The sequence below is a fragment of the Trichosurus vulpecula genome, chromosome 6 (genome assembly GCF_011100635.1).
Source record: "Trichosurus vulpecula isolate mTriVul1 chromosome 6, mTriVul1.pri, whole genome shotgun sequence".
NCBI classification, from domain to species: Eukaryota; Metazoa; Chordata; class Mammalia; order Diprotodontia; family Phalangeridae; genus Trichosurus; species Trichosurus vulpecula.
The window spans coordinates 235,050,734-235,122,822 of NC_050578.1; the positions used below are offsets into that span (position 1 = coordinate 235,050,734).

Sequence of the window (72,089 nt, forward strand, 5' to 3'; positions counted from 1 at the left end):
CAGGACTAATATTGCTATTATCTTCGCTTTGCCCTTAAAGAAGACCTTTCTGATTTCCTCTATTTTAAAATCCTGCAGTTTTTGAAAAGAGCTTCAAAACCAGGATTATAAACAGTTTCCAAGTGGACTAACTTCCTTCAAGAAGGACCTCTTCGTACCCGCCCAAATATCATGGCACTGCATACTTCCTCTGCCACCGGATCCTCCCCTTCAAATAAGACTTTCTAATTGTGTCTAGCAACTCTCCTATTAGGAAAGCCGTGGGTTGCATGTTGCTGTATTCCGTTGTATTCTCTTTCTCTCCCTCCCTTTCACTCACATTCTTCTTCCCAGAGGCGCACCAATAGCCATTTCGCGGGGAAGAAAAGAGAGACGGAGAGGGGGAAAACACCTTAGCGATTAAGCCAATATGCGCAACCATCGCCTTTCATAGCTCAAGCCTAGTACACACCAGGAGCCACTGCTGCAGGGATGGAGTCGATAAAACAAAGGATTTTGACCCCTGGCAAAGAGGGGCTGAAGAATTTGGCTGGAAAATCTCTCGGCCAAATCTACAGGTAAGAGAAAACGAATCCCGCGTTCACTGGGGCTTCTTCCTGGAGAAACTGTCAGACAGGTTTCAGTTAACTGAAACCGTTTCGAGGGCTTGTAATCTGATCGGCAACGTTTGTTTGGTTAAACATTGGGGCTCACCCAAGGTTGGCAAAAGAATGTGGCATGGCAGCAATCTGTCTGCTGTGTGTGTGTGTGTGTGTGTGTGTGTGTGTGTGTGTCTTTTACCATCTGTATGGGATGATTAGTGGCAGATACTTCTCCGATTTCCACTCCAGAATTCATCTCCTTTATAAAGGGGAAAGCCTCCACACCCTATCAATGGGCTTTCCCTCTGCTCTAATCGTTTGCTTGGAAAAAACTCGAGTTAGATACCTTCCATGCAAAAAGCATTAAGCCCATTCGATTAGTAATCCCCCAGGAGATGTGCCTTCTGGATTAAAAAAAAAAAACACTAAATATATATATCAATAATTGATAGCTGGCCAATTTCTGGGTTTGAGACAGAAACAATTATGTATTTTTAAATTATTTATTCGTACTCTCACAGACATCAGTCTCTGTTATGGGGATGCTGAAAGGGTTTGTATTATGAAAAGAATAATCCTTTTGAGTGCATTGGATGGATAGAAATGATTTTGAAACCAAACCTCACTATAGTAGCCTGCCCAATGATTCCTGTTACAACAGGTAATTCCAGATGCCTCCTGAGAGGTCGTTTTCATGTTCTTTCTTTAAAAAAAAATAAAGGTTGTCCCTTTTATTGGAGTATTCTTCAGATAAAGGAGATCAACTCCGAAGGAGATTAGACAGAAAACAAGAGAAAGTGGACTTTAGGGTAGCATTTTCATTCCAGATTTAAAAAGGAATACATTTTGAGGAATAAATAGGAAGTTTTAAGAAAAGGAAAGGCGGGTAGCTCAAATACTTCCAGCTCTTCCAGCTCGGGTTGCCTGCACTTCTGGTCAGGACTTGCATCTATCTATGCGGCAACATTCCGCATTCTCCACTGCAATCCTACAATATCACTGAGAACTGCTCATTCAATCACCTTCTATCAGGTACCCAATCGACCCAAGGAGACCTTTTCCTCCAAGAGTGGAGATTAGGTGATTAGATTTGGAAGCTTTCCTTTTTTAAGGGAAAATTTGAATGGGGAGGGGCGATATAAAGCCTATATTTATTTTGAATCCCATTATTTGAATCTTCATTTCCTCTTCTCCTCCAATAATATGGTTTTTTTTAAAAAAAATTCTTATATTGGATTAAAAAACTTAGGGTTAAGGATCATTTAAAATATTAAACTATAAACACTAAGATGCATTTATTTTCAGGATGGCAAGGAATTTATTATGTTTTCATGTATTGTGAAAGGCTTGAAAATCACATTCCAAACGTTACATTCTTTGAACCGATTTGATAATAGCATTCATGTAATCACATATATTTAAACAACCATATACGTGTATATGTGAGCATGGATATATGTATCTATATACATATATACACTGTAAATATATGAAAATGGCCGAACTGATTGATCCTGCTTATTTCAAACCGAAAATACTGTGTTAAAGAAAAGGTTTCCTTTAAATATTTGAAGCCATTACGTCCTAACATTACTGGAAGATACTCCCTTTAAAGAGGGAGGGGGTGTCTTTGTCTAAAAAGAAATCTCATAGATTAAACTCTCTGAAGAAAACGATTGTTACTCAAATGTAGGAAAGCATTTTAGCCCTTTGAGACAAATTCATTGATGAGATTCATTCATAAAGGTTTGGAATTTTAACATATTGATGACAAGGGCATTTCCAAAGTGGTGCAGGGTCTGCATTGAATGAGGAAATGCCTTATGCACGACTGATTTTTTTTAATGTGTATAGAATTGCATTTGAATATCTAGAAAGGGCCGCATCACATTTTTTTTTCCCTGTATGTAATTGAGAAATGTGAATAATTCATTACAAATGTATGTGAGGTAGGTAAGTTTTTTTTTTAAATTTTGTCTATATATTTGGGTGGCCTTTCTCCTTCTCCCTCCCTTCACCCCTCCCCGCCATCTTAAGAAAAGAAAACACATATATAGGAAGAGAGTCAGGGCAAAATCTAGGATTTGAGTTTACATGGCGGGGCTGATTCGAAGGAGAAAAGCTGGGCAGAGCTTGCTGCAGGTGTGACACACGAACCCCTGCATTGTCCTTCCCCCTTACAAATCCAGATTGAGGAAGCACTCGGCCCAGAACACTTTTGCTACTAGGAGCGTGGGCGTGGCTACGTCACCTTACGCTCAGAAAACCCGCATCTCTTTGGGAAAGGTCGAAGCTCCGCAGGGAAGTCAGAGGAACTGTTGCTCTTGCAGGCTAGCTGATATTTGAGCACCTCGGTGGAAGGAAGGCAGGAATTTGGTACTGAGAGTAATAACAGAGAAGGTTCAGGGTGTAAAAGCTGCGGGAGAGGGAGAAAGAACACAAGTGGAGTGGTTCAAAATAGACACCACGGAACTCATTCCCAATTTCTCGGTTTCTCTCCTTAGCTCGAGCAACTCCTGTAGGGAAAACAACAGGGAGATCACTCAGGAATTGGGGGTGGGGTGGGGTTCAGAGGTTTCAGAGCAGGGAACATCCTGTGTATTTGAGCCAAAGGAGCAGCAGGAGTAACTGGAGGCAGGGTGGGGAGAGACGTCCTTTTTTGGGGAGGAAAGGTATTAAAATCGAAAGCCAATGGAATTCAATTCATTTCAATTCAATTAAGCGCTCACTGTGTGCAAGGCAAGGAAACTTTGGAGACACAAAGCTAAAAACAAAGCAATTGTCCTCTTAGAGCGTTTACCTTCTGTTGGGGTTATAAACTGGAAGAAAGGAAAGGAGTTTGATTAAAAATATTAGCTCGTGGGGCGAGTGGATTCCCATATCAAGTCATCCCTACTCCTCCCCTCCCCCTCAGCTGCAAAAATCATTCCCAAGGGTTTCTTAACCTGGAGTGTGGGAACGGTTTTTATTTATTTTTTAAATATTTAGTATTTTGATAACTATTTCAATATAATTGCTTTCCTTTATAACCTTAAGCATTTTATTTTATGCTTTTAAAAACATTCTTCTGAGAAGTGGTCAATAGGCTTCACCAAGGAGGTTCATGACAGAAACAAAAAACAACAATCAAAGACGAGGTTAAGAAGCTTTTTATTTTAGACAGACCACATACCTACTCCCCAGACAGCTTACAAACGAAAGCACCCCTCCCCAATTCCACCCCGGAGAGGGCGCTAAGTGAACACAACCAGGAGAGCATCAGGGCCAAACCCTGCTCCGGGGCGTACAATTGGACGCAGTCCCTAAAGCCTTCTGTCTTCCCCTTTTCCCCGCTCCCCCCATCCCATTCGCTGCCCTCCCCGTTGCACTCCAGGGTGCTCGAGAAGAAGCAGAAGACTGGGGAGACTATTGAGCTGACCGAGGATGGGAAGCCCCTGGAGGTTCAGGAGAAGAAGGCGCCACTCTGTGACTGTACCTGCTTTGGCCTTCCACGCCGCTATATCATAGCTATCATGAGTGGCCTGGGCTTCTGCATTTCCTTCGGCATCCGATGCAACCTGGGGGTCGCCATCGTGGACATGGTGAACAACAGTACCATACACCGAGGGGGGAAGATCATCAAGGAGGTGGGCGACTGTGGGGACATGGATCCCTTCTTCTCCTCTCTACATTTTCTTACACCACCAGGGGCCCAACCCCACCCCCAACTCTATGGTCATAAGATCATCAATTTAGAACTGGAAAAGATCTTAGAGTCCATCTGGTCCAAACTCTCATTTTGTAGATGAGGGAACCGGGCCCAGAGAGTGACTCTCCCCAAGGTTACACAGGTCTTAAGCAACAGAGATGGCATTTGAATCTCTGTCCTGACTCCCAATCCAGTGGGTTTTTTTTCCAGACACTTAAAAAGAGGGCAAAATTGCCCTTTTTTATGCTCACACATGAAAATAGATCGCATATAATATTATGGGATGACAATGAGAATGGACCTGTGATTTTACTGGTAGAGTGAATTCCTCTACCAAAACAGATGGATACCTTCTCTGTGATTTATAATCTTAGAAATTTGCTTGGCACTAAGTGACTTACTCAGGTTCACTCAGCTAGTATAGATGTTGGAGTTGGGACTCAAACATCCTGCTGCTCAAAATATTACATAATAAACAATAACAATAATTCCAGTATATTTTTTTCTTAGTTCTCACCATTGTACCTTAGGGGCCTCTTTTCCAAGACCGTTGGACAGTCACTCCTATCCCAGCCCTACTACCAATCCTTAGCAGGAGAACAAAACTCTAGAACTTAAAAAGAGAGGACTCCAGGGGAGCTGTAGATTTTCCACTGCTTCTAGGTCTCATGGAGGGAAGCTGAGGCAAATTAGGATTAAGCAGAAGTACTAGATGAGCCAGTTCACAGATCAATCCACAAGTATTTACTGAGCTCCCTCTAGGTGCCAGGTCTTTTCAGAACCCAAAGACAAAAATGATACTTTGTCCTCAAGAAGTTTACAATCCAAGGGTGTGTGTATGTGTGTGTGTACACACACATGTATATGTATGTACATATACACACATATGTATATGTATTTATATACATGTGTGTATGTATATATACACACATATAAGTATAAACAAAATATATGAAACAAGTAACCTTGGAGACAGCATGTGACTAGAGGAATTTATACTTGATGTTTCCTTTCAAGAAAACACATCAGCTCTCCCGAGTACAGCCTTTTCACCCCCATCTCTCACCCCTAGAAACCTTAGATGCACTAGTCTGGGACTGAGAGTTTCCAGGGCATATTATTTTGCTTATTTTGGTTCGGTTTGGCTTTCCCCAATGAAATGCAGGCTCCTCCGGCTCTTTGTGCGAAAGCTTGGCTCTCAACTTTGACCTTCATACACCAGCTTCATTTATATTCATTTTTTCTAACTAGTATCCAGCTTCCTTCGGAATAAAAACTGCTTCCCCTTTGGGATCCTCATGTCTCCGCGTTTTCCCTGTGCCCTGCCCTCCCCCAACTGATCTGAGTGTCAGCTGCCTCATCACCTCTGTTAGCTTTACCCGCAGTTCCTGATCTTCGGATCCTCTTTCCTATTTTATATCACCCCTCCCCCCCCAGTTCAATTTCCCCCTAATTCAGCGAATATTTATTATGGAGCTAGAAATGTAAAGTTAAGAATCATTCCCCTGTTTCTCTGTAATAGGTTTTCTCCCTTTCAGACGCGGTCTCTCCCCCTGTACAATGTACCGATTATAGGGAATCTAGCACTTCACTGTAACCCCATTCCCGGAAACCTGCGCTTAGGTCTTCTAGCTTGCAGACAGCCAGACCTTCAGAGCAGAAACAAAAAGATGTAGTAGTTTTAGGCTCCCTGGAGGCAGCGACACACTTTCCAAGAGCTAATCCCGGGTCATACTGCACTATCGACCCCTGTATCTGCATTCGCAACTCAAGGTGTAAAATGAAATTAGCAGTCTTTCTGTGGCTCAAGTAAGCACACTAACTTTCCCTCGATTTCTTCTCTTTTCTCCTGCTTCCTCTGGCCTTGATAGAAAGCCAAATTTAACTGGGACCCGGAAACCGTGGGGATGATCCATGGGTCCTTCTTCTGGGGTTACATCATCACCCAGATCCCCGGAGGCTACATCGCGTCCCGCCTGGCCGCCAACAGGTAACTGCCTAGGCCTGGGAGCCAGCATGGGGTGTCTCTGAGGGTAGGGGTGAATGTATGGAAACCGGAGATCTTGGAGAAGTGAGGAAAGATCAGAGGGGGAGGGTCAGCAGGGATAAAGGACCCCAGTGAATTATCCTCTACCGTGTTTGCCCTAGCATTCTAGCTGCGCTCTACGGGGTCTGGGTTGAGCTCGGGTCTCAGACCTCAGAATCAGGTTGTAGGGTAGAAAGACTGTTCGACGAAGAAGCCCCGGCCCAGTCAGGGATAGCTGGGGGAACGAGGATTGGGGCGAGACCCGACGGCTTTGGGTTTCATCCCATTGCGTGAAAAGGGACTTGTTGCTGTCTGTAACTAAAACAGATTTCCCCAAACCCACCACAGCTAGAAGCCCTGGGCAACTGGCTAAGGCCGGATTGAACTTGGGCCCATGCGTGAATGTGGTGGAGTATTATTACTGTTGTTGTTGTCATTAAAATCTTGGGCAGCCTCGCCTTTTCCCTCTTTCTTACTGGTAAAAATCAAAAGCCAGGTTTGGGCCGCGGGGGTGGTTCGGGTGCTTTGACCAGACGGCCGGCCGAGCTCTCCTAGGCCTGGCAGGCCCGCCACCCGTAGCCCGCAAAGCAGATGGTGCTCGGGGTCTTAAGGCTTTGTTTCTATGGTGTCTGGCGAGCTTTCAAGCAGCCGGGGTGTGATTCCACCTGTTAATTAGCTCCGCGGAGAACTGCGGGAAGACACAAGGCATTCAGCTCAGTCCCAAGGGCTGAGAGGGCCAGTCGAGGTCCTAGCGCCTCCTCATGGTCGGCTCGACCCCGCCCCCCTCCGCACCTAAACCGCTTAGTCTCTGGGGCTGTCCCTGAGTCTGGGAACTCAGGGACTGAGAAAAGCTGCAGGGCCAGGGAACAGCTGGTGGGCCGCGGACCGCTGGGTACCTCGGGTTTGGTTTTGGGGGAGGGAGGGCGTTCGCATTTTAACTGGTCTAAATTCATTCATTAAGACAGCATTGTTGGGAATGAAGGGGAGAAAGGACCCATTTTTGGTTGCTTCTGTTTTTAAAGCATGTAGGTTGTGACTGTCTTTGGAATCCGGATTCTAACGCCCCCTTCCAAGGTTAGCTTCCTCTCATCCCCACAAAAAAAATCGCGCTTTAAAGATTAACAAAAATAACCGGAAAGATTACTCATCTATATAGCGATTTGAAGCTTACAACGCTTTCCTCATTAATTACTCTTTGCCTTTATTTAGTACCAGGACACAATTCACCCCTTTTCAGTCTCCCCAAACCCCTATCCCTTGGTGTTTCTCATTCACAGTTCGGTTCACCTAAGATTCTAAAACAATGATCAAGTCTTCCAGACTCTGACAGCTCAGTTTTCTCCTGGGCCCTGGGCGGGACTCCTGGAAATTTACTTGTGGCTTAGCGGGCAGAGGGCACTGATTTCAGGGGAGCCTTTCAGAGCAGCAAGAGGATGGAATAGATGAATAGATTCATAAAGTTGACTGAATAATATCTATACCCAAATTTTAACCCCTCCCCCACACGCTCACAGAGATGAGACAGAGAAACGGAGACAGAGACCAACATTCCCATGAACATGTAGTTCATGTATGAAAGCGCCCTTAGGTAGAAATCATTAAGGGAAAAACTAATTTCAATGTACTTAATTATAAATTATAGAGCTTTCTTGATTTCAGTCCAGCTTATAGCATCAAGGCTGTTTTTTTTTTCCTGAAAAGGACAGCCTTGTTTTTTTTTCCATTTCTTGAAAAAAATACTTAAAATCTGCATTTAAGTGCATTTTCCATTCCTGGAACTACTTCTAGGTGCATGAGCAACTGAGGAGGAGATCTGATGTCAAAATACAAGAACTGGACCTTTAAGACTCAATTGAAAGTCAGAACCTTAGGCTTGCCAAATGTTAAAGGGCTAAGGTTTTCCTGCCAGGCAGAAACACCTGGGATTTGCCAAGTTCTCTCTCTTTTAAAGATGGGAGGCCAAATGGAGAGATGTCTCATGTAAAATGCAAGCTTGTAACTTTCATTACAAATCACAACTAAAATAATATCAACTGACTTTATAGTGTTTCAGAGTTTAGAAAGTATTTTAATGCATTATCTCATTTGATCATCAAAACCACCCCATGAAGGAAGATGCTGAAATTATCCCCAATTTTACAGGTGAAGAACCTATGATCCAATAAGGAACTTGCCCCAAATCATCCACTGCTGAAAAGTGTCTGAGGTGTGACGATCCAGGTGTTTCTAAGTTCCAAGTCCAGCACTCTATTCGCTATGCTTCTAGTAGGCAGTATGTTTGATATTGATCCAATCTCTAAGATCTTTAGCCTAATTTCCTTAAAAAAGAGGGGGTGACAAAGTTATGATTTACATCAATATTTATCTGATATTTTTAACCTCACATTAACTACCTCTGGTTGTTCGGAAAGCACACATTTAATTATTTAAAAGCACACATTACAAGAGAAATCCCTTATATAAGAAATAGAGGGAAAGAATTGCATTCCTTATCTGGAAAGCTATTCTGAAGTTGTGAGATTCAGTTCAACTAGTTTTCTATCAACAAATATTGTATACCCATCCAAAATTGCTTCTTCCTGGAAATTATCTAAAAATGGCATAAGATTTCCCTTGGCTAGGATACTAGGGACAGAATCCCTCCGCTAGGAGCAAAATAGTCTCCCTTTGGAGGTTGTTTTCCATTGTATCTTCATGCATATAATCCTGAAGTGGAGGAACTGAGGTGTTTGGAGAGAAAGCATCAAGGGAAAGGTGTTCAGTGACTATGCCTTCTCGTAGAAATGTTCTTAATGAAAAAAAAAATAGATCTTTCTTTCTATTGGCTGGGACCAAAGCAGTCCGATACCTGGTTACAATTAAGGTTGCTGGCTCATTGGCTAGGTAGGTCAGAATCCACACCTGGTTTCTTATTTGTGAAGATGAAAGGCTGGGAGAGCTGGGGAAAGAGTGAGCTCAGTCCCCAGAGAGGGAGGATTCTTACATCACTTTCTTCTCTGTTATTCTTAAAGTGATATTACATGCTTCCACTGGCAGAATTGGTCATCATGATGGTGTTGTATTTTATTCTATAGGGGGAAAAATTACTTGTTTTGATAAAGGATGTTGGAATATTATTGTTTAAATAAGTGGGGGAGAGGGGAGCCCAGCATATTTTGTATTGCTAAACAAATAAAACTGTATTTTGATATAGTTATACAATTGGGGTTAATCTGATTCATTTGCTTTTCAACCAATGAAGAGATGCAACATTTTTTTTCCATTGAGGCATTTTAAAGTACAAAATCCCCAAGCAGACATTCTGAAGAATTGTAAGGACATCTGTATATCAGAACTAGAGTCATATTAGATCTACAGGAGAGTTTAGATGTTAGCCTGCCCCAAACCCACATTTTACAGTATTGATTCAATGCAGCAAATATTTATTAATCACCTATAATGTGGCAGGCTCCAGCACTGGAAATGCAAAGACAAAACCACAGCAGTCCCTGGCTTCAAGGGTCTTACATTAATTTTCCTTTTCTGTCATGTTGACCAATCTGATAGGTGTGAGGTGATACCTCAGAGATGTTTTTGTGTTTCTCTAATCAATTGTGATTGAGAGCATTTTTTCATCTGACTATTGATAGAGAAGTCATCTAGTTCAATCCCTTCCTTTTACAAATGAGGCAAGTCCTAGAAAGAAGTGATTTGTTTAAAGCCACACAGTTAGACAACACTGAAATTGATACTAGAATCTGGGTCTTCTGACTCATATTCTAGTGCCTTCCTCGCTGCAAATGCTGTCTTACTAAATTTATAGCAGTTACTGCATGGGCCAAGTACAAGCAAAGGAACTTGTTCTAGTGAGGTAATCAGATTTTGCATTTTTCAGAAGGGTAAGCAACAAATACAGAAAAAGTGCATATGCAAAAGGGAGTTCTGTAAAGCAAGTGATCCAAATGGAATTTTAGTGTATTCTGTTATGCAGCTTTTCCCATCTTTGCAAAGACAGTCATATAGTTCATTAAATGCAATAGACCAAGACAAAGTATAATGTAAAACTAAAAATAAATAAATAAAACCAATCCAAACACTTGTGGGGTTGTAAGATGAAATCTAATATCTCTATTTATCTATCCATCTCAATCTATCCATACATTTATCATCCATCTATCCATCTATCTATCTATCTTTTCTATCTCTCCTATCATCTATCTCTATCTACCTGTCTAGTAGTTGCCAGTAGTCATCATGAATGATCTGCCTCAGTTTTCCTAATATGTAAAATGGGGTGACAAGAGCACTTATCTCTGTGGGTTATAGTGAGGATAAAATGAAATAATATTTTTAAAGCACTTTGCAAAGCTAGCATGCTGTATAAATGTTAGCTACTATTATTCAATCTGCCAGCTCTCTTTTTGTTTTTAATTTGATTTCAACATTTACAAAAGTAAATGGGAAATTTCCATTGTGAAAAAATTGCATCTTTTCAAGTGTCAGGTTTCTACTTTATTAAATTATCTTTTCAGTGACATTATTCACTGTTGAAGTTAATGGCCATTGAAAATGCTCTACATCTCATTTGAAGGCTTTTAAAGAGCAGCCTTCAAATGGCTTCATTTCAGCACCACTCACTCAAGCAGCTAAAGTTCATGGACAGTTAACAGTCCTGTGTTATTCCTTTAAAATACATGTATGTCATCTTTAAACTCTCAGCATACAGACATAAAATATTAACCCAACTGAAAAAATGTATTCAAGATTAGACTTGAATTTTCCTGTTAAAGTCTAAAATTATTTTCCCATTACTTAAACAAGATTTAGTCTCATAGAGGGGGCAGTGTGGAATAGTGGAAAGAGAAATGTCCTTGGAAGCAAGGGGACCTGAGTTCAAATTTGGCCTTCAGCATCTACCGCATATGTGACAGCCTATGTCACTCTAAGCAAGTCTCTTAGCCATTCAGTGCACTAGGCCAGAAGTCAAACACATGGCTTGCCTCCACAGCACTCCTCAGTATGGTACCAGATGAAAATATAATTGAGAACTATTTAACAAAATAAATAAAAATGCAATAAAACATAATTGATATTAGCATGTGGTTTTCTAAGTCAATGTATACCTTCAGTGATCCTTATGTATGAGTTAGTGGCTCCCGTTTCTATTTGAGTTTGATGCTACTATTAGAGGCAACTCTCTTAGATTCTAAGCTTTAGAGAAGTTATTGACCTAATTGGAGATAGAGCATGATAGAACAATGAAATCGCAGGTATGGTCCTTACCCCTTCAGTTTACAAGGCCAACATTTGTAGTCTGGGGTACATCTTATTTCCTAATTCAGCTTTTACTTTGACTAAAGAACCCCCACCCACAATTACCAAAGGATCATGGAATTGCATCTGGAAGGAATGTCAGAGGGCATTTAGCCCAATCCCTTTACTTTACCTATGGGGAAACTGAGGCCCAGAGAAATGAAATGGTGGCTAACCCAGGGTCACATAGTAAGTAGCAGTTCTGGGATTCAAACCCTATTCTTCTGACTCCAAACCTGGCACTCTTTCTGTTGTATCATGCTACCTGAAGCAAAAGTTGAAGTGGTGATGCCTGGGGCTGGATTCCCAACTATCTGTGATGATTTTTGCCTCTTGAATACCCTTTAAACATCTTGCCAGTTCATCTCAAGCTTACCTCCCTTATAGCACTTCACTTAGTATTATTGGGCTTGTATCTCAACACAACTCTGTGAGGTGTAGGTACTGAACAGCATTTACAGATATCACTGCTGACTTTTGACAGATTAGGGAACTGAGGCTGAAGAAGGGTGCCCCATGGTCACTTAGGGAGCATCAGAGGAGAGATTCAAACCTAGGCTTTCCTGACTTCAAGCACTCTATCTATGACCACATACTTTCCCCGAGCTGCATGAGTGACTATCATCTAGAGTGTCTCAAATCCAGGGGAAAAATCCAAGAATTAGAGAGAGAAGCTTTTAATGGCCCCAAAGGGACCAACAGGATTTGTGTTAGGAGCGATTGGGACATTTAGTCATTTTGAAACTACAGTGGATCCTAAACTCTTTTGGCCTCTTTGTCCACTAGCAAAATCATGACAGATATTTCTTTTCTTTATTCTTAAAAAAAGCCAAACCAGTAGGGACATAGACCAAGAGTTTGTCATGGATTCTGCAGCCCTTGCGCCTCTTTGTAGCTTCCCCTGAGATTACTGAGTCTTGAGAATGGTGTGAACATTGTTGACCCTTTGTTGGAAAAAGAAAGATGTGAGGATTTTCAGTAGATTTTTACAAACATTTTATCAAATCCTGATTTAAAACTGACATTTCTCTATTACTAGATTCGTGTAGAGAGCCATTTGTTCCCTACAATAAACATGCAAGTCCATAAATTTAAAAGTCAATTACCAATGTGTTTGCATTTTTAAAATAAAAAAATAAAAATTCCAACAGTTTTAGTAAATGTAGCCTTCCAGGGGTGGTTATTGTTATAAAATCCATTCATGAAGAACAGTGTAGGGTTTTTGAAAGAGATGTAGGCAGGCATTTTATCCATACAACCTCATAGTTCAAGGCCAAAATAAAGAGGATTTATAGTGGTGGTAGTGGTGGTTGTGTATATATGGATAATCGTCTGCTTTATTTGGTGTACAAAGGAGTGAAAAGGAAAAAAATAAGCTAGATTTTTTAATAAAAATAATATGGTATTTAGGATTCTCATTAAACAGACTTATTCTCTATTGAAATTTAGAAATTTAGAAATTCTCTATTTAAATTTAGCAATAACATCCCCTACAATACAATGTTTCTTACCCCCGTGTCTGGCAAACAATTCTGAAATCCCTTTGTGTACGAAGAGAACTCAGGCAGCTAACAAAAAAACCAAAGGGGTAAGGGTTGGCATTCTCTTCTGGACTAATGGATTTTACCCACATATGGGGTCAGAGGTGACTCTGTCTCCCTGTTTACCTGCCTAATCTATCTGCCCATGATCTATAGATAGAGTCACTTCTGACCCCAGAAAAATCAAATTTATGAGATTCCAGTCTGGCTCCCCTTCCTTCCAAGAAGAGAAAGACCCTGTTGGACCCCTACCCCCATGCTTTGCCTCTCTTGAGCTAGATGATGAACTAAGCCTAGCTCACTTGCCCACAGAGGTGGAGAGGGCTCCCTGGGGCTGACACATGCCTCTATCCTTTTTTCTCTCCCTCCCCCCTCGTTAGACCTGCATGCATTCAGCATTATGGTTTAGAAATCTCCCTGGCAGCCCCCCTGGGGTAGGGAGAAGTCTGGGGGGAGGGGTGTGTCAGGTGGGCAGCTGGTGGAGTGATTCTCCCGATGCCATATGTCGCTGTTGAGGCCATCTATTTTCTCTGTCATGAGTGATGAAGTCATTTTTACAACTTAATGATGTACCAAGGGACCCAGAGCGCTGTGTTTGTGCATGTGTATTTCTTTTTTTAATATAAGACTCGGGCATCAGATGTGGCAAAATGAGGAACAGAGAGGCCCCTGTTTGATTAGATTAAGCAGCAGGGAATCAGCCTGCTCCAATTCACCCTCTGGGAGAGGCTTAGTTTTCTACTCAGGGTCAGATACATCAGCTCCACATTAAGCTACAATGGAAATAGATTGATATCATCTTTTAAAATGGCATACCACCCATGTTCCTGTCACTTTTCAGAATAAGTCTCCATGGGGGCAGTGATTCATATAGGGGGCATGAAGGTGTTGGGACTGTGGGCCAATCAATTGTGTGAATAGGAATATCATGAGTAATTCACCATGGACCACACTGAATAAGAATGTTCTTAAACTGTACAAAGCTCAGTCATAGACGACTTGCCTTTGATTCCCTTCCAATGATGGTTGATCAATCTTTAACCCCAGGGTGCCTTTCCTGGTGTTAACTACTAATTCAGGAATATAGGACCTCTCCTTACCAAGGCTAGTGAACCAGGATTTAAACTCAGTGAGATATAGGGGACATGATCTAACCTCAAGTCACAGAGATTTTGTTAATCCATAGGCAAAACTAAAAGCCTGTAGTGTTTTACACAGCATTTCCCATCTTCTCATCTAATGTACCAAAGAAAACTAAGAATTTGACTATCTATCTGTTTTTAAAACTTGAACATTCTTAATGGCATCAAACTTCAATGTGTCACTTGCCACACAGGAAATGGTTAAGAGAACAAAAATTCCAAATAGATTTCTAATCTTTTCACATTATGGAGGGTTTCTCTAATAAATTAATACATCTAACTCTTACTTTACTGGGCTAATAGATAGGAACATTCAGGGAAAACCTCAGCATTTACCAATTTTTATGCCTGGCGAAATGAATGGGGAAAAATACCTAGATTTTTTCTGGTCCAAAATCCTGGCTCTCTCACTTATCTGTGGCTTTGGGAAAGCCACTTCAACTCATGGTCCTCAGTTTCTTTCTCTGTAAAATAATGAAGTTGTATTAGATAGTGTCTGAAGTCTCTTCTAGCTCTAAATCTAGGAGTTCATTTGTGAAAGGAAATTTTAAGTCAGTATTTTTACACAGAAGTTACATTCCTTGGCTTCTGTGTTCCCTTGGTTCAATTGTTCAAATCTGACCAAGGACTCACTGTCATACTACAGGGACATTTTAAATACATTAAATTCTGTTTTCAGTTGTGAGAAGCAGATATTTAAACCAAAGCCATTTGGCTTTGATTCACCTTAGGTAGCATTTTGGTGTTTCAATTCAGTAATTTCAAAGAAATATGTGTGTGTTTATGTACGTATATATGTAGTGTATGTCTTAAAAGGAAGACAAATGAAGAAGCCATCTATTTTTAATTCTAGAGAGTAGATGATGAAACACACACCTCCCTCCTTTCAAGAGAAGTAGGGTGCAAAGGGTCCAGAATGTTTCATACATTGTCAGAAGGGTTATTGCTTTTGCTTTACTGGTTTTTTTCTTTATATGGGAGAGCTCAATGGCCAGCATGCGAGTATGTATGTGTTGGGGGAGGGGAGTGAAGATCAAAAGAAATAGCTTATTAAGACAAAAATTAATATTTGGTGCCCATTTGCAATAGGTGGGTTGTTTTTTTTCTTTATTTGCCTGTTTTATAAAAAGTGTGGTTGAGTTCTTGCTCAAGAAAAAGAAATAGTCTGGGTTCAGCCTAGTGTTCAGAAATGAGTTTTGTTCACGACAGTTTAAGATTAATTTTTCATTTGACTGAATGCCTCTTATTGGAAGTGTGCTGTTGAAATGTTTTTGAGAACCTCGATCCACTAATTTTCAAATGATTTATATCATTTAAGACTTTGTGTGATGATCACTTGCATTCCTAGACAATGCTTCTCAGTATGAAGTCAGATTTTTCCTTGAAGTATGACAATCCTATTCATTATATATTCTCATTGGAAAGAAATAGAATCAAGACATAGCAGAGTCCATTTTATTGTTATCATGCGTATTATTCTCATTGATAATGATAATGAAAATAATATGATCAGCATTAGGTGGGACTGGACGAGGTAAAATTCTTCCCTGTTGTCCTGCTTGCCAGAGGAGTTGTATGAAAGTTGCTTTCAGTGAAGCTGTAGTGGATGTGCTTACCTCCTAATGTCTTAATTCAGCTATAAAAAGTAGCCTTTTTTCTACCCATGCAATAGCCAGTAGAATGATAAATCTAAAAGAATAATAGGATAATGGGAACTTGTCCTAGGATCATTTTTATCTGAACTCAATCAAAAAAGATAAGAGGCGGGATGAAAAAAAATGATTGTTCTTCATTGTCTTTAAAAGTGGGACAAATGAGAAATTTCTATATTATAAAAGACCTCAAAATATTCTTGAGAACTCAACTAAAAAGATGTACTGGAATTTGAACATTATTACAAACAGAAATGCTAGCCCACAATTATTGAAGACATAGCATTGATCCATAAAAGGTAAGAATGATAAGTTTAATGGATGTCACCATGTCAAATACTCATTGTCTTCAAGCTAAATAGGATAAAAAAACTTTCAAAATATGAAAATGTAGCAGAGGAGAACAAAACAAGCTGAGGTCCATATCATCTCTGTTGTCCCATGTGCTACTGGAGTTGTTATGAAGATTCTCTCAGTGAAACCTGCAGAAGGATCCTAGTGTATTTGTTCAATTACAAAAGTCATTCATTTTATCCACCTAAGCAATAGTCCATATAATATGAAACGTAAAAGAATAATGGTAGAATAATGACTTGCTATTGGGCCTCTTCAACTGAATTTTACTGAGCAAGGTTACAAACAACAAGGTAATTAAGGGCTTTAAGATTTACAACATTTTTTACTTATATTATCCTATTTGAGTCTCATAGCAATCCTCTAAGGTAAGATACTGGAGGTATAATATGTTATTCCCATTTTTAGGACAATAGGGAGAAAAGTAAAAGGCTTTTAAAATTTTAGAAGTCCCTAATAATTGCTTTAAAACTGGAGAGAGGTGATTTCTACATTGCAAGAAGACATTGAAAACATTCTCTGGTATACTACATAAGCATACTACAAAGCAAATTTAATGGCTGGCATTTGGAGAAATAATGAACAGATGTCTAATAGCATCTCAATGGATTACTAAAATAAATAAAAATAAATGTAAAAAAGCCCTAAAATAGTATGTAATTGTTTACTTCCAGATCACCTGAAACCTATTGAAACATCATTACTAGTGTTATACTGAAAAGCAAAAGACAATCCACTCCTTGCTCCCTTCCCTGAATCCCCGCAAACCAGGCTAAGATGAAGGATTCTAGACAGTAGCTTGCAGAGAAGGAAAATGCATAGTCACATGAATAATCTGACCCTAACCAAAGAACAGAAAGGGCAGTACAATTTGCTCTGAGGTAGTCTACACATGAAGTATCAAATTTAAATAGAAATGGGGGTCACTAATCTATACACATGAGGATTCCAGCCAGGCACAAATTGACTTAGTTTAAGAATGTGATATTATCTATGTTTTATTATATTTTTATTTATCTTGTTAAATATTTCCTACTTACATTTTAAGCTGGTTTGGGCCATAGCTGGAAATGTTGGGGGCCTCATGCAGTTAGATACCTCTGGTTTATACTTCCAAAAGTTGGTGGAGAAGTGAGATAAATCTAACAATACAGACTACCAGTTTGGGACAATCAAAGCTAAACTTCTTCACTCCTTTCCTAGCAGTAGGTCTCTCCCCTACTTCCCACCCCCAAATATGGAAGGCAGGGAAGAACCTAGGTAATTCATATAAGCATTGCTGCATTTAATCGATAAAAGTCTTGTCCCAATTTTTTTAGTTCTCTAATATTTCCCACATTTGCAAAATATTTGGGTAATAAATATTAGCCAGTGATGATCATAATGGTAGAAATATAGAAATAGCAATCAAAAATAATACTAATAATCCTCTATAGGGACAGGAAGTGGATCTTTGATTGCAGAAGTATAGACAACTCCCAATGAGCAAACTCTCTCTGTACAGGCAGGTTGGTACCTTCTCTTCCTCTTACAGCCTTAAAGAATTGCCTAGAGCAGAGGTATAAAACACAAAATTGTTTCATTACATACTGACTTAGAAAACCTCAATTTAATATCTCTATGTTGTACTATATTTTTATTTGTTTTGTTTGACATTTCCCAATTATATACACTAAGGAGAATTATTTGACACCTTATAGCCCAGAGAACTGAGGTTGTGAATTGTCATGATAATAGCTGACTTTTATATATCACTTTCCCTGATTTGTACATATTTAATGTGTTGTCTCTCGCTTGAGACTATAAGCTCCTTGAGGGAAGAGATGCTTTTTGCTTCTTTTTGTACCCCCAGATTAACACAGTATCTAAAACACAATTAGCCTTTGGCAAAGGTTTATTGATTAATTGATTGATTTGTAAAACATGTTAAACATTTATTTCATTTGAACTTCCTATAACTCTGAGGCTAATGCGATTATTCCCCTTTTTTACAGATGAGGAAACTGAGCATGAGAAAAGTTAAGTAACATATGCAGGGTAACACACCTGGGAGAAGAGACAGAATGACTTCTCAGGACCTTTATAGCACTAACTATGATCCTATCTTCCTGCATTAGGCTGAGGTGGTACAGTAGATAGATTTCTGGACATAGAATCAGGAAGATCTGAGTTCAAATTTGGCTTCAGATAGCTCCTAGCTGTGTGACACTGAGCAAGTAACTTACCTCTGCCTCAAATTTCTCATCTGTTAAGTAGGAATTATAATAGCACCTGTCTCTCAAGGTTGTGAGGATGATATGAGATACTATTTCTAAAGTGCTTTGCAAACCTTAAGGTGCTATGTGAATATCCTAGCTATTACTATTCAAATATAATTAATCCTAACTCCCAGTCTAGTGATCTATTCACTACATCATGCTGCCTTATGATATAAAATGATGGACTTCTTACTAGATACTCTTAAGTGTAACATCGAAAAGCTCATTAAAAAATACTGATTTAGGCGCTTCCAAGATAATGGCAACAATAATAATTTACACTTAACATTATACTTATGGTTGTGTAATGCTTTAGTCTACCAACTATCTTCAGACATTATGCCATTTGACTTTTACTATCAATCAATACACAAGCTTTTATTAAGCTCCTGCTCACTAGTCACCGTGGGGATACAAAACCCAAAATGAAACAACCCCTGCTGTCAAGAATCTCATGTTTATTTCAGGAGACCAGATGTATATACAGAATAAATGCAATGTAATTTGGTGGGGAAGAAGGCACCAGTAGTTATGGGGCTCAGGAAAAGGGTCAAATATATGTCACAGATAGAGCTTTAAAGGGAACGAGGTATTCTAAGAGGCTGAGGTTAAGTGGGACGATTGCTGGTGCAAAGGCCCAGAGAATGGAGATGGAGAGTCATGTCCAAGTGGGAAATGATGAAGGCCTGAACTTCTGTGTTTTGTACAGTCCATTAAAGCTGGAGAACGTTTTAATTTCATTTGTCCTTGGGTAGCACCAGATAAAAGGAAAATTATGACTGCAAAACAACTGTGATATAATATACTCAACCATGTTAAATATTTATAGGTGGTAAATCTTGTTAAGGGAACAATCCATCACCTATTTAATTTTGGAAGCAGACCACAAGAGATTACTTTTTCCAGAGTGAAAAGTAATTTTTTTGATGGACAGGAAGCCTAATGGGAGTTGAATTTAGAAGATTTTGCAGAGTTGTTTGGAGGAGATGATGATGAGGCCAAAGTGGGCCATGTACTTGAACTCATCAACCATTTCAAGTGAGGATTTATCCACAGGACTATTCTGAAAGCTTGTCCAGGGCTGTTGATCTGTGCTTACTCTGAAACAGTCACTGAGTCTTAAAAGGGTATAAAAATACATAGAACAGCAGTCTGTCCCCATTAAAAAAGCTGTCTCAGGAAGGAATGATTAGTGGACTGAAAAGGTTATTGGAATGGAGGCATAAACAAAAGCGATCCCTCTTGAACTTGGCCTACCTCAGGGACAGTAGTAGCCCACAGTCCTTCCATCCTCGATGTAGTCTTATGATAGTCATGATTATCAATTTTTCTTAATGACTGGCTGCCTGTCATTTCATATCAAGTGTTTTAAGCAGTAAGAGGTAAATACACTAAGAAATCAGAATCACTTCTAAATGGGAGAAAGAATGTTAGCCATTGGCTTCCAAAGGGAATGGTTTGCTCCAGTCAGTGAGTGTATAATAGGGGAAGATGTGTGGCCATGTCTTCTGGCAAAATGACTGCGTAGTCATTCATATCATGGAACTGGATCATGGCAGGTTATGTCTGCTGCCCAAACTAAGGAATGAGTCAGGGTAAAAACTAAAGGCATGGGGATAAAAGTAGTGAAATAATACCCATAGTGAGTAGTGATAACACCCATAGTGAGACAACTAGGTGGCACAGTGGCTACAGTGCTAGGCCTGGAGTCAGGAAGATCTGACTTCACATTCTACCTTATACACTTAGTAGCTATATGACCCTGGGCAAATAACTTAACCTCTATCCTCACCTGTAAAATCATGAGAATAATAGTGCCAACTCACAGAGTAACTATGAAGATCAAATGAAATATACTTATAAAGCACTTAGCATAGTAGGCTGGTAGGTGCTTAATAGATGCTTGTTTAATTCTTTACTGCCATGTACATTTATTTCATTAGTATACCTTGGGTTTTTTTTTTACATCACTTTCATTTCCAAATATATCCCTCCCTATATCTATTCAGAGAGCTGTCCCATGTGACAAAGAGAGAAAAAAAGAGGGCAAACCAGTTTGGTAAATTGCTGGGTCTGATGGTACACAAAGTATTTCACACCTTTAGTTTCCCACTCCTGCAAAGAACAAAGGGAGACGCATTTCTTCTCTCTTCTTCAGACCCATGCTTGATCATTTTAATAGCTATTTTTCATTTTTAGTGTTCAGTTTTATTTCATTTCTGCTTTTCTTCTTTTTGTTTCCATTGTCGATTTCATTGTGATTCTATTTATTTCACTTGGCATCCGTTTATCTAAGTCCTCTCAGGCTTCTCTCATATTCATTGCTTCTTATGGACCAGTGGTATTAATCGATCAATGAATTAATCAATCAATGAATCAGTCAATCGATACATTTATTGTTTGCTATGTTCCAGGAGCTCTTCTAAGCTCTAGAGATACAAATATAATGCTGAAATAGTTATTATCTCTATGGAGCTTACATGGTAACAGAGAGATGACATGCTCACACATAAAACATACAAAATGAATACAAGATAATCTTAGAAGCAAATATACTAGAATGTGGGTATTTGGAAAAGCTTCATGTAGAAGGTAGTAGTTGAACTAAATACTGAAGGAAACCAGGGATTTTGAGACATAGAGGTGATGAAGGAATACATTCTAGGCATGGAGGTCAACCAGTGAAAGGCACAGATGAAGCATCATGTATGTGTTGTGGAATAGCAAGAGTCCTGTATACTTGGGTTGTCTAGTGCTTAGAGAGGAGTAAAGTGTAAGAAGACTAAAAAGGCCAGAAAGATCCAGGTTGTGAAGATTTAGATGCCATAGTAGTTCATATCTGATCTTAGTGGTAATAGGGAGTCAATGAAGTTTGTTAAAGGAGGTGACACCATCAGAACCGCACTTTAGAAAACACTTCTGTGGTTATGTGGAGGATTGATTGGAGTGGGGAAAGACATGAGACAGGGGGCCCCAAAGAGGAACATATCAAATTAGTCCAAGTGAGAAATGATGAGGGTCTGACCTAAGATAGGGACTCATATGAATGAAGAAGAGGAATTAGGGAGATAGAAATAGGAAAATTTAACAATTGAATGAATATGTGGGATGAATGAAAGTGAGGAGTTAAAGATGACACTGAGGTATCAAACCTGGATGACTGCAAGGGTGGATGGTGAGAATCTCAAAAGTAGAAGGGAAATTTGGAAGAGGGTAGTATAATAGCTGCTGTTTTAGACATACTGAATTTGAGATGCCCAGTTCAAAGTGTCCAGTAGACAGTTCATGATGAGGGACAGGATAAGAGAAGCTAGTTTGGGACTGAATATACAGATCTAAGAGTCATCTGTAAAGAGATAGTAATTGAACTCATGGGAACTGAGGAGGTCACCAGGTAAGGGTGTGTAGTGAGGAAAAAGAGTAGGACCCAAGACAGAACCATTACATTCATGTACATCTCCTTTGTCTCTACTTTTTTGCTAATATAAAAAGTTCTGCCACAAATATTTTGGTGTATATGGAACCTTTCTCTATTTGGGATGCCCATATATTGTGAAATAACTATTGGATGCTTAGGGAATGTCTCTGCAGTCCAAAATAAAGTTAAGATGTGGTATTTCTCTGGTTAATTTCATCAGGGTAGAGGGCCAAATTCATGCCAAAGAAACCCGCTTTGAGCCTTGAATTATATTGATCAAGTGATCCATATAATGGCTAACCCTAATTAAGATGCTGGGGCTTCTCAATGTCCTCTTGTCCTACCCTAAACATCTAGCAACTACATGCTGCCTAGCCACCTGCTTCTATCATTCCTGGTGAGTTAAGTTCAAACCTACCACCTCTATTCATGAGCCATGTGCTCATCCAGCCAAGTTGTATCCATCTCCATGAAGGAAAGGGAAGGAGAGACAGGCATACATCTTGAGGATACTTCAAAATAGATACTGACTTTCTCCCACATTCCAAGCCTATAGCCTGGGCTGGTAATGATTTATATCCTCTGTGAAGCCAAATTATTGCTTGGAAGATGGTAGTGGAATGTTCAAGAGGAATATTTGCAAGACCACATGAATCAGGGATATTTGTGCCGCAAGCATTGGAAATCTTGTCCATTCAGAGAGTCATGGAATTTAGAGGTTATTCTATTACACTACATGACTATGTTCTTTTCTTAGCTTTCTGATTATTCCTTTTATGTCTCTTCTGGTTCTCCTTTTTTCTTTAAAAATAATATGCACACTCACTCCTTAAATGTGAGTGTTCTTCAGTTTTCTATAATTTGCTGTCTTCTTATTTCTGTCTATACACCCCTCCTTCATTGAGCCCATCACTTACAATAGCTTTAACAGTTACCTTTCTGTCTCCAAATCTTTATCTCTAACCCTGACCTTTTTCCTGATGACTGGTCCCTTTATGTATTTCTAAATGCCCACAGTACCTTTTCATCTGGATGACCTTCTAGCATCTCAAACTCCACATATCAGAACAGATTTACCATCTTCCCTCTCAAGTGCTCATCTCCCCCAACTTGCTTATTTCTTCTATTCACTCAGGCTTGACACCTTGGAATTATCCTTGCTTCTTTCCTCTCTCAGTTGTCCCTTGCATGTAAGCAATCACCAAATTCTGACAATTTTTTATTCACAGGGTCTCTCCCATCTGTCTTTTCAAATGTCTTTACTACTTAATAGACTCCAGTGGCTCCCTTTAGGATCAAATATAAATTCCTCTGTTTAGCTTTTAACACCCTTTGCAACCTGACCACAGCTAATCTCTCTAGTTTCATTGCACATCATTCCCCCTCCTACCCTCTGTGATCCTACCAAACTGGTTTCTCTCTAGCTTCCTTACACAGAGCACTCCATCTTCTTTGCTTGGAATGTGCTCCCTCCTCACCTTCACCTTCACCTCACAGAATCCCCTTCTTCCTCCAAGATGTAGCCCAAGAACCACTTTCTATGTGAAACCTTTCCTGATGCCCTCACATGCTGGTGCCCTCCCATACAAACTTTCTTGTAGCTAACTATTTTGTATTTATTTGTACTCTATATTCACTCTGTACCGGGTGTTCCTAAAGTCTGGACACATAGGAAAATTGACAGCAATGTGGAGTTGTTGCATTGAGCTCACACGAATCTTGCAAAGCACATCAACCTTTGCATCCCAAATGATGGAAATCTTATTGAAGATGCTATTTGTTAATATTGCAATTAAATAAAATGTGGTTGAAAATTTCATTCATTTCATTTCTTGAAAATATACATTTTGCCCATGTGTCCAGACTTTAGGAACACCCTGTATATACTAATATGTGTGTCCATATTGCCTGCACTGTTAGAATGTGAGTTCTTTGAATATAGAGATTGTTTCACTTAATGTATTCATATCCTAAGAACTAGCATGTAGTATATGCATAATAAATACTCATTCATTGATTTATCCCTTCCTTTTCATTTCTATTACAATTACTGACCTTCTTGCCAAACATCTATTCTCCTGCCTCTTTTCTTTCTCCATTCTTCTGCACCAGACATCACCCTGACAATGATGAATCTTCCCACATCACCATCTATCTGGTCCCAATTCACCTTTCCAGAATTACTTTTCACTACTGCACCTCCATATATTACATATTCCTGAAAAATTGGAATTTGACATGTCTTGTATAGAGGTTTGCCATATTCTTTTTTTGCTTCTTCTCATTCTTTCTCTCCAGTTGGAACACTCCATCACATTGAAATCATATGAACCTTTTGGTGTCCATCTCAAAAGTCACCTGCCCTGTGGAGTCTTTTTTGATAACATTAGCAAGAAACTATCATTACTTTTTCTTGTTTCTTATACTTGTTTGATCTCTCTCTCTCTCTCTCTCTCTCTCTCTCTCTCTCTCTCTCTCTCTCTGTGCACCTTTCTCACTTGAAGGTAAAGACTGTGACCAATTAATTTCCTTCCCCCCAATACATAGCACAAATAAACATTTAATAACTATTTGCTGAATGAATATTAAAATGAGATCTAAATTTCTCTTTTGGCTGAGTGGGCAGGGGCAGAAAAAGGGTAAATTATTTTCAGATAGCCATTATCTAAAGTATCAGATTTTTTTTATCACAAGAAATGCTAATTTCTTAGGTGGAATATTGATTTGGATAACAATTAATGAAAATAAGAGTAGAAGATGAAGGTCCAGAGTGTTTGGAAGATTTTGAAGACACGATGGCCAGTCATGGTAAAAAAAAAATGACAGAGCAAGAACTGGAAGGAAATGTTCTTAGATATGAACTGTGGGGAGTTGTGTTTTTTTGTTTTTGTTTTTGAATTGGCTATTGAAGGGAAGGAGAAAAGCCACTTCACTGGTGGTCAGTAGAATGGAGGTCTAGTCCAGGTTCTGCTGTATGGACTACCGGAGGCTGGGCAAATTACTTTGCCTCTGTAGGCTTCAATTTTCACATTTGTAGAATGAGGAGATTAGACCCCAGGGGTGCCCTCACATTGAAATTGTTTGTACTCACTTACCTACTGATATTTATTTGAATGATTTCAGAAAACCATGATTTACTTGAAGAGTATGTGCCATTTATCACTATCAAGAATTGTCTTCATTAGTTGTAGTGGCCAAAACAATTATCTCCTGGTGAACTAACTTCTGCTTATGAGCCTTTCCAAATTTAGTTTGGATTACATGGTTACATGGTCCTCTGAGGATAGCTGCCACCTGGCATATATAGCGAAAGAACATTCACTTGGTATGGCTTGCCAGAGCTTTTTTTTCCACTGCCATTTCTACTTGGAGAACCCACTCTGTGCCAAGGTAGAAGGCCATCTGCATGATTAAAATCAAAATCTATTTTTTCTTCACATTGATCATCTATTATTTTTACGTTAGTACAGTGGTTCTAGAGGCTTTTCCTTGCCACTGGGCCTGCAGTCAGGAAGACCTGAGTTCAAATCTGGACTCAGATTTGTAAATATTTGTAAAACAGGGATAATAATAGCCCCTACCTTGCAGGGCTGTTGTGGGCACCAAATGAGAAAATAATTGTAAAGCACTTAGCACAGTGCTGGAACATAGTAAGTGGTATATAAATAGTATAGCATAGTATAGTATGGTATAGTATGGTATGGTGTGGTATGGTATGGTATGGTATGGTGTGGTATGGTATGGTATGGTATGATATGGTATGGTATGGTATAGTACAGTACAGTCAAGTATGGTATGGTATGGTATGGTATGGTATGGTATGGTATGGTATGGTATGGTATGGTATGGTATGGTATGATATGGTGTGGTATGATATGGTATGGTATGGTATGGTATGGTATGGTATAGTACAGTACAGTCAAGTATGGTATGGTATGATATGGTGTGGTATGATATGGTGTGGTATGGTATGGTGTGGTATGGTATGGTATAGTATAGTATAGTATAGTAAGTGCTATATAAATGTTAGTTATTATTTTTATTATTCCTTAAAAATATCAATAGCGCCACCTGTAGGTTTGAAGTATTTAGTCTAAGCATTCAGTAAGGTTCCTAGAGTTTCAACCCAGACCTTCTTTGGGGTCAAAATGTACCAAGGCACAAGCTAAGGAAAAGATATCCGTGTGTTCTTGAAAACATTTTAAGTTATGTCCCCCTACATTTGCAAATTGAACCCCCTCTGCCTTATTGTCCACCAGGCACTTTGCGCCTTCCCTAAAAGATATGTGGCTGGATTTCACCACAGAAAACATAATTTTCCTGGTATTGAAAATATATGCACTTGGAAAAAAATTATATTAAAGTCCTCCCACTAGTATAATCCTCTAGTCAGGTGATTCCCTGGTATCCCTTATGTACATTTTAGGAAAGGTTCTTAAAGATGTTATTCAACATTATAGTTGTGGTGAAAATTAGAACCAATATTCATAGTGTGGAGCATGAAATGGGTGCTCCGAATTTTTTTTCCAGTCATAGACTCTGGAACTAGAAGAGAACATTGAATTATTCTAATCTGATCCTACCATTTTACAATTGAGGAAATTGAGTTTCAGTGATGTGAGACAATTTGCTAACAATAACTAGTAGAAACAGAGATTTGAAACCATATCTCCTCAAAATAATACTTTTTTTCTGATGGGTTAATTGCAAGAATGGTTGTAAAAAAGATGCTGTCAAATCTAAATAGAGAGAACTTCAAGGAAAAATGATTAAAAAACATGTAGCCATCTCTAGGGTGGGAGGGAATAAAAAAAGGGAAAAAATACATGATCATTTTTTATATATTTAAAAGGAATAACAAGCTGTGCATAGCAGATTTGCAGTTTCATGTGCAATCATCTTATTTATCTTATTATGTTATGGAAATGCTTGTTTTATTCTATAAATTAAAAATAAAATTTACATAAAAAAGAAAAATGAAAATCAGAAAATAGAATTTTAGTGGGGTGTAGTACTTGTCTTAGAATCAGAAGATTCTGTTATCTTGGGCAAATTACTTATCTTGCCTGAGATTTGGTTTCCTCACCTATAAAATGAGGGGAATCATAGTTGAGCTATTTACTTTGAGCTATATACTTCACAGAGCTACCCTGAGGAAAGAGTTTTGCAAATATTGAAGTGCAATATGCGTAACAAAATCATAAAATGTCACATTTGAAAAGGACCTCAGCAGTCATCTATTTCAATGCCTGTGTGAATAGGAATGCCTTCTAAAATAGCCCAGAGAAGTGGTCATCCAGATTCTGTTTAAAGGTTTCAAGAAATGGGAAAGCCAACAAACTCATGAGGCTGCCCAGTCCTCTTTTGGACACTTCAAAATGTTAAGAAGTTTTTTCCTTAAATTGTTGGTCTCCAAAAGTTCCATTTGTTTCTCCTTACTTCTACAATGCTAAGTTCTTTTCTATATTCCCTTTAATAGTTGAAGGCAATCTTGACGACTCTTAGTCTTCTCTAAGCTAAACATTTTTAGTTTCTTCAACAGATTTTTATATGGAATTTTCCCTAGTTCCCTTCCTACTTCTTGATCATTCCTGTGTAGACATGAAATAATTTGCCAATGACCTTACTGGATATTGTATCCAGAATGGAGTACAATACTCTAGATCTGAGCTGACCAAACTAAGTGCTATTTGTACCTCTCTCTTTTGGGCCTCTCTTAATGAAGTCTCAAATAATAATTGCTCTTTTGGCTGCAAATGAAACTATTGATTCATATTGAACTTGTAGTTCATGAAGACCCTCCTTTTTCAAATTTTCTGTAGCCATACAACCTCCGTCTTGTACCTGTGTAATTGATATATGGCTATAAATATATATGTACACATAAATATACACATATATCCCTATTAAACTTCATCTTATTATATTTGCCCTATTTTGTACCTTGTCAAATCACCCAACATATCAGATATCCCTCTCAATTTCTTGCCATCAATAAATTTAATGTGTGACATCTATGATTTAATTGATATTTTAATATTCCCAGAGATCCATGATCTCACTAATGTGGCTATCTTCTTCATTGGTGCAAATTGCAACTTAACCATATGTTTTCATACCATATGATTCTTCATTAATAATCTGTCCTAAATGTTGAAGGCCTTCTTTTATGTATTTTTAAATTTCACAGAAATCAGTGTAACTCTCAAGCTATTTCTTTGTTATTCTTCAATAGCACCATAGGACTGACCCACTTCCCTTTTTAGCGATACATTTTGTCGTAATAATGCCCCCTACACCAATTCGTGGGTGTAGACAGGTCATCATTAGAAATATGTTGCAGCCTATTTGTAACTTTTGTGATCTCTTTTGTGCCTTTGGGGCCATCTACAAACTTTGATTTATTGAAGAGCGTGCTGTTCTAAGATTCACAATAAAATTCAAGGAGAATAAGTGCATTAAATATTTATTTTTATTTCAGGTATAATTAAAAGCATATGCAATTTCCTAAAGACAATCCAGAACACTCTCTCTCTCAACACTAGACCTAACTGTCCATCCACAATACATTTATCAAATATGTAGACTGATGAACATTAGTTCATCAATGGATCATTCAATGGATTTTCTTTCCAGTCTATAGTCTGAAAAAGAATTATTTTTCATCCTTTTAGTTTTTAATGTATGGTTTATCAGGCCATTATATTTTGAGTAATCAGGACTTGGATAGAGAAGGTGCTATGATGTTTTGGGCCTCAATGAAATTAGCACAATATGATCTGCAAACAAGGGCAACCGAAATATTTCATCATCTTCAGGTAGTCTATTTTCCATTTGATCCAGAGAACAGCATTCTCTATGATAGCAGTGGGTACCTTTGATGAGATTCCATCTTCTTCTCTCATACTTTGCCCAATGTCAGTAATAACAGCGTCATCAAAAAGAGTAAATTTTGCAGTTGTGTTCATCAAGGAACCTTGTATGATCTTAACTTTAGTAAGCTTGTTGGAAGATAGCCTTTAAATTTGCATTTTGCTCTACAGAGTAAAATGTGTTTTTGTTATCAACCAACAATAAACATAGGATTTGTATTTTTTGTGCCTTTCATCCAGTTATATAAGCATAAAGATGTGGTCTGCTATAGAAAACCTTTACAAAAGACTGCCCATTCTCTTTTAATATTTTCATCAAAGATGACCTTGATATGCCTATAGATAATTCTCATAAAGATTTTATAAAGACAATCAAGTAGGTATATGAGTTGATAGTTTTTAATGTCCTCTTAATTCCCTTTTTGGTGGTGATCAAGTGTTCTATTCTAATGTGACTAATATCATAATTTTCCATTGGTTTTTGTTACCTTGCGTTCCTTTAAATATTCTTCGATGCTTTCAAGATTGTTTTGTCTCTAGCATAGATTTCTTCAGTTTGTACTTGGTCTGGTTCAGTTTCTTCTTTCTATTCTCTTCTTTATGTAGTTTCTACTCGTTGTTTAACACATCATAGACTGAGAGGTTGGAGTTTGATTGTCAACAATAATGGAAAAAGATCATTATTGAAACATTAACAATCTCTTTATCTTTTTGTATCTGTGTGTTGTCCACATGGCAATTGCAGTTATGAATGCTTTTAGGGCATTGTGTCTTATTTGGTTCTCATATCAATATTTATGAAGGCTGGTTTTCAATGTTGTATGAGGAGATGTTGATCATAATTTTCTGCCGCTCTCCTCCATAAGGTTTTATAAATAATTTAATATTATAATTTAGTATTACTTTCGTATAAATGTCTCTCCACTTAGAAAGAAGATCATGTATTTTCTGTGTACTTTTGGCTTTTTTGTTGTTGGATAGCTCTATATTTGTCAAGTGTTTTAGGGAAAATAATGACAGTCAAAGTCAATATCGTTGCCTTTTTCCATTTCCCACTTCTGTCATTGATGATGAATTGTTTGAGAAGGTAGGGCTGAAGTTGTGGGAAGTATTGGCAGTATCTTCTTAACCTTTTGTCTAATTTGATACTGATTTTGGCCTTAGTTCTAACTAGTTAATAGTCTGAGTGAACATGAATTTTGAAACTCCGCATCAACAAGCAGTCATTTTCTGCCTCTTAAGATATGCTCACTTTATTTTCTCGTGTGATGTTGCTGAGTGCTGTTCACACACAACATTTTATGACTTTATTCTGGAAGAAAATATTAATGATATTCATTCACACATTCACAAACATGAAGCTTTTGAGTAGTCTACAAGTTTTGGTATTTTTTTTTGTTTCTACAATAAGATTTACCAGTCTAATAAATCATAAACTGATATAGTTAAAATAAGAAATAACTTGTTCTTGGTGATTACAACTTCCTTTGTAAATACACATAAGTTATCCCTTTAATAATAAATATTAAGAACATCAAGTCAAGAATCAAAGTCAAACTCACTGACTAATAGTTTTAAGAACCCTCCCCTTCCCTTTATGGAAGGGAGACCATTGTCAATATCAAGTCCTTTGGCTCTTCTCCAATTCACCTTGATTCTTCAAAACTTCCTCATATTGGCTAACCAACCACACCTGCCAGTGTTTTTTTCACAGTCTGGAATTGAGCTTGTTTGCACTTGGTACTTAAACTCACTGGGGGCATCTAGGTACTTTTTGAACATCTCTTGATGTACTTTGGGTTTCAACACCCTGTTAATCATTTTTGTTCTATTCTCTCCATTTTGAGATCATTCTCCTTGGCAAAGAAAACAGAAGCAAAATAAGAACTCAGTAATTCTTCCTTCTCTCTGTTATCCATTATTACTACCATAAATGTCAAGTAAGATTCATTCCTTTCCTTGGTTTTCTGCATGACCTGACTATAGGCTAATATTAGGTCCAACTAAATTGGATATGAATTATAATTCTCAAGGGAAAACTTGGACCTTGTAATGAATATTTAAAAAATCATTAGCAACGTAAAATTTTTATAATGCGTCGACTTACTTGCCTTTATCATTAAAAAAGTCTACTATACAAGTATATTTCAGAGCAAATCTGTGAAAAAGTAGTAATAACAAATAGCCTGGAAGGCCTGGCTACTTAGGAGTGAGATTCAAAGAGTGAAGGGAGTGTTTGCTGGCTACTCTGTCCCTTCTTCCACTACTCATCCCTAAATCTTCCTAGGAAAAAAAACAAAACTTAAATCTAGATAAATATAGTTTAATCCTCAATCCTCCCTCCCAGGGAAATTCCCCGATTGCCCTCTGATTAAACCTTTTGTTCCAAAAGGATATTCTGTCTACCCCCATCTCCATGCTCCCATAGCCCCAAAGGAAAGAATCCTTTCATTGTTTTGTATAACCCACTACTGGCAGACACAAAGAGATTCAAAGTTGAATTTTTGTATCTGGGACACAGGATATACTATTTGGTTTTTATATAACCATGAGTTAAATTTGGCTTTTAATCTGTTTGATTAAAAAAAGTTGCATGTTATCTCAGATTTCTTAGAGAAAAGCTATGGGGATTGACATTTATTTTCGACATGCAAGAAATGGCCTAAACACAACCAGGATTTGGCAGGAGTTAGATTAAATAGGCAAAACATCTCCTACTCTTAATTAATAAGTCCATAGAATGTAAGATGTCAGTGCTGGAAGAGACCTTAGAAATAATCTAGTTCAGGTTTCTTATTTGACAGATGGACAAATTGTAGCCTGAAGAGGTTGTGACTAGCCTAAGGTCACTGGCTGTCAGAACTAGATTTCAATCTCCCAACCCACAGTTTAGAAATCTGAGTATAGATATAGACTGAATCCAGGCCAAATATATTTATACAGAAAAAGAGTAATGTGGTTGTGTAGAGTGAATATTTACTTCAGTGGTGAGAGACTACAAAAATAGATTGCATTAAGGAATTGAACCAGAGACAGAGAGAGACACATGCCCCAATGAAGAGGCAGAAAGACACAGAAAGAGTGAGAGAGAGAGAGAGAGAGAGAGAGAGAGAGAGAGAGACAGAGAGAGAGAGACAGAGAGAGAGAGACAGAGAGAGACAGAGAGATTGATTGCAGATTCCTTATCCAGCAATTCCTAGGACTAATGCTTCAACTTTGGAAGCTGGTCAATGATGTTTAATCCTATACTCATTAGATAGTTACATGTTAATGTGCCCATCTATACAAATTAGGGCTATTATCACATGATCCATCATGATTAAGGACTAAATGGAAGGTCCAAGATGGGTCTGATCAAACTTGTACCAAACACAGAGACTGCAATTAGAGGTCTTACATCCCTGAGCATCTTGACCAGACTGGTTTACTCAAATTATTAAAGGAATGGTTTTGCTGATACAGTTTGAGTGACACTATGACATGCTTTAAAAAGAACAAGAGCTGTTTTTTAAACTTCTCTTGCAGGTGGATTAAGGTTTTAACTAAAACATTCTGTCAATATCTTCCAACATTATGAGCTAAACTATATTTACACACAGAGTTCAAAAATACAGAATAGTAATGATAGTATAACAGCAACCTTATTTTTATTTAATAATACTACCAAATTGTTCTTTGCAGTCCCAAAAGTCTGTAGAATCATAATTTTATCTGATTCTCTCCACAATCTAGTGAGGTTGACAGGGCAGGTGTAAATATCCATGTTTTACAAAAGCAGGACATGAAGTTCCAGGGTTTTGCTTAAGGTCACACAGCTAAAATGTGTCCAGCAGATTGGGGATTTGAATGAAGGTCCTTTGGCTTTTCTTGCTGCATTTCCAAAAGAGATTCTATGTAGGGTTTCTCTCAACATTAAAAATTGGATTCTATCTCACCTCAAATGTATTTATATGTAGTACCCTTTAAATATTTGTCATACTGAAGTCTGTCTGAATAGCATCATTATAATGCATACATATTTAAAGCATATTTGCATATATATGTCCTATAACATATGTATATATATTTACAAACATACATATGCCTATACATTGATCAAATGAGATTTATCAAATGTTAATGTACTCATTTTCATTAATGTATTCAAATGATAAAATACATTTAAAGAAATATGGTTCATTCCTCTATTTGAAGTTGCTAATCATTCATAATGAGGATGAGGAATGCCAAGTGGACCACTGTCATGCTCCACTGGTATCTTTGAGATTTCAGGAGAAGCTGAGGAAGGCACCTACTATGTTGAATGGTCCTACTTTGGCAAATTTAGGAGAGGATATGGACAAGAGTAGCACAGGATGGACAGACAAGGATGGGTTGCAATCTGCTTTGTTTAAGGGAATAGCAAAGTTAAAGGGATCAAGAACCACTGGAATATTTGAGGACAGAATAATCATTCAATGAAGCATAGAACATTTTAAATGTTTAAAATCTGTGTTAAAGATAGTTCCCAGCAGGTGTTTAATTTACTCCAAGAATGAAAATTTAGGAGCACATAAAGTGTGAGATCTTTAGAGTAGTGTAATGTTTTATCTTCTGCTCTTCTTTCTCTTTTGCAGGGTTTTTGGAGCTGCCATACTCCTCACCTCCACCCTCAATATGCTAATCCCATCTGCAGCTAGAGTGCACTATGGCTGTGTTATATTCGTTAGGATCTTACAAGGGCTTGTTGAGGTATGGAATAGTAGGGCAACAAACAGAATGAAAAGATTAACTTTTCTGACTGACAAATGAAGACTTGATATAAGACTAAGTCTACACAATGCCACACCTACTGATTGAAATGCAATATAGCTCCATTCAACAATGTCTTTATTTTGTGTTGAGCACCATTGTTCCCAAGGGAGAGATAAAGATTAGATGAGTCAGGATGCCTCTCCTTAAGAAGTTAATAATCTAACAGGATAGTATGGTATGTACAGAAGAATGCTGGTCTTGCAGTTATAAATCACTGAAATTCAGAGATGGAAGGCACCTTGGTGGCATCTTGTCCAATCCATACCAGAAAAGATTGCCCCATACAATCTCCTTGACAAGTAACCATCCAATTTCTTCTCAAAGACAAAGAAAGGGAATTGACTAACTTTGGAGCCAGCCCTTTCCACTTTGGGATGTATCTAATTGTTAAAGGGTTTTTCCCCTTCTTTATATCAAGCCTAAATATTTTTCTTTGCACTTACTGCTCTTTGCTCCAAATTCTGTTCTCTAGAAGCAGGAAGATCTAAGTTCACATCATACCTGTGATGCCTACCAGCTATGTGACTATTAGCAAGCCTGTGGTTGTCCTTGTACCTAAATGCTCTCTGTAAAATGGGCATTGTATACCTATTTTGCATATCTCACAGCATAGTGGTGAGGTTCATTACATACATACGTACCTATGTATATGTATATACATACACACATTTCCTTCCTTCCTATCTATCTATCTATCTATCTATCTATCTATCTATCTATCTATCTATCGCACTTTATAAACTCTCCTAAAAGGGTTATGTCAATATGTCAGTTATTATTTTATGTGAGAAGTACATTAAAATCATAAAACAATAATACCTGATTTTATTTATAGTTTTATTATAGGTGGCCATGTACTATAATGGATAGGACCAAACTTGAAGCTAGGAAGACCTGGGTTCAGGTTGCGTCTCTGACACATATTGACTATTACTCTGAGCAGGTCACTTAACCTTTCAGTGCTTTCATCAACTTTCTAAAACTGTAAGTTACAGAATAACTGTCAACCTCGATTAGCAGAAGGAGTTTCATTTCTCAAGAAGTTCTCAGCAACAAAATCACAGCTCTAGTCTCAATTTTATGACAGGCATTATTTACTCCCATTTTAGGGATAAGGAAAGTGAGGTCCAAGGAAATTAAATGACTTGCATTGTCACACAGCAAAGTGAGAAGTGAGATTTGAACTCACGTTTTCCTGATGCCAGATTGAGCATCCTTTCTACTACATCATACTACCTCTCTAGAGGCTAGGAAAAGTGCATTATATAAGGGAAGGGTTAAGGAAGGAGACGGTATCAAGGACGATTTATACTGGGGTGATGGCAGTGGGTAGAGAAAAGAGGGATCAGATGGAATTGACAAGACTTGGTAACTGATTGGCTCTGCTGGGTGAAGAAGATGAGAAAGGTGAAAGATAACACTAAGAATATGAAGACAGGCCAGTTTACATTTGTTCTGTTTTCGTGATACCAAACCACTGCATAAGCAACAGTTGTCAAAAAATTGGCTGCTTTTTTTTTAAAAAAAATGATCAGTTGTCTTGGCATTGTGCAGATACTTCTTTGTTGAAATGGGACAATAAAATGTTTTGAGTCAGGAAATTGCTAGGAAAAACTATGAGTCAATGATGAATTTCCCTTAGAAAGTTTTTGATTCTTTTGCTTGTAGTAATTTCTGATTTTATTCTGTCAAGTTGGTGCTCCGCTAAACAGATTCCTGTTGTCTAGAAATGGAAAGGACAGTAAACTCTTAAGGTTTAGTATGTAACAACAATTCTGAGTTTAGCCAATGTTATTTTTATTTGATGTCAGTTTGTGAGAGAGAGGAATGTTTTAAATCATTGATGAAGGCCTTTTCCCCTAGAGTTAGCAGATAAGACCACAAATCATGGAGGAAACTAAATCTTGTTAAGGCCATTAAACTTCAGAAATAATCAACAAAGCTCAGTAATGACTTTGTTTCATAAAAATGAGCTTCAAAAATCAGAGACCAGCAATGAATCCTGGCTCTCACTGTCTTTTTGGAACCAGTTAGTTGCACAGAGAAATTGACATATCCCAAAATTATCTTCCAAAATTCTGCAGAGAAATGCCTGGAAGGGCAGAGGGACTGTGAGTCTGGATAAAAGCCTTAGCTTCCTTTTTCTAAACTGGAGCTAAATAAAATTTGAAGTGATGCAAAAACCTTAGAGAGGAAAGGTAGATGTAATTTTTATCTTAAAATAATCCTTCTCCCTGTTGAGACCCAAAGTGTCTCAGAGGGAAGGGAAGACAGAGAGAAAGTGACATTTAGTTGCATTTTGGAACAACTTGGGACTGGTCTATAGCTAAGATACAAGAAAGGCAAGTGGTTTTGCTTTTCAGTTTCTCAGTACTCTGTGACTCCTTCCCCTCATTTTCCTCCACAGGGAGTCACTTATCCTGCCTGCCATGGGATATGGAGTAAATGGGCCCCTCCTTTAGAAAGGAGCAGACTAGCAACCACTTCATTTTGTGGTAAGTAACTTGTTCTTCTTTTCTGTGGAATATGAGCTCAAGTCAACAATGTCTATTCATTTCCTGTCTATTCTTCTGTTTGTTGTAGGTTCCTATGCAGGAGCTGTGATTGCAATGCCTTTAGCCGGGATTCTTGTGCAATATACCGGATGGTCTTCAGTGTTTTATGTCTATGGTATGTCAACCTTTTACATTCAAGGCAGGTCTGCTCTATTCTCAGACAGGTGTTAGAGGATAAAGTCATTATTAGCCCCAAGTTAATGGAATAAGACCAAACTGAAGAGAAAATACTAAAGTATTTTTTAAAATGAAAGATAACATTTGATTATGGTGAATTTTGACATAAGGCAGCATTTACTTCACTAAAGTCCTTCTCTGATGCCATCTTGGAACAGGTGACCAGCTAAGACTCTGGGGAATAGATTTACATTTGGAAGGATCCTTAGAGGGTATCTAGGACAATCCTCTTATTTTTACAAATGAGGAAACTGAGGCTCAGAGAGGTTGTGACTCTCTACTTCCCCCCTTGTCAGTTTCAGATAAGTGACTCAGGTTGTCTGACTCCAAATACACAGCTCTATCCCCTGTATCAAGCTGTCATTTATCTTGTCTTGCTTCTTGGAGTCTAAAATCTGTCAGATAGTACCAAACTGGAAATGCTGTGAGTATCATGCCAGAGAGGGACTCCAGTCTTGTCAACTGAGGCCCAGACTAGCTAAATGTGCTTGGTTGGCCACCACATAATGAATGATTTTTTGTTTTTTTTGCCACATTAAGTCATGAAAATATTCTGCTAAGGCATGGAGGGTTTGCAATCTGTCGGTGAAAAGTACCCATATGGTTGAAATCACAGATCTTTTGAAGAATTGGAGTCATGTTGTATTAATTTCTATTGTGTATCTCTCACCTTAATATTATGAGATTAAAAAATGTTTTCCATGCATAATTTTTTTCATACTATTCATTGCTTCTTGGAAATAGCTATTAAGCTGCCAACATAGGCTTCTCTAAGAAAAATGTTCTTCTCTCTCTCTCTCTCTCTCTCTCTCTCTCTCTCTGTGTGTGTGTGTGTGTGTGTGTGTGTTTGTGTGTGTGTGTGTATTTAAAAGAGAAAGAGATCTGTAAAAGAAAACTAGACCTATGATTTCATTGGCATAGGGTACTCTTCATGAGGAAACTCCCCTTACCAATGGAGATCAGTTCATGTTCTAGGACTTAAAGTCTTAGAAAGTTGCCTGCACCATGGAGACGTTAACTATTTGGTCCAGGAGACCCAAACAGCACGTATCAGATGCAGATGGGACTTGAACCTAGGTCTTCCTGACTCACACCTATATTACTTAAAAATTACTGGTGTTCTTTATTTCTATATTACAAAAAATCAATGAAGCTTTAAAAATATATACTCTTCTTTTAATTTAGCTTTTCATCGTCCCTAGCAAGGAGAAATAGAGTCCATTAAGTGATTGCCACTGGATGAGATGAGGTGGAGGGGAGAGCTTACAAACACTCACTCCTCTATCTTTCTTCTCCCTCATCATCTGTGTTCTTTTTTGTCTCCTTTGGATTGTGGATACAGGGCTCCCAGTTTCCTAATATACTAGATAAACATGCAGAGGTACTGGTAGTAAACTTTGGCTGTGTGAACCTTGTATTTCTTTCCCTAGACTTGAAAGGAAAAAGAATCATGGTCATAGATATAGATCTGGAAGGGTCTTCAAAGCTCATTTAGTCTAACACCTTCATTTTGCAGATAGGGAAACTGAGGCCCATGGAGATTAAGTGACTTGCCCAAGGTCAGACAGATGGTAAGTGTGTGGATCCACACTCTGGTCCTGAGATGTCAACACACCATTCTTCAATCAGTTGTAGACTCTCTCTCCCTAGTTACAAGCCTTATTTCTTTAAAGCCAAACTATAGTCTTCCTTTCTAAGTGACATTTTAAAAATAACCAGATAAATTGATAAAGGAAAGAAGAAATTGCTAGAGATTAGTTTTCAACTGCCACCAATTGAACTTTGCCTCTCTCTCTTAATAAGCGAAGGTAAGAATCGGAAAGATGAATGAAAGGTGACAGAGAATCAGGTCCCAGAAGTTCATACAATTTGTCCCATTTTATTTCTGCTTTATGAAGAAAATACCAGGGGATGGTGGAAATTGTGAATAGTTTATAGGATATCTATTAAGTTGTGACTTTCTATTATTTGGGGAGTAAGAAGATTCATGATCTCATTAGATCAATAGCTCAATTGTTCATTTAGTTAGAGAGAGAAAGTAGAATAAATCATTTCAATTAAGATATTTATTATAAGTACTAGAAAACTGCACTAGGCACTGGAGTAGAAAAAGTTTAGATAAGACATAGTTCTTGCCTTCAGGGAGCTTTTAGTCTAACAGAAAAGAAAGTCAATAACTGTGATATATAATAAGAGTATATTAGAGGGGTTCAAAAGCAAGTGCATGGTGTGATCCAGTGGGAAAGAGGACCAGGAAGACTTTAATAGATAGGAAGGAATTTATTGGATATAGGAGAGTCAGGAGATCTTTGTAGGCCTAAGGAAAAGTGTGAGAAAAGACTCTTTGGCTCAAAGATTTAGAACTGGAAGAGATCTTAGAGGTAATCAAGTTTAATCCTTTTATTTTATAGATGAGGATTCTGAGGCCCAGAGGGATTAAGTAATTTACCTACGTAGACCATAAGTGTCAGAGATAGGGTTAGAACCCAGGTCTTCTGATTGTATATCCCATGGATTTGGAATCCCTTTCCACCACATCATGCTACCTCTCAAAGGCAAAGCAGTGGGAAAGTACAAGGTATAATCAGTAAACAGACAGTAGTTCAGTTGGGCTGAAGTATAGAAAATGTGGAAATGTGAATTATGTGATAAGGCTGGAAAGGTAGGGTATCAATGGATGGGTGGTCCTTGGCCATAAGGAAACTAATGATATGGGCTTCTTTCTATGTGCTATACATGTCAATTGACCTTATATTAAAGTCATGCCATATACAATGACCACTACTGACCTAGTATAGACACATGGCAACCTTTAGATTTTTTTTAAAAATTGAAATATGTTATACTTAATGAGTTTACCCAGAGAGAAAGTAGGAACTGAATATGTACAGCTAAGATGGGAAATGCAAATTGCAGGCACTCTAAATTGGATATTTGAACATATAACCCCTTCTCCCATGAGGCAAATAGAGCAGGAGAGTAACAGTAATTTTCTGTAACTGATTGGAACAGAGCAAGGGCATAAGCCATCCAGGGTGTTAAGGAGAATCAATGGAGATTAAGAAAGGGGTGGGGGGGAGAAGATTGGGGACATTCACCTTTTTCCTCAGGGAAACAAGCAACCAAGGGAGTAGCATGATGGGGGAAATTGAAATGTCTAGCAATTGAAAAAAAAAGAATAAATCAGTCAATATTCCTTCTATTATTAATGACTATGAATACACATTTTGCAGAGCATGCTTTTTTTAATGATGAGATTGCTAAAAAGGAAAGGAATGAAAAAGGACTCAGAAGGCTCATAGGGAAGGAGTTTATAGCCATTCATTTATAGATTGACTTGGTAATACATTAGGTAATGTTATCATATGCTGGAAAAAACACTAGTTACTTACATAAAGTATAGAATGTTGATACATTAATTACTGTGCCTCACTTCTTTCACGGTCCAAGCACTCAGAACAAGAAAAGATGCTGGATTTTGTTTTGATAGATGGTGCCACCCTTGACACATCCTGGGTAGGTATCAGTAGGCAAGTCATACAGAAATGATATAGGTTGCGTTTATATGATAAATTGGTTTCGCTGAATTCAGTTTGGGTTTCCAGCTTTTTAAAAAGATTTAATTCAGATAAGAAAAGTGTTCATTCATTTAGCTAATGCCAAGCAACCAGCTTAATTCCATTTTTCACTTTCCAATGAATTGTCTTGGTTTGTAAAGATGGATCGTGCCTACCTGTAATGCTTTCTTAAATCCCCAGGTGAAATGTCAGTGCTTTACCTTTCATGCCTCCAATGCCTGCAACTCTATGTACTGACTAAGCCAATTCATGAATTCTCAGAATGACTGAAGCGTGCTAATACAAGCTCTACTTTCTCTTCTGGTGGAATGTGTGCACTGGTGAGAGCAATTACAGCTGACATTCTCACCTCCACTGAAGTGTGATGCCATTGCTCTACTGATGTAAGCTAGAGCTGTAGAGCAAAATGTTTTCTTGGCTAAAACAACCAGCCTTCTTGATCCATAGGTCCTTCAACATGCTAATGAAACAAGAACTAATTGCCAATTATATCAAACAAATGGAAACTTCTTTATGTGTGTCCCATATTTTCAAATCTTTCTCCTTCACTGTCCTATCCTTTATCCTTTTCTTTTCAACAGGGAGCTTTGGAATGGTCTGGTATATGTTTTGGCTTTTGGTGTCTTATGAGAGCCCTGCTAAGCACCCGACCATTACAGATGAAGAACGAAGGTACATAGAAGAAAGCATTGGAGAGAGTGCCAATCTTTTAGGGGCGATGGAAGTAAGGACTTTATTACAGTGTATATGCCTGCTCTTATTTTTGCCTCCAAACTTTTTTCCAAGCCCATATTAAAAAAAAATAATTTTCTGAATTTCCAATACTCTTTTAAAAAGCCCAATCCCCTTGATTCTTTGGAATCAGAACTGGCTTGCTTTCTAACTCCTTACTCAGCAGTTCCTTTTGCTCCATTTCCCTTTGGCTAATAGTTCCCTATCAAACTTTAATTATATGATTATAGATAGAAAATAGTTTAAAAATATAGCAGCTATATAATGTCAATAATTGGTGCTCCAGGAGTGGGCAGGGGAGTCATTAACTGATAGACTGGGTTTGTCTCATGGAGTTAACCCACGAACTCTAGTTTCTTGCTAAGGGACAAAGGCCTTTGTAAAGAAGACATAGGGAAAGCTTAATTGGGGTCCTCAATGAGTAAAGGTGAAGAAGATTGGAGACTGAGAGTCAGGTAGATGATGGACTGTTGTTCAGAGGAGCTACCTCCTCTGCAATCTTTAAGAAAAATGTCTCCATTCTCTTTGGAGACTCGTTTCTGGAACTTTCTCTCTCCTTTACTCTTAAAGACCACTAATGGGTAGGCTTTACCCAACAAGAGCCCAAACTCCTGACACAAAGTTGACAATCTTTGAAGCCTCTGGGATCTATTCAAGGTTTCCCTATGTCATCTTAGCAAAGCACATGTGCCTTAACAGAGAGCCATGGTGCATTCTAGCTCTATAGGAGGTCCTCCAGTCCAACAAGTCAGGGGTTTATTTAAACATTCACCAGTGCTTCTTAAACTGGGGGTCAGGATCCCATATGGGGTCTTGAAAAATTTGACAACAGTAAAAGGTTTCTGAATGCACAAGGACCAAAAATTAATTAAAAGTCAAATGCATAATGAATTAGAGGTGTTTCTGGCAGTGCTTGCATCATGCAACTTTACTGCAATCTTGGTTCAGGACACAAAGCATGCCAACTTTGCACTGCAAATGCCCTCAGGCCAGGCAGCTCCAGTGAACGCTGCTGAAACATGGGAAAGGGGTCAGCAGTGAAAAATTTTAAGAAGAAGATGACTGATTTAATTTAATTTGACTGCCTACTTCTAAACCATAGAAAATTCCCTGTTGTAAAAATTTCAAACATAGTAAATATTTTCAAACTCAAAAACACAAAGAATAATGACTGTTTATGAAGCCATAAAGTCTATTATTTGTAGTTTGTTTTAAAATGCATGTACCAATTTTAGCAAGTGAAAAACTCCTTGTTTTTATAACATAGTCAGAGAATAAGCTATTTTATTAATCAACTATTACAGTTTAAGATCATTGTAGACTGACTACAATTGTGGAGGACCAATGATGCAGCATGTTACTCACACCTTGACAGACAGGCGATGGTTTTGAGATGCAGAATGAACTATGTATTTTTGGACATGACTAACATGGGAATTTGTTTTGCTACACATTTATTGTAAGTGCTTTATTTTGTTTTTCTTTTTTCCAGTGGGTACAAGAAGGTAGGAAGAAAAGAGAATAAATCTTTACTAATTAAAAATTAAATTAAAAATACAGCATATAATTCCTATTTATACCCATATATGCTACACATTGAGGGTTAATTTCTGAAGCATTAGAATGTAGTAATTGACATTAGTCCCTAATACCAAACTAAACATAATTTAATTTTGTTTATATTAAAAATTGAACTCAATAATCTCTAAGTGCTTCTTCAATCCTAAAATTCTATTATTCTAATCCATTTTTGATGCATCAGAATGCATTTAAAGATCCTAGAGGATCATCCTTATGCATAGCAAATAGTCTTCTGTAATTGCATGGATGGCATATTGTGTAACAAAGCTGGGAGTCTTCTTTGAAGTTTCTGGACATCCCCAAAATACCAATGTATCATGTGAACTGTCCATCAATTTTCCCTGATTCTTGCCATATGACTAGCTTACCTTCTTTTCTGATAATATATTTTTGGTAACATTCTTTATAACCTTTCATTAGAAGCCCTAAATGCAATTAAAACATTAAAGTAATAGACACAGTGATTAAAATATTATAATCATATATATATATATGTAAATAATAATAATAAAGGAAACTATATATTTTTATATATTATTTTTATTATATATATATATTAATTCTAGATCTTGTAAAGTGCTTTAGGTGGAATGATTTAGACTTAGCCATTCATACTGTCTGAAAATTAAAGTTTGTGGTGGATACTTAGGACCATGAAAATTCACCCAAGTGGCAGCTTCCCGGATTCTTTATGCTTCCCATGCTGGGATTTCCCTGTCACCTAGAACCATTCTGATATCCTCATGGTATGGAACACTTGCTTGTGGAGGATATGATTTGGACATTTTACCCCCAAATGAATAAGTCTCTTGGTTCAGTCTTCTACACTAGTAATATTTTGAAGTGTCTTTGTAAAGAAATGAGCCCATCTGCACCCAGATGAAATAGTCATTCTGCATATAATTATGTTTGCCTACAACTAAGACCTCTTGTTGGGAAGTGTTCCACTTCTGCAGCTGGTGTCCTGCTCATATCGGAATACCATTCATCCAAAAAAAATCCAAAACCCTAATTCACTCGAACCCTAGTACCCTTAACATTCCACTTCAACTTTCCTCTTTCATTGCTTTCTCTACATTCAAGCTAGGAGTATGGAGCAGGAAGAGGTTATCTGGTACACTAAATCTTTTCATTTTATTGATGGGGAAACTGAGGACCTTCAACATTAAGTGGCTTGCTCAAGGTCATATTACTAGTGAGTATAAGAATCTGGAAAAGAACACTAGTCTCCTGATTCATAAGCCAGGTCTTTTCCCATTACATTGTGCAATCATTCACATTTCTAAAGGGAGGAGGAAGCATGGAAGTAGAATTTAGGCTCATGGGACTCCATAATGCCCCAGTGCTAAAGATATATTGCTCTTTCATGGCAGGTTATAAATCTGTATGTTCAAACAAAGCCACCCTAACTTGGCTATTGTAAGGCATTAAAGCATTCATGAGGTGGTGAAATCAAATTAAATGTTATTTGTGTACTTATTGCATAAAGAAGTAAATGTGGGCCATGGTATGAGGTTCATGATGGACAAAAAGATTTTTGTATAGTCATTAAATTAGATTAAGTGAACTGTATGAATGTCTACCTGTTCAATTAATTTTATGGCTCTCTAGTTATAAAAGCAAAAGTTGACAGTACAAATAAGATTTGACTGAGAGGACTACCATATCATGAATATCAAACTAGCTGTGAGAATTTAGAGAAGTCATCTGGGGCACAGTGAAAAAAAAGGGATTGACTGTAATAGCCAATCTACTTCACCCTAACTTACAGTGCTTTAGAGTTACCAAGTGGTTTGCATACATTACCTCTAATTCTCATGCCAAGTCTTTGACATTTGTGGAAGCACATTTAACTCCCCATCCTATCACAGATGAGAAAACTGAGCTGAAGAGAGATTAAGTGAGTTGTTCAGGGTGTAGAGCTAGTCAGTGGGAGAGCCAATGGCCAGATGAGTTTTTTCCCTTTTTTTACTCCAAGTACAATGCTTTTTTTTCAATTACATCATGCTACATGTATACTTAATGCATTAGTTACTATAAAAGCAAAACCCTTGATTATAATGTGATACATATAACCATGTCAATCCCCTTCTCAAGAAGCATCCTTGCGTGCCTGTTGCCTCTACAACAAATTGTAACCTCTTTTTAAGGCATTTAAAACCATGTGCAATCTTCCTCTAACCTATCTTTTTAGACTGAGTCCCCTTCATGCATTTTACATGCCTGTCAAACTGACCTGCCTGCTATTTCCAATATAACACTCCATCTTTGACTCCCATGCCTTTTGCATGGGTGCCCTTCCTTTCCATTTCCCTTCTTGCAATCTTCAGCTTCCTTCCTCCCTTCACAGTTCAGATGAAGCAATTTCACCAAAAAGAAGCCTTTTCTGATCCCCCAGTATTTAGTGCCACTCTGAAATTACTTTGTGATTATTATATATGCATTTTGAGTTAGCAACATTTAAGCATTTGATGTCAGAGACTTTCATATTTTGGTTGCTATGTCTCTAATCCCTAAAGCAGTACCTGACACACAGTAGACACTTAAATATTTGTTGATTTGAATTCAATCATTGCCAAAAGTTGAGTTGGTTTCCAAGTACAACTATACAAGGGTTTCATCTCTATGGCAATTTGAAGTTAGGCCTGAAGTTAGGCATCATACATTAATACTAATACTAACTACTAAAATGTGTGTAGGACTTTAAAATCTAAAATATATTTTCCAAAAGCTCATTCAATCCTTTCAATAGTCCTTTGACATAGGTATTATAGGTATGATTATTCACATGTTACAGATTAAGAAAATGAATCTGAGATAGATGACGGGAAATATTTGGTGTTACATAGTTGGAAGCTCTCAGAGGCAGCATTCAAATCCAGTTCTCTCCTGACTCCAAATCTGGGACTTACATCTTGTCTTTCTTTTAGAACCTTTGAGAGAGCTGAAAATCTTGGTTATTAGCTCCCAGGCTAATGCTCTATGAAACCAGAGAAGATGCTGCCACCACAGTGTTATTACCAGAAAGGCTTATCCAAAGTCTGATTGTTAATTAATCAATCAACAAGTGGTTTTTTGTTCATGCACTGAATATGCAGAAGTGTGCTGGAGCCAGCTCAAATCAGCTCTTGAAAGCCGATTGCTAAATTTTTGGTGGGAGCATTTACATTTTAAAAATTGGCAAATGTTAAAAATCAGGGCTTGATTTATAGCTTTACTGATTGTCTACACTTAGGAAAGAATCAATAGTGAAAAATAAACTTAAAGTGTGCTGTGCATGCAATTTTTTTGAGAGAGATGGTTGTTAAAATATTTGCCAGCATACTTCTACTTATATGTGCCAAGCAATGTGCTAAATAACTCAGTGCCATGTGCCATCAAATGGATCTGAAGCCAGAAAAGGAGGATTTAAATCTGGCTCTGACAGTTATTAGTTGTCTGACTAGGGTTAAAGCACTTAGCAATTTAAAATCTCAGTTTCCTTGTTAAAAATTGGGGGTAACAACATTTGAGTTGCCTATCCACCTCATCGAGTTGCTGTAAAGAAAGAGTTGTGTAAGCCTTAATTTTTTTTTATAAATGAGTTATTATTCTTGCTAATTGAAAATTCCTATGAACAAAAGGCCTCATGTATAATTTTATATACAGATCCTGTTTTTAAAGTTGCACCAACTTAATGGACAATGTAGGCTGACATTTTTATACTGTTCTCTTGAGATGACTATTTGTACTGCTAGGGATTATATTAAATATTGCAATAAATCCTTTTCTTTTCCTTCTTCACATACTCTGAGGATTGATTAATTAAAGAGCATTTTTAAAAATCTAAGCATTTTTGTTTAGATGATAAATATGACTTTCTTTTTGGGGGGATTTCAGAAATTCAAGACTCCATGGAGAAAATTTTTTACATCTATGCCAGTCTATGCAATTATTGTTGCAAACTTCTGCAGAAGCTGGACATTTTACCTGTTGCTTATTAGTCAACCAGCTTATTTCGAGGAGGTCTTTGGATTTGAGATCAGCAAGGTATGTAAACAGGTCTCTTTACTTGTACAGTTTTAGTGAGGTTGGTTTTTAATTTTTATTTAGATGAAAAGCAAGTCCCATTCAAACCTCGAGAAGTATATAAGGCGGCATGAACTTGAAACTCTCGGTCACTCTTGTTGTCTTTTTCTGAACGCTCTCAAAAATAATCTGAAATCTGCTCATTTATTTCCTTTTCCATCTAGAACATGTACCCCAAATCTGTTCAATAAGTAGGTTCCAAGGGACTTGAAATATCCTGTAACATAGGATAGATTAAATTGGTAGGATAGGACAGGTCAGGACAGGATGGGATATCTTTTCCCATTGAACTAGTACATTCACATATGCAGCACAACATGGTGAATACAGGCCCAGTCTTAGAGTAAAGATGATATGGATTCAAGTCCTGACTCTGACACATACTATCCATGTGACCATAATCAAGTTACTTTAAACTCTTAGTGCACCCTGGGAAACTCTATAAGACTATAAATTACAGGTGAATTGCCAATCTGCTGTGGTAGGGAGAGTTTCCAAATCGGAAGTTCCCCACACTGATAATAGAATAGGTTTGAGCAACATGCCCCCTCAATAAATACATGCTATATAGAAACACAAAGTTTAGAAATTTTATTAAAAGGAAAAAATTTCCACCTTAACACAAGGTCTGGTTCTATGCCTGTGCTTTGATGAATTGCTATACAAAGCACTTATGATAGCTAACGTCTATATAGTACTCACTATGTGTCAGATACTGTGCCGAGTGCCTCACAATTTTTATCTTATGGGTTCCCATCTTGTTCTGCATGTCCTTACCCACACCCATCACAGCTTTCTAGTATCTATACTAAATCTCTACCTGAAAAATTCTTCAGGTGATGGACTGAAGAAAATTTGGTGGGGAACAGCCATTTTTCAAGCCCTTTGGTAATTCTTGTTTCTAAGGAAACTGTTCTCTTCCTTTACAAGGAAGAGAGCTGTTTCCCACTGTACTCATCTTTTCTCCATAGCAGATCAAACACTCCAGGGAGCACTGTGGGCTGCGACAGCTCAAAACCAATCACTTTCATTAAGCCCATAAGCCAGGATGAGTTTGACACCAAGAGCTTATGAATAGAGATGGAGCTATCCACCTGGGTAAAGGGGAGAAACATGGGAATCTTAATGGAATACTGTGCTTGCTCTGGAAATAGAAATCTATATAATTAAAAGGGCCCAAGTAAGGAAAAATATATGTCAAAAATTCAATATCACTTGTTTGATTCATCTTTATGGTAAATCAAATGGTAAGGCTTTATCTATATGCTTTGTACTTGATATTTGGGCCTGGTAAGCCAACATAAGGATTATTGTTTCCAGTTTGGGCCGTTACATATCAGAAAAGATGTTGACAAGCTCTGGACTGTCCAGAGGAAGGCAGCCAGGATGGTTAAGGGTATCAAGTTCATTCTAGATGAGGATCAGGTGAAGGAGCTGGGAATCTTTAGTCTGGGAAAGAGCTGAATCAGGGGGGACCACAGAGCAGTGCATTGACTCTAATTTTGTTTATTTCTAAAGGTTAGAACTAGAACCAATAGGGAAAAGTTGCAAAGAGGCCAATATAGGAATGATGGCCTGAAATACTATCTAATGATTAGATCTATCCTGAAGTGGATTGGGCAGGCTCAAGAAATATTGGGCTCCCCATCATGGGGAATCTGCAAGAAAAGACTGGCTGACTTCTTGATGGGTATATTGTGTGTGTGTGTGTGTGTGTGTGTGTGTGTGTGTGTTGGTGTATTCTTTTACAGGTATGGCTTGGAGTACATAGCTTCTGAGGCCTTCTCTAACTTTGAGATGCTATAATTCTGGGATAGACAATGAGTTTAGTTTCTTGGGTCCATCAGCTTAGCATGAAGAACTACATAAGTCAGACTTTGCTTGGGACTACATAATACAGTCAATTGAGTGACTTAATTTTTACCTTCTCAGTTTTTCTAACATAATATAGACACTCTCAAATACATTTCAGCAGTCTGATTAACAGGAAATATTGTATATAACACAAATTAGAGACAGTCTAAGATTATCTCATAGAAATATCATTTTAACAACCATCTGAGGGCCACAGATTCATAGATGAGGAAACGGCTGACAGGGAAACAGATGTGAAAGGTCATATTACAGGATCTAGCCACACATACATAATCAGTAAGGGAACCCATTTCTTTTCCCTCTAACTTTTAGGGAAGAAAGGCTATCAAATTGCTTGGCTAACATTCTTTGCTTCTGGGCAGCCCGCCAGGTCCTGGCAGAATATGATGCGTCAGAATGGAAATGTGGCCCAAAGTAGTAGAAATGTATGAGTCATAAATTCTCATTTTCTGTAATGGGTGTATTAACAACTGATGAGCTTAATATAGAAAATAAATTTAGGTTGTTACTGTAAAACCCATGATAAACCATAATGTCATTACTATGGCGATAAGGTAACAGGCACTGATTATGTGCCAAGTGAGTACCAATAATTAGGCACTAAATAGCACAGGTAGTGGAAGGGAGATAGATGAGAAAACAGAGGTTTAATGTTCTTGGGATTCAAGGGACCTGTATAAAAAACACCCAAAGTCTAGGTCTACATGATGCCCAAAGAGCTGGTTCATTTACTGCAGAAAAAGTCAAATATGCAAAATTAAAGCCACTCCATTATTTTGTTTGGGTAGAACCAACTTCATTCTTAGAAGACACTGAATAACCAAATGGTTCCTCCAATGGATGGATGACGATATATATGTTGGGATTGATGTTCCTGGGTTTTGAGAGAAAATATAGGCCAATGAACAGAATATAGAGTAGTGATTTAGAAGTCCCAAACTATTCCCAGTTATAATCAGAATTTTAGAGCTGAAAGGCTTTAATGATTCCAGGATCATAGGTTTAGAGCTGTAAGGTACCATACAGGCTCTTGAGTCTAACCCCTTTATTTAACAGATAAAGACACTGAAGCCTAGAGAGGTTTAGTAACTTTTCCAGGGTCATAGCAATGGGTTGAGAGAGAAGGGAACAAACATTTATGTTGTACCTACTATGTGCCAGGTACTTTGCAAAATACAAATATTATATCATTTGGTCCTTACAATAACCTTGTGACTTAGTTGCTATTATAACCTCACTTTACAATTTATGAAACTGAGGTAAATAGAAGTTAAGTGACTTGCCCAGGATCATACAACATAGTTTTTGAAGCACGATTTGAATTCATGTCTTCTTGACTCCACTCCCAATGTTAATCTGTGACATTACCTGTATCATTTAGTCTAATATACTCCTTTTATATCTATACATTCACATATATGTAGCATGGTGGATAGATTGTTAGAACTGGGAGTCAGGAGACCAGAGTTTGAATTTTACTTCAGATACATATTAACTGTAGTTGTACTGTGGATAGAATGCTGGGCCTGGAATCAGGAAGACCTGAGTTTAAAATCTGGCCTCAGACACTTACTAGCTGTGTGACCACTAGGCAAATCACTTAACCTCTGTCTGCCTCAGTTTCCTCAACTATAAAATGTGGAAAAAGTAAGAGGCTTGTTGTGAGGATCAAATGAAATTGTGTGTCAGGAACATAGCACAGTACCAGGCATGCAGAAAATACTTACTAAATAAATGCTTGTTCCCTTCCCTCTCCTTCCCTCCCTTCCTTTTCTCTTCCCTTCCCTATGTAATTCTGAACTAGTCATCACCTCTCAGAGCCTCAGTCTCTTCACTTCTGGAAATAGAGATAATAATATCCTGGTACTTATCACATGAGGGTGTTGTGAACCTTAAAAGATTATATAAAGGTGAATCATCATAACAGCTGAGGAGACTGAGGACCAGGGAGGTAAAAGGTCACGTAGGTATTAAGCAGCCAGTCTAAGTCTCATGATTCAAACACAAGATTTCCTTCCACTACACCAGAAAATCATTAGCCTACTTGAACTACATGCCATTAGGCTACAAGAGCTACATACCATCCTGGATAGATCATTCTACCATGCTTGTCCAAAAGTGTCCATCCCTGAACACTTAGAGTTTACCATAACTATTAGCCCTTTAGTAAAAGAAACTTTTCCACAGCAAGGGAGGGAGGAAAAGAAGAAAGAAGTTCTAATATCAATGAACCTCATCCTCTGAGAAGGAAATTGTGCTAAACTGTGAGGGGAATTATTGGTTAAGACTCTTTCTGTGGGTGTTGGAAACTAGAGACATTTAGAACTTGCAAACAAATCTACACATGTTAAAATATATAGCCAGCATAGGATTGGCATTTCACCACTAGACATGAAAACATGAGGTCAATACATTATAATATTGATTATGTGACACGAATATTGATTTTTTTATTGATAATACTCCTAGAAACACGATTCTGAAAAAGAAACAAGAGAATTTATCAGAAGGTAGAATTTTCTGGGCAATGTACATACTCTACTGGAGCACCATTACCAAATGTATGAAAAACACACATTTTAGAATCCAATTAGAGCTTTTCAGTCTTGTTGAGATAAAGTAATATGGCCTATTCAGAATCGGATTCACTTCTTTCTGAGGCATAGACACATACACATTCACATGAATATTTTTTAAATGAAATTGGAAAAAAGATTTGAGCACATAAGGCTTTTGTTGAGGTAGCCAGGTGTATTGTTAGTCAGTCAGTTAGTCAAGAAGCATTTCTTAAGCATTTATTATGCTAAATACTTGGAGTACAAAGAAAGGGGAGAGGGAGAGAGAGAGAGAGAGAGAGAGAGAGAGAGAGAGAGAGAGAGAGAGAGAGAGAGAGAGAGAGAGAGACATTTCTATAGCATCTGCTATGTGCTAAGGATTTTTATAAATATTATTTCTTTTCATCCTTACAACAACCTTGCAAGGTAGGTGTTTTAATACTCATTTTGCAGTTGAGGAAATGGAGACAGAGATTAGGTGACGTGCCCAGTATCACACAGCTAGTAACTGTCCAAGGTCTGATTTGAGTTCAGGTCTTCCTGAGTCGAGGTCCACAGTTTTATCTACTATACCACTTATAATAATAGTACATGCCTTGCACAATTTTGTGAGGATTAAATAAAATAATACATATAAAGTGGTTTCCAAGCTTTAAAATACTGTGTAAATGTTTGCTATCATTATCATCATTATCTGTAAAATGACATAATTTATAATATATATTTACCTTATATTTATATAATATATTATAATAATATTTATTTATATATATATATATAAATAGTATATATTTACCATATATATAATATATATATATATATATATATATATATATATATTTACCTTATGGAGGTGCTGTGAGGAAAAAGTGGGATAATGTATGTAAAGTTCTTTGTAATCTTTAGAACATGATATAAATATTTGTAAATGTTATTGTTATTTATAGTAGAAAGAACACTAGAGAGAACCATGAGACGTGACATCTAGTTATGACCCTGCCACTAATTGCATCAATGGCCTTGGTTAAGTCAATTCTCCCTTGATCTCAATGTTGTTTATAAAATTTAAGTGTTGGGTTAATTTGATAATGGTGTTCCAGTGGGACCACCGCCTCTAGAATTCTGTGATTTCTATGGTATTCTGAAGTGATTCACAGAGTTGGTCTGGAGACTCTCCAATTTATCAACCAATTGCAAAAAAATTCTCTTTTTGGCACAGGTAGTATGTTGTAGTGTATAGAAGGCCAGTGGAAGTCAGGAAGATCTGCATTCCTGCCTTACCTTTGGTATATATTAGCGATGTGGAAATGGACAAGTACTTAGCCCTTCAGTGCGTCCAAGTAACTCCCTAGCACTCTAAATTGACAATGATGTTAATCTGCATCTGTGGAGGGAGTTTCCATGTAAGGAGTTTCCTACACTGATGAAGTCCCAGGTCTAGACCAAAATGAAACATACTCTCTTTCCTTTCTCTCTTCTCTCTTCCCTCTCTCTCCATCCCCCACTCCACTCCTTCCACTCTTCTCTGTCTTACCTTAATGGTTTTTATTTATTTGGAACAGCATTGTTTCACACTAAATGCTTATAAGGAATCCAATGTAGTAGACACAATTAGAAAATTTGTATTATTTACAGATTGTTGTTCAGTCACTTCAGTCATGTCTGACTCTTCATGACCCCATTAAAGGTTTTTTTTGGCAAGTAACCTGGAATGGTTTTCCATTTCCTTCTCTAGCTCATTTTACAGATAAGGAAACTGAGGTAAACAGGATTAAGTAACTTGCCCAGGATCACACAGCTAGTACATGTCTGAGGCTGGATTTGAACTCCTGAAAATGAATCTTCCTGACTCCAGGCATAGAGCTCTACCCACTGTGCCACCCCAGCCCATATATATGACATGCAACCCTATAAAACACAACTTCAAAAATTGCTAGAAATCCACAATGAAAAAGCTTTGGAAAGAGGTCACTAATTGGAGCTGGCATTTCCCAGTCAATTACCATGGCTCAAAACCCAAAATCTCTCAAGCAGATAAAAAGGTCAGACAGGTCTAGGGGAAACAGTAAAAAGTAGTACAGAAAGTTTGTTTAGGCTTTTTGGTTGTATTTTATCTCAAAGGAAGCCTCAATGTAGTTCAAGGTAAAGAAAATTGCTCACTCTTAGGGACCAAAATAGAAGCCATTTGTTCAAAAGGGAATGGCTACCCTTTCCAGGTTTTGCTCCAAGAATCCAGAAGACATTTCTAAGCTTGGCATTAAGAGCTAATAGATTTCTTCTTGGCTTTCACATCTCTTAATATCTTCAAGACTTTTGGCCAAGCTCAGAATACTCCAGTTCTGATCTAGATACATCCCAACCACAATGCTGAGAGTAAAAAGCCAGCAAAAGATGGATCACAGCAATGGTGGTTATAGAGGCTGAAGTGAGGGACAGAATCAATAACCTCGTTCTTCTTCAGCCTCCTCCCAACTCAAAACAAGTCATTGCTCATTCTAGGAGGGTAAGTGGACACACCATCATTTTTCGGGTTATTTCATCACCCATTCTTCATACATAAGCCATGAAAAGGCTAGGAAATGTGACAATCAAACCTTAATGTTAGCTAATTTTTATCCGTATCACCCCCTTTTTGTTTTCCATCAGGTGGGAATGCTATCTGCTGTGCCTCACTTAGTGATGACGATCATTGTGCCAATTGGAGGACAAATTGCTGATTTTCTAAGAAGCCGGCAGATTCTTTCAACTACTACAGTGAGGAAGATCATGAATTGTGGAGGTAATCCAGTCTGTTGAGCAACTCTCCGTTTTTGTTCTACTGTGGTCATCTTTTCATGAGTGGAATGTGTTCATTCATCACAAATATCGGGAATTGTATGAATCCAGTAATTTATTTCACCTTTCTTGTTGCTCATTTCAATGGTCTCCAATGAATCAAATAACCAACAAGCGATTTTAATGCCTGATAATCTTTTATTGGCCGAATAGCTATGGATGGTAAGGATGGCTGTCTCTCTGAGGCATATAATGATACCCACTGTTTGTGAACCTTAGGATCATAGCCATTGAGCCCACTTAAAAGAAGGGAGACTAGACTGCATGGACCATCGGTCCAATCTAGTTTGGTGTTTCTTTAATGTGTTTGCTGATTTTTCCTACATGCCAGGCCCAACCTAGATTCTACTTTGGAATCTGGGACAGCAGCACAGATGAAGCCGTGACTCAACACATATCATCTTAAGTGTGGAGTTGCCTACATTACTGTTTTTGTAGTACCATGTTATAGATAAACAAGATATTAATTTTTATACTGATGTTAGCCATACTTCTCTTCTTTTATAAATTCAGCAAGGCAGTGGATAGAATGTTGGACATAGAGCCAGGAAGCCCTTGACTGAAATCCCACTTCTAACACTTACTAGCTTTGTCATCAAACTCTCCAAATGTCAGTTTCCTCACCACTAAAATGGGATGAATAACTTCTATAATACCTACCTCACAGGGTTGTAATGTAATTCCAAAGAGACAATATATGCAAAGGACTTGGCAGAATTTAAAAGTGTTACATAAATGTCAATTATCATTTTTATCATTATCATAAGACAATAGATCTAGAACTGGAAGGAAACAGGCCATCTAGTCTCACTCCCCTTTCTTTTTGGCTGAAGAAACTGAGGCCCAATTTGGTTAAGTTATTTGCCCGAGATCACACAATAAGCACCAGAGATAAGATTTGGACCCAGGTCCTCTGCCTAAAGAGGCAGGGTGCTCATTCAGTCCAGTGCAAAAGAAGATGTAGATATGCACTATTAAGTTGCATTTTTATCATTTCTCATCTTTCTGAGAAAAAGTAGTGTACTTTAACCACATGGAAAATGGTTCTAGCTCCCAGACAATCCAGCCTGGGAATGTTCAATTCAGTAATATGTGGACATTTTCCATTGATCTCAAAGGAAGAATGTTTTAGGTTTATTCCCCCACTCCCCTAGATTAGGCTAATGTCTCTCCATTAAAATTCACTAGTTTCTGAATGTTAGAGAAAGCATGACCTTTAAAGACTAGATTACTCTCTGGTGTCCACTGGCATCATGCTTAGTATTATCTTTGTGCTTTCCAGATATCACTTCAAAGTTGGACAGTTGGTGAACATGTTGTAAGGGATCATGTTAAATGATTTATTCTTTGGGCCTTATTAGCGCCTATGCAAAATAGCCTTGAATGTCTGATTAAGTCATTCTTCTCTGTTTGCTTCTTAAGGCTTTGGCATGGAAGCCACACTGCTGTTGGTCGTGGGCTACTCTCATACTCGGGGAGTAGCTATCTCCTTCTTAGTGCTTGCAGTGGGCTTCAGTGGCTTTGCTATATCAGGTAAGATACGAATTTAGTTGGTTTTTTTTAAAATTGAGACATTTCTTTTCAAAGTTGTAATGAAAAGGCAGAGTTGGGAGGTGGAGTTTCCTAGATAGGAAACAGAAAGCAAGCCAGTGTCATTGGATTGCAGGATATGTGGACAAATAGGGATCAGATTGTAAAGAACTTTAAAAGCTTAACAGATGATTTTGTACTTGATCTTTGAAGTAATAGGGAGCCACTGAAACTTATTGAGTGGGAGTTAGTAATGTGGTCAGAATTGCACTTAAGGAAAATCACTTTGGTAGCTAAGTGAAGGTGGATTGGAGTGGGAGAAGTTTCCAGCAAGGAAATTAAAACACAGCATATTATTGCAATATCCCAGGTATAAAGTCTAAGAACTTTCCTGAACCCAGAGAATGGCTTTGTAAATGGAGTGAAATGGACATATATGAGATCTATTTTGAAGGCAGGGATGACAAGAATTGACAACAGATTACATAGGTAGAGTGCATGTGAGGAGCTGATACTGACACTTGGGTTTTCAGCCTGGGAGACTGCGAAGATAGTGGTGCTGTCTGAGAAGTTCAGAAGAGAAGAGGATTTGGGGGGAGGCAGAGGATAATAAGTTCAGTTCTTGATATGCTGAGCTTGAGGTGTCTCTATGACATGCCATTTGAGATATTCAAATGGCATCTGGCGAGGTGAGATTAGAAATCAGGGGAACACTGGATCTGGGAATCACCTACATAAAGATGATATCTCAACCTAAGGGAGCTGATGAGATAGTACTGAGGGAGAAGAAAAAAGGGCTCCAGGTAGAGTATCAGGGGGTGCCCATAGTTAATGGTCATCACCTATAAGAAAATAGAGCAGCAAAAACTGTGGAGGAGAGGACAGAGAGGTGAAAGGAGAGCAGGAGAGAGTAGTGTCACAAAAACTAAGAAAGGAAATAGTATCCAGGAAAAAAGGTTGAAGAACAGTGTCAAAGGCCACAGAGAAATCAAGGGTGATGACTAGGAAAGGCCATTAGATTTGTTGATTAAAAGATTATTGGTTACTTTAGAGATAGCATTTTCAGTTGAATGATGAGGTTAGAAGCCTTTTTGCAGAGGGTTTAGAATAAACTGAGAGGAGAAGAAAAGGAAACAGTGATTGTAGATAGCTTTCTCAAGGAGTTAAGCCATGAAGGGAACAAAAAATAAAGGATGACTGGAAATAATTGAAGGAAGGTGTTTTTGTAAGGATGAAAAATGAACAAATTTGTACATAGCAGAGACGGAGCAAGTAGTTAGGGAGATATTGAAGATTAGAGAGTAAAGATGGTGGAGGAAGAAAACTGCTAGAAAAGATAGGATAAGATTTGGTCAAGTATACATATAGAAGAATTTGCCTTGGTAAGGAGAAGGACCGTGCACATCTTCATATAAGACATGAGTGAAGAAGGAGGTGGTAAAGAAAGTATCTGAGTGATATAAAATGAAGAGGAGAGAAGAATAGGGAGTTCTCATTGAATAGCTGCAATTTTTCTTTAGTGAATTGAGGTGAGAAGGTTGGGGAGGGATGCTGTGGGTGGCTTGAAGAGAGATGAAAAATTTGTAATTATCACTGCAGACAACGGGAGAGTGAATACACTAGGTAAATGTAAAAGTATTGCTTTCCTGCATGAAGGCCCAGTTGAGATTATAAAACACAAATTTGTAGTATATCCAGCCAGTTCAGTCTCTTTACTTTAGTGTTCAGCAGCACGTGAAAAGGAGTGAAGGTGGTAGATGGTGGTGGTGGTGGTAATAATCCAAGGTTGGGGTTGGGCAAGGCATGACTGCCAACATGACAAGGGGACAAAGAATTCAAATGCAGAGGTTAGTAGAGTGGAAGTAGCTGAGCAAAGTAAGGGAGAAGCATGATAAGTCTTGCCACATGTGCAGAATTTGAAGTGGTGATGAAGGTAGCGGAGGGCATCCTAGGTCTGAAATTATAGCAGAAGTAGGCAAAGATACTAGAAGGGAAACAAATTTTGTGACTTTGAGTTGAAGTGAAGCATGTTTTGGAAAGCAATAGGAGAAAAGGTTGTATAAGTGAAGTAGGCACAGATTGTGGAAAAACTTTAGTGGTAGGCTCAGGAATTTGTAGTTGACCATTTAGTCAATAGGCAGATCACCTGGCCAGCAAAGTGATTTTCCCTCTAGTCATTCAACCACAATTAAGGGAAATATGGCTTCATCTTAGCAACGGACAATTCCCTTTTCTAAATGTAATTGTGTTGAAAATTGAATAGAAGGCTCTCCGATGAAGTGTAAGTTCATTGAAGGAGAATTTTTTTTGTCTTTGTATCCCTACCACCTGAAACAGTGCCTTGTACGTAATAGGCACTTAAATATGTTTATTAAATTTAATTGCAATGCATGGGGAGAATCATAAGGAAGAAGGGGCAGGGAGCAATAAGATTACCTGGCAATGTTTAAGAGGATGTCATATTAGAAACTTCCTGTCTCATAAAGGGGGAAGTTGGGCCTAAATCAATTAACTTTCTCCCCCTTCCCCTGCTTCAATCTGTTACTTTCAGAAAACTTTTTTATATCTCTAGTCAATAGATGTGTGTGTGTGTGTGTGTGTGTGTGTGTGTGTGTGTGTGTGTGTGTGTGTGTTTGATAATCTTTTCCCCTAAGCCATAGAAAAACACTTGATTTTTCAACAACTTGAACTTTCTATTTGATTTATTTAATTGAGAGGTATGGTCTTAAAACCTCACAAGTGAAAGTTTGGGTGTTTGTTTCAGGATTCAACGTCAACCACTTGGATATTGCACCAAGATATGCCAGTATCTTAATGGGCATTTCAAATGGTGTTGGTACATTGTCTGGAATGGTGTGCCCTATCATTGTTGGTGCAATGACAAAAAACAAGGTAGGTGGTCAAAAGGAAGCATGTGTTCACATTTCAAGGAGTAAAGAGCTTACATTCTGTTCATTGCTCCTGTTCTATGTCTGTGGTAAGGAGTATTGTGTCCCCAAATAAAGGATCGTCAATTCCATTAGAAGTCAGAGGAAGACATTGTCATCGTAAACTATGCTACATTCTTCTCAATATCTCTCAAATGTGTTTGGTGTAGAAGCCAGATTGCAGAATAGCTTGTGACCATTGCAGAACACCCGTAGGGTGGGGTGGGATTTTGCTTTCAAATCACCAATAACGCTGCTCCCTAATATCCCCTTGAGGTTGGTTATAGCAATTCTTTTCAATTCATACAATTGTAGAGTTGGAAAGTGCTTCAGGTGTCATTTAATCAAATTCTTGCCTAAAGCAGGAATCTCTGCTACAGGAGGTCTGACAAGTAACCATCCATCCCAACTGTGAAGACTTTATAGATAGAGGATTCACTACCTTCCTTGGTATTTTTGGTCAGCCCTTCTTGTAAGGAGCTTTTCCTGTCTGTCAATTGTAAATCCACCTTAATATAATGTCTACCCGTTGTCACCAGTTCTGCCCTCTGAGACCAAGCAGAGGCAAGTGCTAGTCTTTTAATTCAAAATGCTGGTCATAGGAGATAAAAAATTTAACTCAATGGAAAAGTGAGGGAATTTAAAGTGTATATTAAATACTGGCTCTGAGGTTAGAGGTCCCGTGGTCATATCTTGGCCTCCTGCTTGTGTTAACCTTGGTCAGGTCATTTAAACCCCCCAGGTCTCTATTTCCTCATCTGTGAAAATGAAGGGCCTGGACTAGATGGCCTCTTAGGTGTCTTCCAAATTTAAGTCTATGACTCTACGATCTCTCAACTGATCCATGATCTCATCATTGTGCTTAATGACCTATTGTGATGTGGAATGTAGAGGGGATTCTAATTCAGGTATAGATTGGACTCCATGGCCTCTGAGGTCTTGTGATTCTCTTATCAGTACAGGTACTCTCACCTTTCCAGATCACAACCCATTTAAGTCTTCTTATCGTATACAATTCTTATCCATGTACTTGCACAAATTCTCCATTGAAAATGTATCCAGTTCTCTAAATGTCTTCCTCTAGGTCTTACAGTTCAATTATAATTGGAACTCTCAGGCTTTCTAATAGAAATCATTTTTTTCTACCTTAAGGCAGGTCATAGATATTTCTTGCCTTTTATTTCACAATGGGTACGATTTTCAAAAAATGAAAACACTCATGTTGGAGATGTATTACTTTTACTAATGTCAGCCATTGATTGGTAGAAAATGACTTTTTTTCTGAATAAGATGCTCTTCAAAAAGCTATATAAAATTTGGAGATTTTAATGAAGATGTTGAGTGTTTTAAACCTTGAAAGGCTCTTCTCACAGTACCACTTTTCTTTATTACAGTCCCGGGAAGAGTGGCAGTATGTCTTTTTGATTGCAGCCTTAGTCCACTATGGTGGAGTTATATTTTATGGAATCTTTGCTTCGGGTGAGAAACAACCCTGGGCAGATCCTGAAGAGACCAGTGAAGAAAAGTGTGGCTTTATTCACGAAGATGAACTTGATGAAGAAACAGGGGACATTACTCAAAATTATGTAAATTATGGTACCACAAAGTCCTATGGGGCAACAACACAGGCCAATGGTGGTTGGCCTAATGGGTGGGAGAAGAAAGAAGAATTTGTACAAGAAGAGGTACAAGACTCATACATCTATAAGGAAAGACAAGATTATTCTTAACAGAGCTAATCATTGAATCTATTTTGTAGTGTTTGTGATTAAATCCATCGTGGTTGTTTGCACAAGAGATGTGGTGTAAACATGTTGACATATCAAAATGACAGGTCTTGCTGTACAAAAAAACCCACAAAAACAACTAAAAAAACAAAAAAAAATCAATCCCATCAAGTGACCATTGTTCAAGTACAATCTGTCCCCCTCAAGACATGGCATCACCTCCATTCAGGTCCAGCCATTTCTGCACTACACATTTTAAAATTTCCTGGTCAAAACTATAGAGGCAACTAGTTTCTTCTATAGACAGAAGAGCTCAAACTCATAACAAATGATGAAAGCACAACTATCTGGGTTGGCACATGGCACATCAAATACTCTGGTGAAAAAGCCAAAGCTACTTGATCATGAAAAATGCACTTATATATTTGCTACACTATATGGAAATAGATATATCAACAGGACTTTGTGTTAAAGAATCCATATTTATTCAGTTGGAGGGAGGCAGTGTCTGCTGGCTGTAAGGCAAAGACTTCAGATTTCTGGCAACCCCCAGAAGTATGCTGAATAGGCAATAGCTAACAAGATACTCTGTAGAGTTGTGATTATATGCTGAGGGCACCATGATCTAATGGGAAGAAGACTGGCCTTCCGGTCAGGAAACTCAGGTTCAAAACTTGCCTCTGACCTGTGCTGGTTAGGTGAGCCTGGGTGAATCACTTAACTTCTCAATGCCCCAGATGACTCTCTAAGACTAAAATTTGCAGCAGAGATACTGATCTACATTGGTGGAGGAGTTTTGGTACTGAGAGTTCCCCCACACCAATGAAATCATAGGTCTGGTTAAAAAGAAAAATTGCTGTAAGCTATTTGGTGAGAGAGAGAGGAATGTCTTAGAGTGGTTTAGGATTGAATGCTAAAGTTTCCAGCATGGAAAGAAACCCCTTTCTTTTCATGTTGGAGATCTTGCAAAGTGAGGGGTATGCTTCAGTTCTTCCATTCATTTACCTGACAGTATAAAATACTTTACATTTTAAAAATCTGAATTTTCATGCAGCATGTCTGATGACTTTTTCAAAAAAAATAGACCAGTGTATTTTTATTACAACTTTGTACTGGTTGTAAAAACTCGTTAGAAAAGACATATACCCCTTTAAGAGTCTAATAAGAAATTTATTATGGAGTTATAGCCCTTAAAATATCCTTTTAATGATAAAAGAAATAGAAAACAATTTAGACGTTCTTCCCTTCATGGTTCCATACTGTATTAGACTCGTGCCACAGATCTCTATAGAATATAAAAATATAAACTTAATAGACCATTTTTGTTACTTTACAAGTCCCATTTAAAAACGTATTTGTCTTAAAAATAGAGGGCAATAAATAATATGACTATATCTATATACATATATGTCTATATCTACACATACGCACACAGAAGTAAAAGCAACAATCCTCACATATACCAAAAGTGGCATACAACTTCTGTTGGGTTTGGGAGATTGCAATTTCTACTTTGATGAAGTTGTAGAATTTTAGCACCAGGAAGAGGCAGCCCGTTGGCACTTCCTACAGTAATTCAACAAGAATTGCAACATATGTGTACCAAGCAATAAGTGCAATGCATCACAATGGGCATCATCCTTCCGTCTGTATATTATTATCTTCATCTTGCTTGTCGTAGATGTTTTGGGTGGCTGGAATGATCAGAACAACAAAGTAAACACCAAATCATTTCCTAAATTTCCAAAATGGATAACGACATTGTATTCCCAACTCAAATCCAATGATTATCAGTGTGTGTATGTGTGTATGTAATAGTCCATTCTGGATTTTTTTATCTGTTCATTGTATTGTGCTAGTGACTGGAGGCCCTGCTATCGCAAATATAAAACTTGAAGATTGTTAAAAAAATGCAAACCCTTCTTTACTTTAAGGGAAAAATCAGATAATCTTTTGCTTTGTGCCTCAAAGTGATGTAAACCGTGGTCATAGCTTTTGATGTGTTGAATGACAAGATGTGGACTGTCATCTTTGTTGCTGTAAAAAGTGTTAATAAAATGCTCTATTTATCCTTTTATATAAAAAAGTGTGCATCATTTTGATTTTATGGATTTATTTGGGAAGCTGAACTTGAGTTTAGAGTATGATTAATTCTCTGCAAACACGTCTAGTGGGAAATAGTTTTTCTTTTTTTTGTTTTTTGCTGAACCTTTTTGATGGTTGGCACAGAAAAGATCTTATTCATTGTATATCTGTAACTAGGACAAGGTGACCAAAGCTTTGTCCAGGGTGCCAGATTTAGAGGGTGCTTAAAATATTTACAGTCCCTTAGCACCCTTAGAAACAGCTTAACATCTAATTAGCAAATATAATAGTTAAAATAGGAAACCACCTGACGTCAAGGTCAAGATGAGCACCTCTATGTTTGATCCTGCATCTCTCCCTCCCCATTATGGCAACAAATCAAAGTCCCCAGGTCTTTGTCCTTCTTTCCTTGGCCCCCACTCCCACTGGGGTGGCTAGCAGTGGCTGAAAGCCTTAAGGCATATTACCAACTGCATGCTCCAGGTGTGATTTGGGATGATTCAAACACGAGGACCCTTGATTACAGCCCTGATTCGTGATGTTACTTGCATTTTTAAGGATGTCAATTCTACTTTTCTGGGCCACAGTTTCCTTATTTTTAAAATGATAGGGTTGGACTAGATGACATGTAAGGTATTTTTTTTGCTCTAGATCTATGATCCCATGAGTTTAAATTTACAAACCAGTCATTCATTAGATTCACTTTGAGGAATAGCAGTTGATATCTGGAATATGCCTTAGAAGCCAAGAATCACCATTAGAGAATGTATCTGAGCTGTTAATCTTAACCAAGACTAAAATGATTTTTTAAAAGCAAGTTCACAGACCTCAGCTTTGGATGGCTTGAAGCTCGGCACTATTGGAACTTCCAGTAGACTGTGCTTTTTCAGAAATAGTCCCTGATTTCTTTTCTTTTGCCCCAGATCATCCAAATGGTTTATCTCCATAGTTCAAATTATTTTCAATTCATATTTCATGGCTATGAGTTTATGAGTGAACTCAGAGAACACTTTTGTTTAATGTTTGTCTGATGCACAGATGAAACTATTATCACAACCACTACAGATGTTTGGTGGCTTTCTGAAATTTAATGCATCAGCCTCTTTAAGGGAAAAATATTTTAAAAAGTCAAGGGAGAAACAGAATAATAAGCACCAGAGAATAGGGGTATATACATCAGAATAGACTTCTCCTTCAATGGGAAGCTGAGAAGCCAAAAGACATTAGAATGAGATGAAATGTCACAAAGCAATGATTTTCTTTTTGAAAGATTATATCAGAGCCCATTGCTTCTGGAAGATTAAAAAAAAGGTTTTGTTCAATTCTTTGAACACCGGGTGGAAAATATCTGAAGTCTATAGCCATTAGTGTAAGGATGATTAACTCTTTCAAGCCCAAGTCACAATTCCGATTAATGTTTTAGTGGTACAGTGACATCATCACTTGTACTTCTCAGCAGGTTTTACATATCTATGCCGTGTCTTGTTTGCCCACCAATAATAATAACTGAGGTATAGAAAGCATTTTGCGTATGTTATCTTATTTAATTGTTACAACTCTGTGAAGTAGATGTTATTAGTATCCCCTTTTGACAGCAATTAAGGCTAAGAGCAGTCCAGTGACTCTGCCCAGGTTCACACAACAGAAGAATATAAGACCCTTGTGGGTAGCGATGATATTAAGCTTTGTCTTCATATCTCTAGTACCATCTCTACCAAGCCCTACTTCAAAACCTAACTATGGCACGGATGTACCTCTGGGTTTGCAAAGTCTGTACCAGAACAGTATAAGCTCTGTTGAACTCTGCTCTGTTGCAATGACTTCCAACACAGGTCTATTAGATGTCACTCCCCTTCACAAACTCTACAATCCAACCAAACTGGCTTTCTTGCTATTCTTCCTATATAACACTCTATCTTCTATCTCCAAGTCTTTGAAAGGATTTATCACCTCGCTACCCTCCATTGTCATGCACTCCTTCCTCATCTCTACCTTGGAGAATCCTTACTTTCTTCCAAAGCTCAGCTCAAGTGCCACCTGGTACATGAGGTCTCTCCTGTTCCTTGCAGCTGCCTCTGCCTGGCAAAACACCTCATCTTTATTTATGTACATTTGTATATTTACAGGTCATCACCTTCAATACAACATCAGCTCTTTGAGAGCAGAGATTATCACTTTTATCTCTCTATCCTCCACACCTAGCACAGTGCCTGGCTGCGTAGAAAACAGGTGCTTGAGAAATGCTTATTGACTCATAACGTCCAAGCAATAGACTTAGGTAACTATCAGAACTAGTAAGAAATTCTTTGGTGGTGGTAGCTAATGAAACAAAGAGAAATCAAAAACACTTCTCTCGTTGGTGTGGCCCCATTACTCCATCAGCAGTAGTACTGGTGAATTAGCAGTATTTTCAGTATTTAGCACCAAGCCTTCTTGCACATTGTAGGGACTTAATAAATGTCTGTCAAATGTAACTGATTTCAAGAAAAAAAAGAATAATAGGTTTTTTGAGAATGGCACTCATAGATTTTTTTCCCCCTTTTTCATTTGAAGGGACTAGTTTAAGTGTCATATAAATATCAGAGTCAAAAAGTACCTTAAAGGCGATCTAACCCAACACTCTCATCTTTCAGGGGAAGAAATAGACCCAGAGAGGGAAATGACTTACCTAAGGTCACACATTGGTTAGAGACTGACTGGGGACTAGAGTCATGGGGTTTCTAATTCCAAGTTCAAGACACTTTTTCAGTCTAGATCTGTAGCTATAGAAAGTCCTTCCTTTGAGATTACCCAAATTTTATCCACAAAGTAACCGGAGAATAAACACAATTCAATAGGGTCGTGTTGTTATTTATAGCGTAACATGAAAGCACATAGGGGTAGTATAACATAGTGGCTAGCGAGGCAGTTTCAAAGACAAGAGGCTTGGTTTTGAGTCCCACATCTGTGACCCGTGGGCAATTCTCCCTCTGTCTCTGTCTCTCTCTGTCTCTGTCTGTCTCTCTCTGTCTGCCTCTGTCTCTCTACCCCCACCCCCACCCCCAGCAAGGTTAAGATGAAAAGTTGCAGAACAGTTCCTAGTCAGCATTGATGGAAGATAGTTTCCTCACTGGGAAATCTGTATGCTAATAAAATCACAGGACTGGACCTAAAGGGAAAAAAAGGAATCACATAATCCATTATATAATTATGATAGCATTATATTAATCTTATATATAAAAACAAGGCATTTGGTCGTCTATTCAAGGCCTACTCTGATGCTTCATCATGCACAGAGGTGACTGAGTTTTCAAAGGCTTTACCCATAGAGCATAAACTCTGAAAAGTACAACCAGACAAGGAACACTTCAAAAATGGCCCTGGTGAGAAATTCTGTCTGTTCCTAGAGGACTGGCCTAGCTAAATTCAAAGAGGATTCTCAACAGGTTGGTCACAGAATAATGACTTGTACAGCTACAAGAGAAGGAGGAAATGATCCACTAATTTCTTAAAAGGTTATGATTTGTGTCAGCAGAAGGGCCCTTCACATTTATGAACTCATGAGGCCTTGAAGTACCAAAGGACTTACTTGAATGCAAACTTGAAGCTCCAAGAAGAGAGAAGCTTAGGGTGGGAAATAGTCTAGGAGGAAGTGGGATTTGAACTGGTTCTTGAACAACAGTTAGGTTTGGAGAACTAGGGGGAAGGAATTGTGGGTAAGCAAAGGAACAGTAAGGTGGGAACAAGCCTGCTGGGTTGGGAAGCCCTTCCTGACTAGTATGAAAAATGGTGGATGAAAAGTTGTGAGAGTTAGGATAAGCCTGCATTAGGGGGTTCTTATATTCCATGTGAAAGATTTTAGATGATGATAGGCAAGAGAACCAAGATAAGTTTTAGAATAAGAAAATAACAACATGGTGGTGGTTTCTGTAGCCTATACTATGGAATATTACCTTTCCTCAGGAGAAAGTATGTTACAGTAGGAAGAATGATGGATTTGACTTCAGAGGATGGGGATTTGATTGCCAGTTCTGTCACTAAGTATGCACATGATATTTGACCAAGTGGCTTCCCTTCTCTGGGCCTTGGTTTCCTCATTTGTAAAGTGAGGAGGTTGGAGCAGATGACCTCTGAGGTCCTCTTCTGTCTCCAAATATATGATTCCATTTCCCCTGTTGATTAATTGATGTCTTTAATGACAGGATTTTAGTGAGTCTGGAATGGTTCAGCTTTAGTCTCACCCTGGCATAAGAAATGAATGAGATCATCTCTCGGTATAATAAAAGTCGATTCTTGCTATTATCACGTGGAGTGATATAGGGGAGGAGGGAGAAGGAGGGTGAGGAAATGGAATGGAATGGAAAAGTAGGATACTCACAGTTTTTCCACTGCTCACTCTGCTCCTTCCTCCGCATAATTAATGTCACTTTAGAAACTTCCTGGAGATTTTGAAGGCCATTAGTTCTAACAGAAGACACGGAAGGGAGCAATGAAGGGTGGGGGAAGGAAGAAGTACTTCCTCCTGGTTCCATCAAACTACATTGCCTGCTCCTTCCTTCGTGCCGAAGGAGAAAAAAAATATAGCAAGTGCATTCATCCTTCCTCTTTCCACCCACACAGTATTCAAGACTGAGGTAAGGACCTGGGCCATCGAAATAGACTGAAGATAAGTAGACAAGTACATTCATCCTCTCTCTGTTATATAACAGACTAGAGCTAGCATGACCCAATTGTAACTGTCGCATATGCCTCTGGGGAGAGTGAAGCACACAGAGTTACCGTTAAATAAAAATGCTGTCTTCCCCCATTTTCCTTCTTCCAATAACCTGAGTAAGGCGTCAAGGTCAAATTTGAGAATAGAAGAAAGTTTTGAATCTTTGCCTTCTCTCTCACTCTGTTTCTTTCTCTCTGTTACTCTCTGTCTCTGTCTGTCTGTCTGTCTGTCTCTCTCTCTCTCTCTCATGCACACACATATATAGTTTTCAAGAGACTCTGAGGGCAATGTTGATTCTACACTTGCCCCCAAGTTAGTCTTACTCCCTCAAGAAAACCTATAAAGGCATCAGAGATAAAAATGATTGTGTCTGAATAAGAGCTCTACTATAAATTCATTAGTTTATTGATCATCATTTTTTTGGTCACTTGGGCTTTCTCTATTAACAAACCATGGGCCATCCTGGTTACCCTCTACATGAACAGAAAGGGTACCAGAGGTGGGGAACCTGTGGCCACGAGGCCACATGTGGCCCTCTAGGTCCTCAAGTGCAGCCCTTTGACTGAATCCAAACTTCACATTCTGAGGAAGGATTTCAGCTCAGGTCTTTGTGACTCTAAGTCCGATGACCTAATCAGTATTACGTGAAGCCACTCAAGTCTGATTTCTTGAAGAAGGCAGTACTACCATAAAAAGAAAAAGTAGAGACTATTTATGATGGCAGGAAGACTCAGGGGTGGTACCAAAGACCAGCTATTCTCAGCCCATGATAGTGAGCTTGACCAAGTCACTTAACCCTGGTCCTAATTTCCCTACTTATGAAATGAGGGAACTATATTAGCCATCTTCCAAGGTCATTTCCAAGTCTCAACCTACAATCATATAATTACATGAGGATGGCTCCTGCCTTCTATTCTAATGAAGAGTTTCCAATCAGGTACATAGATTTAGCTAATGCTGGTGGTTTGTCAGTTAGTCGGTCAACATTTATTCAACACTGAACATGTACCAGTCATTGTGTTAAGAAGGGTTAAAGAGAAATGAAAAAAAGAAACAAAATGAAACAAAACAAACAAACAACAACAAAAAACAATCCCTTGCCTGTTGTTCTTGGAAAGACATACATCTATGCTATTGAATTTGGTGTCCTCTCCTTTTTTTCCCAAACATGTTAGGCTTGACTTAGCATGGCTGACAGTCACCCAGCATCATCTCCCAAGACATGCAAGAACACGATCATCTTGCTCCAGGGCCAGCAAAGGAAGACATCGTACATGTATTGAAGTCATGGAAGGCATCCCAAATGTGTAGCAACCCTCATTCTGCTGACAGAGAGTCAGCTAGACGAGGTAGGCGGCAGATCCCCTCAAGGATCAGAAGGCAGATTGTGTACACAAAGGGGCAGGCCACATACTGAGCACTAGAGACAGGAACATAATACAAGCGGACCTGGGCTGTGTGACCAGGCTCCCAATTCATTAAAGCATTTGATTTCTGTCGCCGTTGCTATGACAGGTCCTCCGGCTTCCTGTGGCACTAATGTTTACAGCAAATGGTGGTTTTAATCAAAAGAATGACCTGGTTGGGGAAATTAGAGCTTTTAGTCCCAGCAGATTTAGCACCTCTCAGAGGTTCTAGGGAGGGCTAAAGATGGTCAATAGCGTATAAACTTCAGTATCAGCTTTTGAATAAGAAACAGCATTTAAAACAATATTCGAGGGTGTTTGCCTAGAGTGGGGGATAATGACAACAACAAAACCAACACTATTCTATGGCTCTAAGATTTACAAAGTGCTTTACACATTACCTCATGCAATGCTCTCAACAATCCTGGGAGGTTGGTGCTATCATCTCCAATTTACAGGGGAGGAAACTGAGGCAGCCAGAGATTAAGTCAGTTATCTGGAGTCACACAGCTAGCAAGTATATGAAGAGAGATTTGAACATAGATTTTCTTGACTCCAAGTCCTATGCCCTCTTCTGGACTCCAGAATCAGAAAGACCTAAAATAATAATGGCGTTGTTGTTGTCCATTGTGTTCTATTCTTTTTGACCCGATGGACCATCCATTGGGTTTACTTGGCAAAGATACTGGAGTGGCCTGAGATTTCCTTTTCCAGCTCATTTTACAGAAGAGGAAACTGAGACAAATGGGGTTAAGTGACTCGCCTAGGGTCACACAGCTACTAAGTGTCTGAGACTAGATTTGAACTCAGGTCTTTCTGACTCCAGGCCCAGCACTCTATCCACTAACCTACCTAGATGCCTCCTAAAATAATAATGGTATTTATATAATGCTTTAAGGTTTGCAGAACACTTTCCAAATGTTATCTCATTCTATCCTCGTAACAATCCTTGAAGATAGGTGCTGTTATCGCTGCCATTTTACAAATAAGGAAACTGAAGAAAACAGAGGTTAAGTGACTCACCCATTTAGTAAGTGTATAAAGCAGGATTTGAATGCAGGTCTTCCTGACTCCAGGGCGAGTGCATCCAAACTACTAGTAGCTTTGCTCAAGTCCCCTCTTGGACACTTACTAGCTGTATGTAGAGGGCTGGTCACTTTGTCTTTCTGAGCCTCAGACAATTTCCTAAGACAAGTGTATATATGTTGAACACATCAGAGATGCCATAGCTCCCCATGGCACTTTGAAAGTGGCATGATCTAGATTTAAATGTACTCCCTTTCTGATTTTAGTGTGTTGAGGTATTAATTAAAAGGAAAACATACAAATGTGTAATTTATGCAGCCTGCAGGGATCCTTATGTACACTTTAAAGGTAACTTTGAATTTGATAACACTGTACTAAGTCGTAGATCGTTGTGATCTGTTTGATGGAGGGAGCTCCTACCTCTGACCTTCATATATTCACAATGACAGCAGGTACACCTCAAAGGGAGCTCCATGGAAGAAGTTAAAGGAACACAGATTTAGAACTAAAAGGGGCCTCAGAGATCATGAAGTCCACCTCCCTCATTTTAAAGATGTGGAAACTGAGATCCAAGGAAGCCCAAGGTCATGTAGTTATTAAGTGTGTGAAGTGGGATTTGAATTCCAACTTTCCTGAGCTAATCTAACATTCTGTCCACTACATCCAATCCAGAATAGTGCCAACTAGTACAAAGAATGGATTCCTTGTGCCTAAAGCAAAGGCGCTTGAGATTGGGAAAGGAGTGAGGCTGGTGGTGGTCAACACGGCAGAGGCCAGCAAGAGGAGTATGGATGAGGATGGGCAAGGCTGCAACAGGACAGACTGGAGACACTTAACAAGAATGTATTGGGTTAGCAAGTACCATCATCAAGAATGATAATACTTTCACTTATAAGGCATTTTCAGTTCACAAAGTTCTTGTTGTATGGTGATCTAGTAAGGTAAGTAGGACAAGTATTATTATGCTCTCTATGAGAAACCTAAAACTCAGATAAGTGAAGTCACATTTCTATAGCTACATAGCCCATAAGTCACAAAATCTCCATGTTGGAAAGGACTTCAGACACCATCAAGTCTAACCTGTACTAGAAATAGAATTGTCCCTCCAACAGGCCCCAGAACGGGTCATTCAGCCTTGGCTTAAAGGGTGATCTCACTACACCCAAGGTTACCTATTCCACTTTAGGCTAGCTCACAGGTCAGGCCCTTTGTGTCAGGCTTCACTGTTGAAGGGAATACCCACATAGATAAAATCACATTTCCAATTAAGGAGGGGATTATGAAAAGAAGCCTGTGCTTAGAGTCAGTGGACATAGGCTCATATGCTATCTCTGTTAATTCTATGTAACTTGAAAAATCACTTAATCTCCTCATCTGTATGATACAGGGATTGGACTAGTTGACCTCCAAGGTCCTTTCAGGCACTAAACCTCATGACTCCATGATCCTATAATTTAGTGGTAGTGAATATAAAGATGAATTACAATACAGTACAAAGTCCCTGATTGAAGGCATTTCCCTGACATTAAAATTCTTTTGTTTAGGGCAGAGGTTCTTAGCCTGGGATCTATGAACTTTTAAAAAAATGTTTTGATCATGATATTTCTGTGTAATTGTTTAATTTTTTAATCAATTCATTTTATTTTCTGCTGAAAAGAGATCTGCAAGTTTCATCAGACCACCAAAGGTCCATGACACACAAAAACAGTTAAGAAGTCCTAGTTTAAAACTGTGTGTCCAGTCTACGCCATCTAGTATAGGAGCCAGTTACTGGCCTCAGTCTGTTGTCATCTGAGACCCTCATTCTTTGGCCCCAAATCACTTCACAGTGTCATCTATACTTTGCCACCTCTTTGGCTTTTATATTCATCTGATTTTTTTCCCTTTCTCTTCCGTTTGCCAGCTGTCTTGCTGTGACCTTTTGATAAACTTCTGGACCGCAGCAATTTGTGCTATTTAAATATCAGCAAAGTGTATTTTAAATTGAGTTTTGATTAAGACAGATAGCTCAAAGCTCAGCCCTCTATACAAATACCAATTGGTATAATTCAAAATTCTTAACTGAGAGACTGAGAAAAAGGGAAGTCAAGGATTTGCTGAAGGGTCCTTGTTCCTTCTTTCTTGGGCATAAAACGGAAATAAAATTATTTGACAAGTTTTTTTGAATAAGAAAAGATACCTAAATTTGTAAAACTCCTAGAGAGCAAATTGAGCTAAATTATATTCTAGAGCTTGTTTTATGGTTTCAGCATTTTTTATGTAAAATATCTCAGTCAGTCTTCACAACAAGTGTGTGGAGTTGATGGTCCTCAGTTTTATATTCATTTAACAAAAGAGGACACTGGAGCTCATTAATATGACATGAACCTGTTTCTTTCTGATCTGGCTCTAATAAAGCACTCAGTGTCAAAATATTTAATTAATGCAGTTTTTTGGTTGAGTATTTCTGTCCACAGTCATCCAAGGCCCAGCTTAAGAACTCTGGGATACAATAGTCTAGCATAGTGTTTCCGGCGGATCTAAGAAGGGAGCTGTCCTCACATGCTTCCTGGAGAAGCTCTAGGTGGCCACACATGGAAAGACTAACTCTTGGGGGCAGTTCCCCACAGGTTTATACAACCTGCTAGCTGCAATAGCAACATGTACCACCTAATTCCAGTTAACTACAATTAATCTTATGCCCCGTGATCTGGGTGGCTAGAATACCTAATTGTTACAAATGGAAATGGGGCTCCAATGATTGGTTGTTGTTGTCATTTTTCTGTCCTGTTCAACTTCTATGACCTCATTTGAGATTTTCTTGGCAGAGATACTAGAGTGGTTTGCCATTTTCTTCTCCAGATCATTTTATAGAAGAGGAAATTGAGGCAAAAGGTAAGTGACTTGCCCAGGGTTATACAGCTAGTAAGTGTCTGAAACTAAATTTGAACTCACAAAGAACAGTCTAGCATTCTATCCACTTCACCACCTAGCTGCCCCTCCAATAATTGGTTATCATGATTCAAAATATAAACCCGATATGCTACAAGGTCATTGACTGGGATGGCTACAGAGATCAACATAAATAAGGCTTTTTGTTTGGGGTTGAGCCTGGGCAACTAATTGGTATTTGGGGCATCCC

General features: G+C 38.3%; 1 protein-coding gene across 1 annotated transcript; it reads left to right on the forward strand.

Moving 5' to 3' along the window:
* Nucleotides 1-418: 418 nt before the first annotated feature.
* On the forward strand, nt 419-59,900 carry SLC17A6 (solute carrier family 17 member 6). Its single transcript, XM_036765558.1, has 12 exons — nt 419-557; nt 3,955-4,207; nt 6,141-6,259; nt 33,441-33,555; nt 36,026-36,113; nt 36,202-36,288; nt 40,510-40,652; nt 46,121-46,270; nt 53,386-53,518; nt 54,997-55,107; nt 57,869-57,996; nt 59,426-59,900. Exons 1-12 carry the CDS (start codon nt 472-474, stop codon nt 59,759-59,761), a joined length of 1,749 nt encoding a protein of 582 aa, XP_036621453.1. The 5' UTR covers nt 419-471; the 3' UTR covers nt 59,762-59,900.
* Nucleotides 59,901-72,089: the final 12,189 nt, after the last annotated feature.

Bases quoted from the DNA above. Each gene is read 5' to 3' on its own strand.
- SLC17A6 (XM_036765558.1), top strand. From the start codon at position 472: ATGGAGTCGATAAAACAAAGGATTTTGACCCCTGGCAAAGAGGGGCTG. The intron at 36,289-40,509 runs GTATGTCAACCT...TCTTTTCAACAG, and splicing joins TTCAGTGTTTTATGTCTATG to GGAGCTTTGGAATGGTCTGG. The intron at 40,653-46,120 runs GTAAGGACTTTA...GGGGGATTTCAG, and splicing joins ATCTTTTAGGGGCGATGGAA to AAATTCAAGACTCCATGGAG.